General features: G+C 44.3%; 1 pseudogene; it reads right to left on the bottom strand.

Moving 5' to 3' along the window:
• Window positions 1-7483: 7483 nt before the first annotated feature.
• Window positions 7484-12138, bottom strand: LOC147022848 (uncharacterized; annotated as a pseudogene).
• Window positions 12139-62880: the final 50742 nt, after the last annotated feature.

Genomic DNA, 62880 nt, shown 5'->3' with positions numbered 1-62880 from the left:
TGTAATGGTTATAAACACACTTTAATAAATGTATATTCACCCAGTAGGAGCACAGAAAGATTAGTTTTCTTCACACAGTTAGCAATGTTTTTCACATACCTTGATTTTGATGGTCTTCTTTGTCTGTGTGGGGACTTTAATTGCATATTGTATCCCATCCTTGATCGTAATGGAGAAGAGCTTCACCCACCAAGTACGGCACCCTAAAAGAGGGCATTGTCCAAATTCTCCCTTATGGATGTACGGAGACTCCAGAACCCATCTGCACGACAATACACGTGGTGCCGATGTGCAAATGGCCGGCTATCTCTTGCAAGGATAGATAGATTTTACATCAATAATGAATTTTTAAATGTCGTAGATCATGTTGACATCACCCCAAGTGGATTTTTGGACCATCACATGGTTGTTCTTCATATACTTTCCCCGGTTTGAAATCGTGGCACTGACCATTGGACCTTCAATGCGAGTCTTCTGCAAGATGACGCTTTTCCTGTCGCTTTCCGAGCCTTTTGGGAAATTTACTACCATGGAAGCCTTCCTACTCCTGCCTCACATAATGGTGGGACAATGCGAAAACTCATACCTGGACCTTTTGGCAGCAATATAGCTTCTTTTGTACAAAGAATGAATCTGCGCTGCAATTTCTAATTGCTAAAGAAATATTGTCTCTCCAGTGAAGCCTTCAAACTCCCAGTGCTGAAAGGACAAGTTCTCTACTAACGACGAAGAAAGCTCTTCTCGCTCAACTCTGTACAAAACAAGCCAGAGGGGCTCTACCACGGATAAGGCTGTGGATGGAGAACTACAGCTTTACCGATACTCCTTCCAAGTTTTTTTTTTTTTGCGTTAGAAGCGCAAAAAAAGAAAAACCAGCAAATACCTTTGCTAAGGGCACCAGGATGCCAAGCAACACATGATCCAAAAGACATTAGAAGCTTGAACAAACAATACTTTTCTGACTTGTATTGTGCCAGAAAAACTAAGGAAGACATGATTCGTTCCTTAACCACCTCTTTGCCCACCTTGTCTGAATGTGCGTCAAAAACTTGATAAGGAAGTGACTCTTGACGAACTTTTTATTGCTTTGCAAAATTTGACCACAGGTAAAGCTTTTGGACTTTATGGAATCCCTGCGGAGTTTAAAAAGCCTTCTGGGATTTGTTGGGACCTGAGTTGCTTGACCTTTGAGAGGATAGCCTACGATCAGGCTTGTTACCATTTAGCTGTCGTAGGGCCATAATCACTCTCTTACGTAAGAAAGGAGACCTCCAGCAACTTAAAAATTGGCGTCCCATTTCGCTCCTCTGCACGGACTATAAGATTTTCTCGAAAGTTCTTGCAAACAGCCTCAAATCTTTGATCGAGGAGATTGTACACCCCGATCAATCTTACTGCATTCCTAAAAGGGTAGTACAAGATAGCATTTTTATTGTCCGTGACATGATCGATATTTGTATTGCTGAATATAGAAATGTTGGTCTGGTGTTTTCAGACCAAGAAAAAGCTTTTGACACAATTGATTATTCTTATCTCTGCTGTTTTATGGGGGTTTGGTTTTTGAGGAAAATTTTATTTGCTATATTAAACGATTGTATAATAATATTTTTAGTTTGATCAAAGTAAATAACATCGAAGTGAGCCTTTCCCTGTTACCAGGGGTATCCGTCAAGTGTGCCCTCTTGTATGGCCTTCTATACTCCCTTTTAATTGAACCTTTACAATATCGGTTACCCACGCGGCTTCAATGGTTTTATCCTCTGCCGTTAGAAGATCTCGTAAAAACATTGCTTATGCGGATGATCTCTGCGCAATTGTGCGCTCAGATGACGATGTTCCTGCTTTGGTTGAGTCTGTCAAGGAATTTAGCCTGGCAAGCTTGACTAAAGTGAATATGGAAAAGAGCAAAGCTTTTTATTTAGGTTCACAGAATGAGACTCCCCCTCCAACTCTGCCAGGGCAGCTTGAATGGACCAATGAAGGAATACACGACCTCGGTGTCTTTCTTGGAATTCCAGTTTTTATTTAAAAAAAACTGGGAATCGCTGATTACCAAAACTGAGCAGCGGTTAACAAAATGGAGGGGACTATTGAAGCAGCTTTCCTTCTTGGGTCGTACACTGGTCATTAATAATCTTGCAGCATCAATGCTATGGCATGTTTTTAAGGGACTGCAGGCCCCAGCTTTTATTCCAAGAAAACTTCAGTCTTTTTGTGGATTTTTTCTGGGGGGGGGGAGCACTGGCTCTGGCCAGGAATACTAAGCCTACCGACTACAGAAGGTGGACAGGGGTAATAGAGGGAATGAGGAAAGTGATGGCTTTTTGCCTCCTCTCACCACAAAGGCTTCGATACTCTGATGTTCCATGGAAAGCCTTTGCCCATTGCTTGCGAAAGCAAGCTGGGAAACTTGGCTATGGTGACGAGCTTTTGCTTCTCAACACGAAGCACGTGGATATGACATCGGTCCCTCTGTTTTACCGAAGCATGCTGGAAGAATGGCAGGGTTTTTCTTTTCGCCATGATACCAGTGCTTACTCCTTTCAGATGTTTTTAAAGGAACCAATATTTAAAAATCCTTTTTTTAATGGGGTCTGTACTGACAGATCTTTTATGCAAAAGTTTATTGATGTCGGCATTATCATAGTTAAATACCTCAGGAACCCCCTTGTACATAGATGGAAGCCAGCTGCTGACATTGCCATGGCCACCAGTGTGAGGTCCATCAGAGTTATTGGCAGACTTTTCTCTGTGATCTTACGGACCTTTAAGCAAACCGGGTTAAATTGGACCCAGACATTGAAGATGCTCTCCATCTTTTCCAATGTCCTTTACCAAATGTGTTAATTTTATTTCAAAGTTTTATGCCCTTCAACTGGATGGAGAAATCAATCTTCAGTGTACAATCTATGTGTTCTCACCCTTTTTCCTGACAAACCTGCAGAGCCACAAGCTCATTGGCAAGTGCTGCTTCAAGCTAACCGTTCCACTACAATAAAATGGCAGGTAATGTACAAAGAACCTATTGTCAAGCGTTCAGGCGATCTACAATGGCGGTGAGCGCACAACATCCCGCCTCGCAACATCCTGTCTCACCCTATATATTCTGAAAACTCGGAATTGTGCCCCTTTTGAGACACCCCGGAGATCATTTTTCACATTTTAATTGAATGTTCAAGGTTGGACTCGCTTTTTGGAATCATGTCACGTGTGATTCGGGGGCTCAGTTTTCTTTTTACACATTGTGTTTTTATATTTGCTTTTAATGTCTTGTATCAATGTAAAAATGAATGTCTTTTAGCAATTTTTTTTTGTGTTCTGAAGCAAAACTTGCCATTTATTTATCGAGGAAGGGAATATTGCAGAACAGTGATGCTTTGGCTGATGGCGTCTTTACGATTTTTAAAGCATTGGTTACGTCGTGTGTTCTTTTCGAGTTTGAAACTCAAGATCCTGCTTTATTCAAAAATCGGTGGTGTGTGAAGCAATCCTTCTGGAGTATGGTTGGTGGTGCTCTAAGAATCATTTATAAATTTAATATGACTTCTTTGTTACCCCTTCCTTTCCTGGTTATTTATTTTGATGCCTGTATTAACATATTCACAATGTGAAACTTGAATTTTCCTGAAACAAAGGGGACAAGTCTGTTTTTTCTCTCTCTCTCTATCTCTATCTCTATCTCTATCTCCCCTCCCCTCCCCCCCCCCCACAGCTGTTGTTCACTTGGCACGCATGTGCAAATGCAAGGGGCTGTTGCTCAGTCTCTGGTGGTACGTGTGGAGCCTGTTTTGGTTTTCCTTTTCTCTCTTGTTATCTTCTTATCCTTTCTCCAATGTTTTTTTTTTTGGAGTATCTGTTTGTGTAAATTCTCTTGTCAATGCTTTATCGATAACTCTAAAATGTATTGTTCACTTTCTTTTTTCCACTCTTGAACATTATGATTTGCTTTGTTGTGTTGTGGTGGTTTATTGAAAAACTTGTATTAATTATTGTTATCATTTGTATTTTTTTGAAATAAAAGGACCTAAAAGTCAAAGGCTCTCTCTCTGACACTCTCAAACACACTCTCATACTCTCTCCAACTCTCAGACTCTCTCAAACTCTCAGACTCTCTCTCAAACCCTCTTTCAAACCCTCTCTCAAATTCTCAGACTCTCTCTCAAACCCTCTCTCAAATTCTCAAACCCACTCTCAGACTCTCTCTCAAACCCTCTCTCAAACTCTCAAACCCTCTTTCAGACTCTCTTTCGTGGGGTGCCTGGCACTGTTAAATTATCTTTTCCATTTCAAATTGATGCAAAATTTATTTTTTAGTTCCAAATTGAAGCTTGGGATCTGAATAACAATTTTCGTCTGAGCGGACAACGATCAAACCATACTGGGGCACTTAGGGCATAGAGGGGTGTATCAACCCAGCATCAGAAGAATCTCAATTCTTCAAATTGCTTTAACTTTCAAAATAATGGTCCTCGCTTAACATATTTGGTATTAAAAGATTCGTATTGAGGACCAGCAACACCACGTGCAAGTATTTTGCTTCTTTTATCCACCATGGTGAGGGTATGTGTGTAAATCTTTTAGTGAGGTTTCCGGTAAGTACCAAAATATATGTTAATTCCAAAGAGATTAGTGGATACCCTATTAGGGTTATTTCACAATACCCAACATTGCAAACTTAAAACAATAAATGCAATATTAAGCAACATATATCCCATTATGCATCATCCAACCTTGAGAATGACCCTTCCTGAATTGCCAATACCCAGCAATGCAAACCTAATCCAAAAGAAATTGATGCAATATTAAGACAGATAATATTATTGCGAATTCGCGCCCGCCAGCGTGCGATCGGCCGCTCGACTCGAATGGCGGTCGCCTCGCCCACCGGAACGGACAATTCAGTCGTGACCCTCTCGGACCAACGCCGGGAGCTAGTCACAGGTGGGGGTTTAAGCTCACCACGATCGTGCCAATTGCCCACCCGCACAGGATAGGGTCGCTCAGCAAATTCGATCTACCAAAGTACCTGCGCAAATAGTCGACCGGGCGATCGCACCACGCCACAGGCTCGCACCACGCCACCACTCTGGACACGAACCGCTTAAGCGGTCCGTTCCGTGCTGCAGTAATAACCGAGCGGTGTTATCGTCGGCCTCGACGGTTCCGATTAATTATCGGGCGTATTAAGCCCACTACGAACCCTTTAAGTGAAGCAGGATGGAGGGTCAATGGAGAAAAGACGAAGCGAAACGGGAAAACAGTTCACACAATGCACGTTTATTGCACGACACACGGAAAGCACACATTTCGAGCCAAACAGTCAAAATGCACCTATCACAGTTACAAGAGAAACAATGACGCAGAGTTACAACCGAATACGCGTACACACGGCAACACTTCCACAGTTTTACTTCACAGACGGCGCCAACACACATTCACTCAAAAGCAAAGGAAAGAAGCCACCCTCATAGACAAGGGGGCAGATGCCTAGAGGCCAATATGCGCGCTTAACTTGAAGGAGCGGCCAGGCCCGCAAGACCGGGGAGGTCCTACCCGTGTCCTCGTGACGCGTTGGCAGACGAGCCGCAGATGTGCCGCGTCGCTGTGCCCCGACTCCGTGCTCCTTCGCGGGTTTCGTTGGAATGACGTTTGGAGTGGGGTGGGAACGGGGCCCCCTTTGTTGCACTATCTCAGCGCGGGGGAAAGGGGCAATTGTTGATGCTCTGGGGGAGGAGAATGGCTGGCTGGCCTGAGTCCCGTGACGAGCGATCTCCCACCGCGACCTCGTCGCCGACCGCCGTCCTTCTCGCCTCGGACCCGAGCTCCTCGGCCTCTTCCCACAACTCTCCTCAGCCGAGGGTAGAACCCAGCTCGCTGCCACACTCTGCTGCTGCCACACTCTGCTCTCCAACCAAAAACTGACTCTCCCCAGACTTCAGGCTCCACTCGGCTCTCCAGACCCGACTTGACTGCCTTCATTCGCCTTGCGCTTGCCATTTTATCGGCCAGCAGGAGAAACCGATATGCAAATTTCTGGATCAGGATCATCTCAGGAGCGGAGCCACGCTCGCCAATTGGACGGAGGAAGAGTGGGCGTGAACCTCCCCTGATCCTAGAATTTGCATATTTCGATTTCACTCAGACGCGCCTGGAGGCGGGGCCAAGCCGCTCCGCGCTTGCTAATTGGACGGATCAGAAGTGGGCGTGTAGCGTTCCTGATCCGAATTCTCCTCGGAAAGGCTGCTATTTGCACTCGCGGCTCGGTGCGTATAGCTGAACGAGCCCAAGACAGCCCGATGCTCAGTGTTCACAGGTGGTGCGGGAACGGCCGTACAAGGAGAGAGGTGAGGGTGGTGGAGGATTTTTAGTGGTGGTTTGATGGTTCTGGCGGTTGAGACGTGGTTGGTTCAAAATAAAGATAGAACAGAAAAACGACTATCTCAAAGCATCGGAGCCCAAATGAATCACATAAATTCCCTCTAAACAACGGATTTGGGGCTAACTACACATGTACTTAGAGTTATCTCACCTACGGGCGCTGAATGGTAGTTTGCTAATTTCTACAGCCATAACAATATAATTGACCATTCAAGGTTAATCTAAGTTTACCATTTCCAAAATTATGAATAGATAGACCATGCATGATCTCCATAAGATCTAATGTGATATTAAGCTGGAATAACACATTAAAGGACGACAGACAGTTGACAGATGACGGATGCCATGTGATGGCAATAGGTTATTGACTCTGACGGCCTGTAACCTAATATCATGAATTTTTTTCAATAAAACTGGTGTCATATTTTTTTATTTATCAGAAAAAAAAACTAACAAACGTATTTGCTGGCATGGGAATAAGTCTAACTCTGTTCTTTACCACATCTGCACTTGCACAAGAGTGTGCATTTCAAGTTCGCTTTCTTACACTTGCATGATGAACAGGTTTTTGTGCAAGTGCATTTTACGTCGATGTCGAAAACATCCTTAGCAAGGGGTAGAGTCATCCAAATGAGAACCAGTTTGCTGTCTTTGTCCTCCCATCCATAGTTTCTGTGATCATGGACAGGTGCCAGCGGCTCGTGAGCTGTAGTCCAGATGCTTGCTTGAAAGACGCTTCTATTCAGGTGCTGGTCCAAAGCATCACTAGTAGGAGGTATTCTCTCTACATCTCTCGTCCTGTGACAGAATACCCTCATACGAACAAGGTCAACGCTGATGTCATCGGTCAAGGATTCATTGGCGTACAGCCTACAGACGAACTGCATCACCGCTTCTTTCAACCTTGGTGAAGTAAGGAACGGGGTGTTGGTAACAGTTGCAAATTCTTCCTTGAGGGATGGTACCTTATCCTTCATCTTGAAACGGTATCGCGCACCCTTGAACTTGAATGACGATGTACTATCTGATCCAGTGAATGCATGGAAGAGTGCCATTGCTTTGCATGTTGTATCTCCCAAGTTTGCAGCGATGGTATTGATGGGTATCATTTTGGTTGTCTTTCCTGCTTTGAAAGAAATCCAGATTTCTGCGGCTGGGTTCACAGCCATGAATGATGTGGTGAAAATTGGTCAAAAGTATGACAACAACGTCTGTGTCACCTGTATGAACCATCCATACAGACGAATATTGGATGGCATGAAGAAGATGTACCAGAACACGAGTGTCTGCCTCTTTGTGATTACATTGCCCCAAAGGAGGACCATACCGTGCAATGAGAACTTGATCGCCTGAAGTAATATAGACCCATTTGCCATGTTGAAATTGTACTTGCATGAGTTTCGTTGACAGGAATGAGAATAGTTCCTTCTTGTTTTCAGCATTTGCTAAAAATTTTTGCCAGTTTCCCGGAACCTTGACAGAACCAGACACACGTTGCCGTGTATCCGTTCCTCGTTTTTCCCGAGTTGCCCCTTTGATACTCATTGACTGATATTGATCCCAGACAATATCTACTCTTGCTGCTCTTCTCAAGTCATGCTGGATCCGTGGACAGAAAATCTTGTTGAAATATTCATCAAATTACTTGCCTTGAACAGTTGTTCCAGGAAGAGCATGGATCAGTGCTCCACCATCAATAATGATCACCCCATAAACATCTGGTGCCACAAGCTATTCATCTGTGGTAATGTCGGAAGTTGCACCTACTTCCGAAATACATGTCAACAGATCTGACTTTGTACAGGACTTGATAGAACCTTCAGAAGATAGTGCAGGTGGGTATGATGAAGATTCGTGGCGGAAAAATTCTTGCAGATTTCCACCACGGCTATCGAGCACAATGGATGGATGGTGGAGTGGATGGGTGGATGGGTGGATGGTGGATGAGCACAATGGGTGGATGGTGGAGCACCAACCAGTGCTCCACCATCCACCCACGTAAGAGATCCCCCATAGTGGCCCACAGGGCCATTTCGATATGAAGCCCTCAAAGCAACATTACAAACTTATCTTCTCCAAAGATTTCAGGGAAGGTCCATTGCATTTTCTTTGCAATATCATAAAGTGGTTGGTCCACTACCAAGACTGGAATTTGTTGTGGGTTGAGGTATTCTGTAGTTTCTTTAACAAGATTCATTCCGTGTCAAATCATTCCATGTGTAGCTGCTTTCTCGTGAAAAATTGGGAGAAGGGCTTCTATGCTTTTCTCTGTTTGTCCAACAGCATCTGATCGAGAGGCGTGGTGTGCAGACCACACAATCGGAGTGGCTGTCTCTGTCCCCTGGTCCTGGTCCAAGTTGGCATGCGCCGAAGTCAACCAGGACTGCTCATGTTGTGCCTCGTTATCCAGGGTATTATTGACAGGTGGCTGCACATCTTTTAATGGAGGCTGCATGACAAGATTTAGGCCTACAGGTGGGATAAATGTGTATGATGGAAGCAGGATGGGTCCAACAGTTTGATTTTTGTGCCCGATCAATCTGTGTTGGTTTTTGATACAACCCAGGCTTATCTGATGAAGGAAACTGAAAAATTGATATTCCTGTTCCATGGAAAGATGAAGTGGCTGTTCTGGATGTGGGATTATGATCAAGGTTGTGAAGAGGTGCAACTGTGAAGATATGCTGACGCAGATTCGTAGGACAGACGATATTTGAGTTAGCGTTTGTTTGCTGAGCGATAGATTGTGCAAAGCCAATTTCAATGCTGACTACTCTTTTATAGGACACACTCAGGCAGTACTCATGGAGAAGTTCCACCAGCTTCTTGCTCCTGGCTTGGGAACATACTTTGAGGGCTAAAAACACTGCAAGGGGAGGCTCACACTTCAGGTTTGTGGAAAGAGAAGTCATACTCATCATAGAAGTCATACTCATCATAGAAAAAAGAGAGAGAACCATCCTGGAATTGTCTTTTGCAGGTGATGATTTTGGCCCAGCAAGGAGTTGACGGAAGAAGTACTTCAGCCGTGGTGGAACAGCTGATTCTTCACAACCAGATGGAAATGAACCTTCGAATTTGAAAGTAGTTTCATGATCAAAAACCGCTTTACGTAGAATTGATGCTGCCAAGAGTAATGTGCGCGATTCTTCCTCTGGTGTTTGACAGGCATCTGAGATTATTTTTCTGGCCGTCTCAAAGCAAACAAAGAATACTCGATCTCGTATCCCTTTCTCTTCAGTCACATCAGGGAAATGTTTAAGTACTCTTTCTTTCAAATGAGTGCCATTCACCATCTTATTGATTCCATGTTGTTCCAACCTTTCTGTCATAATATCGGTCAAATCGTGCAATGCAAAAATCCTGCGTCCGCCAGCAATTTCTTCATTGATAAATTGGAGCAGCTCATTTTCTATTGTAACCTCCATGTTCTCGTTGGGATTTTTGGCTTGTTCCTCCTTTCTGACCATCTCATGATACTGTCGGTTAAATCCAGTATAGCAGTTTCGATGATACTTGGCTTCGATGGCCACCAAATCTCCTTCTTCAAGGTTTGTCACGACACGATCCATTCCTAGTGCAACTGCTTTGTCATGTATATCTTTGGTGAGACTAAGCTTCTGGAAAGAATGATGTTTTGCACTTGTCTCATCACCACAGCAGAGACAAACATTTCGATTAATGTCGGCACTGGTCCTTCTTGGTTTTTTACTTCGAGGAGGTAACCCCTGAGTATGGCGCGCTTTTGCCCGATCGAGTGCCGACATCTTGTACAGCTGACGACATGTTTTGTGCCAGTATGCACGATTCCTCCGCATGGACTCTTCATCAGGAAGTTCCAAGTTTGGGTGGGGTTCAGCATCAACTTCTTTAAATTGTCTTGCAAGACTTATGATCTCTGTGTATGCCTCCTATCTACGCAAAGCAACTGGGTTGGCAAGAGGACATACAAGTTCTTCAGGAGTTTCTGTTTCGCACAGCACACACAGCTTCCAGTTGCTTTTCTCAGCCATCATGGTAACCTGGAAAGATATCAATAAAGCAACATGCAATCATAGTTATTTTTATGGATATAACTATAACAATAAAGGAACTAAAGACTCATTTTGAGCCAAATAATGAAATGTGAAATATGTAACAGTATATCTGTGACAAAGATTAGGTGGGAGAGCATTGGATTTCAGACGAACGAATTTACCCCATATATATGCGTCCAAGATATGCTATACACGTATTTGAACACAGGAAAGTATGGATTATTAGATGTACAAGCAATAATATGTAGGAATGGAAAAACAATGATTTGGAGCCATCAATGTAAAAAATGGAGATGACAAACAAAATGGTGTTATCATCAATAATTGCAATAACTGGGAAATCAAAATAATTCAAAGCCCAGCAATGGAATAAATGATGAACACAAACGTTGTGTATATGCTTTGAGCATTAAATTATATAGATTATAACATGTCATAGAACTGTGACCCAAATACATGTCTTGAAATAAATGTAAAGAAAAAGCATTGTTGATTTCTGAAAAATTGCGTAAAAGTTATGATTTGGTGAGGAATTCCCGCACATACCGTCGACATATAGAAGTAAAATATAAACATGTGATCTTGCTGTTCATCATTCCGAATCTTTTGATATCAAATTTATTAAGCTGGGACCATTATTTCAAAAGTTATAACAATTATAATAATTAAGATTCTTCTGATGCTGGGCTCATACACCCCTCTATGCCCCAAGTGCCCCAGTGTGGTTTGATCGTTGTCCACTCGGACTAAAATTGTTATTCAGATCCCAAGCTTCAATTTGGTACCAAAAACTAAACTTTTGCATAAATTTGAAATGACAGGTGGTCCACACACCCCACTATCTATATATCTCTTTCTCTATCTCTATCTCTCTCTCTCTCTCTGAGACTTAGAGAAAATCTCAATTTGATGAGTAAGAACAAATGAGTTAGAATATGCCAATATGTTTTTTGCTGATTCAAGAGAGCAGAATAGATCAGAGATCCAAGACTTCTTGCCTTCTTCCTTTCCCACGTTTCTTGCCTTTGCTCGTGCTTTCTGTTGCTTCTGGCAATTTGTGCTGATGAGGCAAATATCATCGTCAAGGACATAGGAAAATGGCACCTCTCTGTCCTGTTCCTGCCAGTTAATATCTATATATGGAGTGGGTCTGTCCTTCATAAGGCAAACAGCCTTGTTCCTTTCGTCCCTTGGCGGACTGTTTTCCATTCCTCCATTATCAACATGTGAACATTCTATCCATTGTCATTTTCACTTACAAAAGCCTTGGCAAATGGCACCTGTCTATCCTGTTCCTGCCAGGTAATATCTATATATGGAGTAGGTCTGTCCTTCATAAGGTAAACAGCCTTATTCCTTTCGTCCCTTGTCCGACTGTTTCCCATTCCTCCATTATCAACATGTTAACATTCTATCCATTGTCATTTTCACTTGCAAAAGCTTCAATATCTCGAATGAATGGGAGGTTCTAAGAAGAACCATAGATTGACGAGTACAGTAATTGGAAACAAGTTTGTTCTTTAGTCCATAAAGTTCAGTCACAGACTGCACCATCGGAAATATACAACACATAAGTTTGAGTTAATCTGAAGATGACCAGTATGCAATTGTTCCAGATAATGGAATGATCAATCAGGTTTTCACATCGGAGGTTTCCATGTCTGTGAGAAAGACTCCGTAAGAAATTTGGGACTAATTACTACAGGAAGTAAATTATGGTGAGAATGTACATTTTTAAATGGTGATTTAGAAATGCATTTTAGGGTGGTGGAATTTGTATTTCAGTAGACCTTCTTAATCAGCCTTGCTCATGATACTGGGATCCCAGTTTCAAATCCCTTTTCCATGGTATTTTTTTCCACCGTCTACTACTGTGCTTATCATTCACAAAAGCATACATGGATGTATTCGTGTTACATGTAATCCCAATACATGACATAAACTCAAAAACAAACCCAAATTATTCATATTTTTAAGGAAAATAATTCAGCACGAAATAAAGGTCCACTTACATTTCACATGAAACGACATGAATTTAGAAGCCATTGGGGGGAGGGGAGAGCGATGCCTCACCACACATCATTATACACTCCAGGAGTGACGGGTTCGAGGAGAGTGTCAGAGAGGTAAGGGGAGAGAGAGGAGGGAAGAGAGGAGGGGAGAGAGAGAAAGGAAAAAGTGAGGAAGGGAAAGGGGAAAGTGACGCCTCACCACACGTCATGGCGATCCCACTGGTTATTTTTGTTGCACCTCATGAAGTTATACTTTCAGATATTCCTTAATATTTTCTTCACTCAATATAATTGTCCAAACAGAAGAAAAATTGAAGTTTAATGCTTTGGCAATTTCACATTTTCTTGTGTAAATATGGAGAAGAAGATCCATCCTTGCTTGCTTCAAGTCAATAAGCTTTGTTATAAGAATCGTTGATTTCTCAACGTCAGGTTGTCAGGTGATTTGTCAGGTCAGGTTCGATCTGTGACCTGCTACAGGTACCATGTAAACCTGTACTAACCTGTTCCATGGTCGGGTTGTCGGCGACTAAACTGTCTCCCCCACCAGGTTTTCTGGTGAGGAGGGTGTTTGGATATGGACACCCAGCAGGATTAAAAACAAAACCTGTCAAAGGGCGGAGGAGCTCCTTGTGAGCCAACGGCCATCCATATCTAGTGCCCAACTGTGTCTGCGGACGTCCTCCTGCAGTTGGGTCACTTCTTATTAGGAGGTTGGTGGCAGGATTTGCACTCCGGCCACCGTAAAACCCTTCATTCCGCAAAACGCAAAAACGCAAAAAAATCTGAAAACCCACTCCGTGGGAGTACCTCCTGTGCAGCTTCCCTTCGCAGGGCAGCTCACCGGATGACGGGATTGGGGCAAAGCCTTCGGGACCCCCAATCTTTGATAGGAGGGAAACCAAGGGGTAACATCCCTGGGTCAGATTGCGGGAGAGTGTGGCGGAGTGGTGCTGAGGTGTCGTCCACCAGACGGCGGTCTCCTTGGGTTAACCTGAGGCGGTCCCTTCGGGTGGGTGCCTGGAATGTCCTATCCCTAAGAGAGGATGATCACCTGTCTCTGTTATCATCTGAGCTCAAGCGTTTGGACATCGGGATTGCAGCTCTCTCTGAGGTTCGGAGACCGGATTGCGGCGAGATAATGGTGGGTGGTTACACCTACTATTGGGCTGGTCGCACTGATGGTTACCATACCCAAGGAGTTGCTGTAGCTGTGTCCAATAAGCTGACCCCAATGATAATTGAGGTAACACCGGTCAACGAGCGTATTATGAGATTAAGGATTCGTCAGTCCTTAGGTGTCATTTCCCTGGTCTCTGTTTATGCTCCGACTGAGGCGAGTGATCTCACCGTGAAGGATGCATTCTACTTCGTGAAGGATGCCACACTCGAGTCTGTGGTTGATCGGTGCCCCAGACGAGATACACTTCTAGTCTTGGGGCATTTCAATGCATTGACTGGAACTGATAGAGATGGTTATGAGGTGTGTGTTGGTCCCCATGGGTCAGGAACTATGAACCAGAATAGCACTAAGTTCCTTGACTTTGCAAGAAGTCATGGACTTAGGGTGGCTGGTTCATGGTTTCAGCGCCCACAAGCTCATCGCTGGACTTGGTATTCCAACGCTGGCGGTGTGGCAAAGGAGATTGACCATGTCCTCATTGACGGTCGTTGGAGGATGATCCTGAACTGCAGGGTCTACCGGAGTGCTCAGTTCCTCAATACTGACCACAGGCTTGTTGTAGCAACTCTAAAGCTGCACCTTAAATCCTGGAGAATGGTACCATCCCAGCCGAGGCTGGATGTTGCCAAGCTCAGGGATGAGAGAGTAGCTGAAGAGTTTGCGAACAGGCTGAGTGGACACTTGGGGGGTTTGGGTGCTTTGGGGGTCCTGAAGAGTTGTGGAGCGCCTTCAAGACCACCGTCCTTGATGTTGCCGGTGGATGCCTTGGAGCTCACCGCAGGGCAAAGAAGAATTTTGTCTCCCAAGGGACACTGGATACCATTGACCAGAGTCGCAGGGCCAGGCTGAATGGCAGAGCTGAGCTGTTCAGGGAGCTGAGGCATAAAACTGTACGTGCACTGAGGGTGGACAAGGAGGCCTATGTGCGAGGAATCTGTGAGGGGGTAGAGCATCACCTGTGGACAGGTGATTCTCGTCCCGCTTACAGGGGAATTCGCGCATTACGTTCATCCAAGCCCATCCCTCGGAGCACTACAGTTCGAGCAGAGAGTGGTAGGCTCTTGACAGAGGAGTCTGAAGTGAAGGCCCGCTGGGCCGGTTACTTTGAGCGGTTGTACCAGGCTGATCCCCCAACTGTCGAGTTGGATGTCAAGGGTGTTACAATCCCTGTTGCTGACCCTCGAATCAACTGTGGTCCACCTACACTTGTGGAAACACGGGCTGCGGTGAACCAGTTGAAACGGGGCAAAGCTCCAGGGATCTGTGGCATCCATGCCGAACTTCTCAAGGCTGGTGGAAATGCTGCACTCGTGTCGTTGCATGCAGTTTTGTGCTCTGCCTGGAACACAGGCATCATCCCAACTGACTGGAAGAGGGGCCTTGTTGCCCCTCTCTGGAAAGGGAAGGGTGATCGCCAAGACTGCAACAACTACCGAGGGGTGACGCTGCTATCAGTGCCGGGCAAGGTCTTTGCTCGGATAATTCTCGATAGGGTTCGCCACCATCTGCTTGAGCACCAGCGTCCAGAGCAGTCAGGCTTTACACCAAAGAGGTCAACGATTGACCGTATCCTTGCACTTCGTGTCCTCACCGAACGCAGACGAGAGTTTCGGCAGGGGCTGCTTGCAGCCTATGTTGATCTCTGTAAAGCGTTAGATTCAGTGAATCGGGATGTCCTCTGGAGGATTCTTGGTCTTCGTGGGGTGCCACCAAAACTGATCGATCTGATGTCTGAACTCTACTCTGGTACTGAGAGTGCTGTGAAGTGTGGTGGTACCATCTCTGACTTATTTCCAGTTGTTACTGGAGTTCGTCAGGGATGTGTACTTGCCCCCACACTTTTCAGCACTTGTATGGACTAGATTCTAGGGAGGATGTCGGAGAGATCAAGTTGCGGTGCGTCATTTGGGAATGTCAAGATCTCGGACCTTGACTTTGCAGATGATGCAGTCATCTTTGCGGAGACTTTAGACATCCTCTTGGGGGCCCTCGAGGTGCTGAATGAGGAGTCGGAGCCGTTGGGATTACGGGTTTCTTGGGTCAAAACTAAGATCCAGGCTTTCGGTGACATCTTGGATGCTGCTGTCCTGTCTGTGTCTGTTTGTGGTGAGGATGTTGAGGTCGTGGAGAGATTCACTTACCTTGGCAGTGATATTCATGTCTCTGCTGGCTGCGAGTCAGAGGTCAATAGACGTCTGGGTCGGGCCTGGGGAGTCATGGATTCACTGCATCATGGGGTATGGCGCTGCCGGTACCTGTGCGGGAGGACGAAAGTCCGAGTCTTCAGGTCCTTGGTACTTCCAGTCTTGCTCTATGGGTGCGAGACTTGGACTCTGACCAAGGATCTGAGACGGAGACTTAATTCCTTTGGTACCAGGTCTCTTCGGAGAATCCTTGGCTATCGCTGGTGGGATTTTGTGTCCAACGAGCGGTTGCTGAGAGAGACTCGGATGAGATTTGTTACCTGCATAGTCCGTGAGCGTCAGTTGCGGCTGTATGGACATGTGGCTCGTTTTCCTGACTCTGATCCTGCTCACCAGATTCTCTCAGCAAGGGAGTCTCATGAGTGGAGGAGGCCAGTGGGTCGACCACGTGCCTCATGGTTGCAACAGTTTGACCATCATCTCAAGGAGATGGGGATGGGCCTGGCATCTGCCTGGGGGATGGCCAGACGGAGGCCCCTGGAGTACCGGCAGAAAGTGGACGCAGCGACGTGCTGTTCTGGCACATGCTCCCATACCTGACCTGACCTGATTTCTCAGAATTTTCAGATTTCACTCCAGATTTTTCACACTGAATTTGTCCATTTGCTCCGATACTGAAATCCAAAGACAGATTTCAATGATATATTTTAACTAGTCCATGAGAGTACATTGTGATTTGAAAGCAAGGCATTTTTGAGCAGGCCAAAACCAAATGGCAGCTAAAGACCCCTGCGAGGGGAAAGCGGGCTGACAAAGGGTAAGTATATATATATATATATATATATATATATATATATATATATATATATATATATATATATATATATATATATATATATTTCAACTGATCATGTGCTCTTGAAGGTCAACATCTCTAGCCATTCTCAGAGAAGAGCCTCTGCTTCAATGAGTCTGGCAGTTCACTCAGGACTGGTCTCCTATATCCACCGCCACTAATATTGATTCAGCCTGGAAATTCTTCAACAGAAACCTGCTTTCTAATATGCACAGATTCATCCCATCTCGTCTTCAGTTATCTTACCCATCGTTCCGCTCTTGGTATTCCGAATCCTGTGGTGAGGTATTTCCTTTAAAACAACTTGCATTCTCCTCCTGGAAGGCAAATCCAACCCAAGGCAACCTCAGAGCATTCCACAAAGCCTGCAACAAGTGTGTGTTTGCTCTCTGGACAGATGTTGTTTTCTGGCTCTCCTATCTCAAGAATGAACTTTCAAATTTATCTCCATCTCCTAAAACCTGGTGATGCCTTGTTAATTCCTCTTCCTCTTCTGGAATAGAAGAGGAATATAGGGGTGCAACTATGCTGCACCCCTATACCAGCACACTGGTATTTATTTTGATGACCTCAGAAGGATGATAGCCTGAGTCAACCCCACCTGGTGTTAATTCAGCAGCCAACGAGGCTCAGAACTCAGGACCCGAAGATCCCAATCCAGCCACCCTCAGCACTAATCATAGCACCAGGCTTTAGGGTAATATAATGACTGTCGGAATAGTTTTTCAAACGAGATTTTTCATTCAAATGTACTCTCAATTATTCTGCAGTGCGTACAGCACAAGGAAAATATTATCAATTGGTTTAGCATGATTGCGTCGACAAAGATTATAACTTGCCATATCAAAACTATTCAGTTGCTACACTCCATGGTGCAGCGCCTGCAGTAACACCAATAGGTCCAAGTTTAAGAAACAAATGGAGCAGCTGCAGCACTGAAACATTACATAATCAAAACATCCACAGAATATAATTCCTGTGCAGTTTGCCAGGCAAAGCTGAGAACACATCACTCATTTGGCATGAATTCCATGGGAATTGGACATTGTACATCACCTGAAGACACAATGCAACATAATTTTTCAAACATTACATCTGTTTCTATTATTAAAATCAGATTCTCCTGAGTAATTAGAATGATCTCCGCAGGTCTTTGCAATGGATTACCTTCCACACGAAGCACCCAAAAAGGGCGGTGTGTATTGGTCAGGTGAATTATTCACAGGTGCACATGAATACGAGTCACGTGGACGTATGACTTCACACTCTGCACCTTGTAAAAAACAGAATCGTCCTCTAAAAATTTCACACACAACATGTCACAATGTTTTATCCACTCACAGCTAATTATCTCAGACATAGTTATCTCAAAGTTAATTAGCTCAATTATCTCAACATGGGTTTACAATCAAGGTAGAGGACTGCTGAGTTGATGTACATTTAAAAACTGAACAAGATGGTGTCACTTATCATGAAAGAAAGGTGCGTTTTAATGACAACCCACGTGGAGGAAAGGAAATAGTCATGATTAATATTTGAAATCTTCAATGAAAAAAACTTTTTGGTTTTAACCCAAGTTTTTAAGGTTGAATAGTGTGCAAGTACAGGATTTATAAATAAACTGTATTTGGCATATACATGGACACGTAATTCATGTATTATGCGAAATAAATAAACATACGTGGCAAGTTAGAGGTGACGAAAAGCGCGTTGGGAGGAATCGAAAGCGGGTTTTATTTTTTTTATTAACTTTTATCAAATTCGGTAAAAACGGCATTTTACAGATTGTCAGTTATACAAAATACACCAGAATACTGATATTTGTTTTTTGACGAGTTTATTGATCAGTAATGATATGGAGGTTCCAAGTAAATTAACTTCCAACTCGGTGATTGTGATGACACGACATTAAACATGTAATGATCGATTTAAGAATGCCCTTTTGTTTTGATGAGTGGGAGGAGGGGAGGACAGAGTTGGGGTTCGGAGGGAAAGCAAAGATGGGACAGAGTTAGAAGGGGGAGGTTGAGGACTTTCGGTTGAAGCCGGGGGGGGGGGTGGGGGGGATTAGTCCTTAGGCTATTTTTCAGGAGAGGCTTAAAATGAGTTTTCGTGGCCAAGTCTGGCATATTAGGTTTGTTGATCTCATTTTGTAGGTTTATATCGTAGAAAAAATATTAGACGGGAGAACCTTCTCAAAAAGTATCCAAACTATGAGAAAAATGCCATTTTCCAAAATGGCCGCCATGAATTTTCACGAAATTAATTTTTAAGTTATCCCAACTTCTAAACCTCCGAGAAATAAAATTTATTTATCTAAACTTTGATTTTGGGGTCAAGGAATCCAATTACATACATTTCAACTACCTATATTCATTTATTTTGTCAAATAAGTCAAAATGGAGGTATTTAAATGCCAAATACCATTTCATAATGGATATTCTGGGATGGTGATACAATGCTGTTTGTATTCATTTTCATATTGCCGTTAAATTCCAGATTGGCATATTCCATATTGTATAAATGCTGTTACAATCACTGATTGTTTTCTTGAATGTTTTATGTAAATATGACTAAGACGAATTCAACAAAAAGTATTTATTATTCATTACAGACAAATAACTCGCAATCATATATACACTAGCCCACCGGCAGGTAATCATACAAAATCATCTGTGTACTGGAACATGCACTCATTTAGTGAAAGTGTTCTGTAGTATATGTACATACATTCTTCCAATGTCTAAATAATGCATTCATTCAGTGTCACTGTCGTCACTTGTGGCAACATCTTCTGTGTTGCAGCAGTCGTCGCTACACATGCATACTACCAAACACGCACGTCCCTGTTGTCTACATCGACATCTCTTTGTGCTGCACGGAGTGGAAGATTTGCAAGAACACTTGACGAGATCCAGCACTTTACTAGGTGCACGTGCTTGAGACATCCAAACAATGGATATGTCGCCTCTATGTACAGCCCAACCGTGGCCATGCAGGGAAGGGGCTTCCATTTCTCTTTCCAGGCTTCTCTTCCAGATAGCAGTCTGATAGTTCGCTCGGCGGATATGCATAATTGCGCTGTCATGGCATGGAGGTAGCTTGGTGATATCTGTTGTGTGTCTATTCCATTTTTCACTGCGTGCATCGTTTGTGTTGCTACGTTGCGATGAATGGTACAGGTAACATATCGCCTTCTCTGTCTGCTTCAGTGTTTCATCATCTGGATCAAAGTTCTCTCCAAGTGTCTTCATGGCCTGGCAGAATTTGTCATTTCCTTCCAGAAGGTTCAGTGATGATTTCTTTCCATGTCCAGCGAATCTACTTGTGGAATCACATCCACTGAATGCGTGCATTCTAGGTAGACCAGCACATATATCAGGACCTAGATTTTCAACAATACTCGTCACATTGATGTACGACCACGCCTTGTTCTTCTATACTCTGAAGAGCAGTGGTAGTTGTTCTTTGGAACAGAGCAAAACCGACAGCACCAAGACATCTGTATCAGGTGACCTGATCGGGATGGTGTATCGCTCTCTAAGCTGGCATGTTTCGCATGCAGGAGAATACGAATGTCAGCCTCTTCATGGTCACACGTGAGGTCATGTTGTGGCACGCTAGCATTACATCCTGCATCACTTCTGGCTAAGCGGACGCATGTCTTTCCCGATGTAACGTACACTGTTTTGTTAGTGTAACTTGCAGTGTACAAGTTCTGTAACTTGTAGTTAGCTTGCAGTGTAACAAATTCACCATCTCCATCATCTGTCCACATCTTCAGCAGGAATGTAAGGAGCTCCTCCTTGTCGGGTCCACATCGTAGAGCTTTCTTGTACTGCTTGGGGACTGGTGGGTTCCCAGACTTGATGCTGTAGTGCAGTACACCTACGACGTCATCTCTCCGTGCATGCTCGGCATGCTTTATGGAGACCAATGGATATGTATCCACAACCCAGTGAACAATGGCTGCATTCCTTGTTCCTTTAAGCAGCAACTTGAAAACCTGCAGTGCCAGATGATCGTACATGTTCTTTGGATCCAATGACTGCAGTACAGCCATAGTATCGACTATGTGTTGTGTTGGGTGGCAGAGGGAGTAGTACAGTTTCTGCTTCATCTCTCAGTATGTGCAGCAGATCTGCTTTTACTGCACTTAGCTTGGCACCGTCTGAGTCTGGCAGAGATCTGGGAACACTCTTCAGCTCATATGACAACAATTCGTCACGGTTCACTTTACCTCTCTGTCCACAATAATACAGCTGTGCGACGACAGCTGTTGTTTCTTGGTGATAATCTTTCGTTGTGACTTCCTTAGTTTTCTGAGTGAATGACGCAAATGTTCTCAGTTTTATCTTCGGCGGAGGATCGTGGAAGTCTACATCACCATCTGGGTTAAGTCGTTCATTAGCAAATGTATGAACTTCCTTCAGTCCCACTTGTCCTGCAGTCAGGAGATCCGTCTCGATTCCAGGTGTTGCATGTTTTCCCGAGGCAACATGGGTGATCACCTCCTGGTGAGTGAAGGGGTCTACTAGATTTTCAACAGTTGTTATCACCTTTTGTACAACCTCTTCATCATGCTTGACTCGGGCTGTTGAGCCATCTTAGTGCGTCTCAACTCCAGCTCTACTCATACCACTCAAATCCTTACTACATCGGTAGAACTGTGCCTTGTCAGCCGCAATCCATATCCATTGGTTGATGCTCTCGTGACGTAGCGTTTTTCCGATCAAACCTCCACTGGTCTTTGTGTCTCTGTTGATCGTAACTTCTATCGTCTGGTCATGGGCGATTCTGCTGAATGCATTGCCTTCTTTGCACTGAACTGCAAAGTCTCCAGCTCGGAATTCTTCGGAGGCATTTGGATGTGTTTCTGGCAGGCATTTCATCTGCAGTATGTACACTGGCAGGTAGCAGCTGTAGTTAGTGCGGTCATAGGCTACCATCCACGGCAACATTTCTTGCAGGCATTCCAGATGCATAAGCCAGTGGCCTGTCCTGTTGAACGAAGGAAGCACAGGAGAAGTCCAACCATGTCAATGAACTCAGACCAGAACTGGGAATTTGGACCACATGACTCTGTGAAGCGATCAAATTCTTCCTTCGGATTGGAGAAATCTGCCGATGAAATCAGATGCTCCACTGAGAATAGTGACAGTTCTGCCCGGAACAGTGACACCAACAACTGAAGTTCAGGGGATTCTGGTAAATCTTCGTCATTCCGCCACCTCAAATAGGCCTCCCATCGAAGACACCACATAGCTTCATACACTGTCTTCAATGCTTTGATGCCTCAATTGTAGTGTCTACCACTCAGCACTTAATCAACGCTTCCTTCAACAACAACGCCAGATTCTACAAGGATATCACCCGCTGCTCTGGCGCATGCCCCAATACCTGACCTGACCTGTTACAGGGATATTGGCAGCACTTGTAGGTAGCTTGAGTATGGATGTTTTCTCATCTCATGTTTTCTGTGTAGTGATTGTGATGTTTTTTCATCCCCACTCCTCCCCGCATCCCCAAAATGAAATTAAGTCGTTAGATTGATGAATTTATTTAATCTGGTGTTGGTGTCGCACAGGCATGATGGGCTGAATGGCTTCCTCACGCTTCTAACTTCCTTGCTGTTATTCCCTGCCCACCGAAGGTGCACGGTTATGTTTTCACCCCTGTCTGCCTGTTGTTTGTCTGTCTCAGGAAATCTCAAAAAGTTAAGGACATATTCAGATGAAACTCGGTGGATAGGTTGAGTGTATGACAAGGATGAATTGATTCAAATTTTATGAAGATCCAGATTGGGCACAAAATTTCAAAAATATTTTTAAAGTGATTCTTCAAGAACAAGCCGATTAGATTTTGGTTCAGGTCAGCAGATCCAGCCTATGAGTGGGATACAAAACGTAAACTGTTCAGCCTGGCGGAGGTATGATCTCGACCGAGTGCCGTTGTACTTATTGTTGTAGGGTGGAATCTCATCGTCCAACATGAAGCAACAATAAAATATCGAGGTGAACCGGTGTTCTATACCTGTTTGCATTACCTTGAGCAATGGCTTTTGACTGACCACCAAATAACAAACAGGTTGAGACAAAGAAAATTCAAACACATGATAAACTAGAAGAGCACTCGGTAGATCGCATACTGTACCTCTGCCACGCAATGCCGAACAAACATGTCAGACCCAATAAATTTTTGACATATCGTGTGATATGTCGTTTTTAGTCCTATCTCTCAAAGGTGAAGACTCACTTTAAAAATTAAAAAAATTCTCACAACCGGATCTGGATTCAGATCTTCACCAAAATCGAACCAATTGGTCCTCGTAACACACCCAACGTGTCCTCTAAATTTAGTCCGAATCCGTCAATAAGTTTTTGAGATATCCTGCTCACAAATACTTTTGGTGACACAATTAACGATGGATGAAATCGACAGAACGTTGATTGGGGTTTGCTGACCGCCGTGGGAAGTAAGGAGAAACTGACGTTTCGGGTGTTAACCCTTCCTCTCTTTTACTCTGGCAACGGGATTAACGCCCAAAACATCAGCTTCCCTTGCTTCCCATGAGGGTTATCACAACCCAATTGACATCATGTTCATTTCATCCATTATTAATACAAAGTCAAACTGACAACACTTGATTTAACTTTTGACCTGAAGCTTTTATCATGTTCGCTTACACAGCAAGACAATTCTGCTCATGTATTCACTGAAAAATATTAATAATGATGCATAAAACCTCGGAATCACCTCCAGATCCACATGATGTCATTCCATTCAATGCAAGTGTCCAAGCACGATTTTTTTGCCTGGATATACGAAGTATCTAGGCAATGGGTAAAATAGCATTGATCCTATCTTTGATTTTTTATACAATTAAAGGTGCAGCAATCAGTTCAGAAACAGAAGAAATGGACCAGCTGGGCTTTTGATATGCACATGCTCAGGTCGGAGGAAGAAGAAGTTGGAAAACGCATGTATGGCGTGGCCCTGTGGGCCTAATTGCTGCCCCTGCAGTGAACACAAAAGCACCCAGAAAGGTAGGGCTGGGGATGCAGACCCTTACTGCCTCTTTAAAATGCCACACAAGGGGACGTAGCCTTTCGCTGGGAGATTAGGGCCGTACCCTCGAGGAGACGAAAGTGTGGCAGTGACCCCCCCCCCCCATCAAGTAGGAGCAACGAGACACGCCATGCTCAGGAAACCGGCCTGGCCACGGTTCAGCTCGCGAGGGAAGTGCTGTCTGGAGCTGGACCGACCCTCTGAACTGGCGAGGTCCATTCGTGCAGACGGTCCGTCGGGTGTCCGTCCAGTTTGCTCAAGCAGTGAGCCAACACAACCTCTCCACCCCCCACACTTCTTCCCTTCCCATTCCCTTCATAAACACACTCACATGTATGTATAATGTGTGTATATATATATATATATATATATATATATATATATATATATATATATATATATATATATATATATATATATATATATATACATACATACCCAGCAACACCAAATTTGGCAGCACCAACAAAGCGTTGGTGCAGCGAAAGTTGTTTGTTGGCAAGGGTTATACTGGGTGGTTTGCCATTGCCTTCCCAGCATGGTTTATCCATACTCTGTCCTTTTAAATGATGAGTATTGAGCAAGGAAGCAGTATGTACTATTCAAAAACTAAGAGGGCACTCGGTAGTGCGCATACCTCCACTACGCAATGCATAATCTCTACCAGAACATATCAGGCCCATTATATTTTTGAAATATCATGCATTATATCATTTTTAACCCGATCTCGCAAGGGTGAAGAATCTCTTTAAACATTAAATAATTCTCGAATCCAGATCCAGATCTTCACAAAAATCTAATCAGTTCGTCCTTCTCACACACCCAACCTGCACACCAAATTTCATTTGGATCCGTTCACAACTTTTTGAGATATTCTGCACACAAACGAACAGACAAACAAACAAACAAGCAGTCATAGACTGGTACTTACAAAATCGTCAACTTGACCTCTGACCTTGTCTAATAAAAGCTGTCTCCAGAGAAGGTAGCAATGTAAACCAGAAGTTTCTACGATAATTCTGTAGCAAACCATCAAAAATCGTAACGTCGACCAAAGCAAAAATCTCCATTTCTCCACGCAATTATACAATATTATTTTAACAAAGTCACAAAACCATAATATTCGGCCATCCACCAACAATCTTTACATAATCCGACGGCTCAGCGAGTCAGTCATGCGACGATAACCTTTATTGGGATAAAAAATGACTTTTAAACACCATCTTTATCGAAAACACCGTCAGCGCGCACACGCAAAACCATACGTGACAATGACGCGTCTGCTCGAGCGCACTGCATCACGTGACGACCCGTGACGCGTCCAATGAAATATTTTTTATACAATCTTAAAACGTCTCCAAAACATCCGATTTTTACCAGAATTTCGACAACCGAGTTTTAAGCATCCTAAGCGATCGCAAAAACCGAAGACAAAATTAAAATCGAAGTTAAAACGAACTCGTAACGTCGAGCGAAGCAAAAATACTCCATTTCTCCACATTAATTTACGGAATTATGTTTGACCTCATTGTGACCTTGACCTTTGACCGATTTTGACCAAAATCTAATCAGCGCGAGCCATCACACTCCTGAATCACGTGGTGTAATTTGACATTGGTAGCTTCTTCCGTTCTCGAGTTATCGTGCCTACAAACAAACAAACACACAAACAAGCAGTCAGAGACTGGGACTTACTAAATCGTCAACGTGACCTCTGACCTTGTCTAATAAAAGCTGTCGCAAGAGAAGCTAGCGACGCAAACAGAAGTTTCTACGATGATTCTGTACCGAACCATCAAAAATCGAATTTTTTGGATGTTTGACCTCACTGTGACCTTGACTTTTGACAGATTTTGACCAAAATCTAATCAGCGCTAGCCATCACCCTCCTGAATCACGTGATGTAATTTGACATTGGTAGCTTCTTCCGTTCTCGAGTTATAACTTTTTTTGGATGTTTGACCTCACTGTGACCTTGACCTTTAACCGATTTTGACCAAAATCTAATCAGCGCTAGCCATCACCCTCCTGAATCACGTGGTGCAATTTGACATTGGTAGCTTCTTCTGCTCTTGAGTTATAGTGCCGACAAACAAACAAACAAGCAGTCAGAGACTGGTACTTACGAAATCGTCAACTTGACCTCTGACCTTGTCGAATAAAAGCTGTCTCTGGAGAAGGTAGCGATGCAAACCAGAAGTTTCTTTGATGATTCTGTACCAAACCATCATAAATGGAATATTTGACATCACTGTGACCTTGACCTTTGAACGATTTTGACCAAAATCTAATCAGCGCTCGCCACCACCCTTCTGAATTACATGGTTTAATTTGACATTGCTAACTTCTTCCGTTCTCGAGTTATTTTTTGGATGTTTGACCTCACTGTGACCTTGACCTTTGACCGATTTTGACCAAAATCTAATCAGCACTAGCCATCAGCCTCCTGAATCACGTGGTGTAATTTCATCTTGGTAGCTTCTTCTGTTCTCGAGTTATCTGTACCAAACCATCAAAAATCGAATATTTGACCTCACTGTGACCTTGACCTTTGACCGATTTTGACCAAAATCTAATCAGCACTAGCCATCACCGTCCTGAATCACGTGGTGTAATTTGACATTGGTAGCTTCTTCTGTTCTCGAGTTATCGTGCCTACAAACAAACAAACAAAACAAGCAGTCATAGACTGGTACTTACGAAATCGTCAACTTGACCTCTGACCTTGTCGAATAAAAGCTGTCTCTGGAGAAGGTAGCGATGCAAACCAGAAGTTTCTTTGATGATTCTGTACCAAACCATCATAAATGGAATATTTGACATCACTGTGACCTTGACCTTTGAACGATTTTGACCAAAATCTAATCAGCGCTCGCCATCACCCTCCTGAATCACGTAGTGTAATTTGACATTGGTCACTTCTTCCGTTGGCGAGTGATAATTTTTTTTGATGTTTGACCTCACTGTGTCCTTGACCTTTGACCGATTTTGACCAAAATCTAATCAGCACGAACCATCACCATACTGAATCACATGCTGTAATTTGACATTGGTAGCTTCTTCCCTTCGAGTTATCTGTGCCAAACCATCAAAAATCGAATATTTGACCTCACTGTGACCTTGACCTTTGACCAATTTTGACCAAAATCGAATCAGCATGAGCCATCACCCTCCTGAATCACATGGTGTAATTTGACATTCGTAGCTCCTTCCGTTCTCGAGTTATCGTGCCTACAAACAAACAAACAAGCAGTCATAGACTGGTACTTACGAAATCGTCAACTTGACCTCTGACTTTATCGAATAAAAGCTGTCTCTGGAGAAGGTAGCAAGGCAAACCAGAAGTTTCTACGATGATTCTGTACCAAACCATCAAAAATCGAATGTTTTGGATGTTTGACCTCACTGTGACCTTGACCTATGACCGATTTTGACCAAAATCTAATCAGTGCTAGCCACCACCCTCCTGAATTACATGGTGTAATTTGACATTGGTAACTTCTTCCATTCTCGAGTTATCATTTTTTGGATGTTTGACCTCACTGTGACCTTGACCTTTGACCGATTTTGACCAAAATGTAATCAGCACTAGCCATCAGCCTCCTGAATCACGTGGTGTAATTTCACCTTGGTAGCTTCTTCTGTTCTCGAGTTATCTGTACCAAACCATCAAAAATCGAATATTTGACCTCACTGTGACCTTGACCTTTGACCGATTTTGAGCAAAATCTAATCAGCACGAGCCATCACCCTCCTGAATCACGTGGTGTAATTTGACATTGGTAGCTTCTTCTGTTCTCGAGTTATCTGTACCAAACCATCAAAAATCGAACAATTGACCTCACTGTGACCTTGACCTTTGACCGATTTTGACCAAAATCTAATCAGCACTAGCCATCACCCTCCTGAATCACGTGGTGTAATTTGACATTGGTAGCTTCTTCCGTTCTCGAGTTATCGTGCCTACAAACAAACAAACAAACAAAACAAGCAGTCATAGACTGGTACTTACGAAATCGTCGACTTGACCACTGACCTTGTCTAAAAAAAGCTGTCTCTCGAGAAAACGTAGCAACACAAACCAGAAGTTTCTAAGATGATTCTGTACCAACCCATCAAAAATCGAATATTTGACCTTGCTGTGACCTTGACCTTTGACCGATTTTGACTAAAATCTAACCAGCACGAGCCATCACCCTCCTGAATCACGTGGTGTAATTTGACATTGGTAGCTTCTTCCGTTCTCGAGTTATCGTGCCTACAAACAAACAAACAAACAAACAAATGGAAGGCATCAATATACTTACGAAATCTTTAGATTTCGTAAGTAATAAACCAATGTCACCCTCAGGGTGACCCATATCTTGCCAAAAGGTGACCACGTGTGACTTCTTTAAGGTCACACTGAGGTGAACAGAGCTGCCATCCACCAGGAGCGACTCCTTGAGGAATATCTGCCTACAAGAGATTCCGATGAGAATCGTTCTGCAGAGTAACCATGAAAAATATGCGTTTTCCTCTTTACGTCACCAAATGACGTTAGAATGTCTCAAGCTGGACATATTTAGAAAGCACTCATAGAGGTGTTCAATTTGAGGTGCTTCACAATATGGTTCCTATAACTTGAAAATTTGACCTTGGGGTCAAATATGTTTGACTTCAGGCGCTAACCATGAAGGTCAAGGCCAATCGCCACCAAAAATTAATCAGCTGAGCGCCAGACCATGAACTATATTACCATGAAGTTTGAAGACGATCCGATCAAAATTACTCAAAAAATAAGGGTTTCGTCGACTCCCCTGATTTGCGACAAAGTGACCTACACCTTTGACCTTCAAAATTTTGTGGACTGAAAGGGACCTCTATAGGCCTCTGATATGTGAAGTTACAAAAATTTCCAATGATAACTGTGCTCTGCAGAATTTTTTATACGTGATTATAGACAAACAAACAAGCAGTCATAGACTGGTACTTACGAAATCGTCAACTTGACCTCTGACCTTGTCTAATAAAAGCTGTCTTGAGAAGGTAGCGACACAAACCAGAAGTTTCTCCGATGATTCTGTACCAAACCATCAAAAATCGAATGTTTTGGATGTTTGACCTCACTGTGACCTTGACCTTTGACCGATTTTGACCAAAATCTAATCAGCGCTAGCCACCACCCTCCTGAATCACGTGGTGTAATTTGACATTGGAAGCTTCTTCCGTTCTCGAGTAATCATTTTTTGGATGTTTGACCTCACTGTGACCTTGACCTTTGACCGATTTTGACCAAAATCTAATCAGCACTAGCCATCACCCTCCTGAATGACGTGGTGTAATTTGACATTGGTAGCTTCTTCCGTTCTCGAGTTATCTGTACCAAACCATCAAAAATCGAATATTTGACCTCACTGTGACCTTGACCTTTGACCGATTTTGACCAAAATCTAATCAGCACTAGCCATCACCCTCCTGAATCACGTGGTGTAATTTGACATTGGTAGCTTCTTCCGTTCTCGAGTTATCGTGCCTACAAACAAACAAACAAAACAAGCAGTCATAGACTGGTACTTACGAAATCGTCGACTTGACCACTGACCTTGTCTAAAAAAAGCTGTCTCTCGAGAAAACGTAGCAACACAAACCAGAAGTTTCTAAGATGATTCTGTACCAAACCATCAAAAATCGAATATTTGACCTTGCTGTGACCTTGACCTTTGACCGATTTTGACTAAAATCTAATCAGCACGAGCCATCACCCTCCTGAATCACGTGGTGTAATTTGACATTGGTAGCTTCTTCCGTTCTCGAGTTATCGTGCCTACAAACAAACAAACAAACAAACAAATGGAAGGCATCAATATACTTACGAAATCTTTAGATTTCGTAAGTAATAAACCAATGTCACCCTCAGGGTGACCCATATCTTGCCAAAAGGTGACCACGTGTGACTTCTTTAAGGTCACACTGAGGTGAACAGAGCTGCTATCCACCAGGAGCGACTCCTTGAGGAATATCTGCCTACAAGAGATTCCGATGAGAATCGTTCTGCAGAGTAACCATGAAAAATATGCGTTTTCCTCTTTACGTCACCAAATGACGTTAGAATGTCTCAAGCTGGACATATTTAGAAAGCACTCATAGAGGTGTTCAATTTGAGGTGCTTCACAATATGGTTCCTATAACTTGAAAATTTGACCTTGGGGTCAAATATGTTTGACTTCAGGCGCTAACCATGAAGGTCAAGGCCAATCGCCACCAAAAATTAATCAGCTGAGCGCCAGACCATGAACTATATTACCATGAAGTTTGAAGACGATCCGATCAAAATTACTCAAAAAATAAGGGTTTCGTCGACTCCCCTGATTTGCGACAAAGTGACCTACACCTTTGACCTTCAAAATTTTGTGCACTGAAAGGGACCTCTATAGGCCTCTGATATGTGAAGTTACAAAAATTTCCAATGATAACTGTGCTCTGCAGAATTTTTGATACGTGATTATAGACAAACAAACAAGCAGTCATAGACTGGTACTTACGAAATCGTCAACTTGACCTCTGACCTTGTCTAATAAAAGCTGTCTTGAGAAGGTAGCGACACAAACCAGAAGTTTCTCCGATGATTCTGTACCAAACCATCAAAAATCGAATGTTTTGGATGTTTGACCTCACTGTGACCTTGACCTTTGACCGATTTTGACCAAAATCTAATCAGCGCTAGCCACCACCCTCCTGAATCACGTGGTGTAATTTGACATTGGAAGCTTCTTCCGTTCTCGAGTAATCATTTTTTGGATGTTTGACCTCACTGTGACCTTGACCTTTGACCGATTTTGACCAAAATCTAATCAGCGCTAGCCACCACCCTCCTGAATCACGTAGTGTAATTTGACATTGGTAGCTTCTTCCCTTCTCGAGTTATCTGTACCAAACCATCAAAAATCGAATATTTGACCTCACCGTGACCTTGACCTTTGACCGATTTTGAGCAAAATCTAATCAGCACTAGCCATCACCCTCCTGAATCACGAGGTGTAATTTGACATTGGTAGCTTCTTCCGTTCTCGAGTTATCGTGCCTACAAATAAACAAACAAACAAGCAGTCATAGACTGGTACTTACAAAATCGTCAACTTGACCTCTGACCTTGTCTAATAAAAGCTGTCTCGAGAGAAGGTCGCGACGCAAACCAGAAGTTTCTACGATGATTCTGTACCAAACCATCAAAAATCGAATGTTTTGGATGTTTGACCTCACTGTGACCTTGACCTTTACCGATTTTGACCAAAATCTAATCAGCCCACCAAAATTCCCCCACCCCACCAAAATCTAATCAGCACTTGCCATCACCCTCCTGAATCACGTGGTGTAATTTGACATTGGTAGCTTCTTCCGTTCTCGAGTTATCGTGCCTACAAATAAACAAACAAACAAACAGAAACGGAAGGCATCAATATACTTACGAAATCTTTAGATTTCGTAAGTTACAAACAAACAAGCAGTCATAGACTGGTACTTACAAAATCGTCAACTTGACCTCTGACCTTATCTAATAAAAGCTGTCTCTAGAGAAGGTAGCGACACAAACCAAAAGTTTCGACGATGATTCTGTACCAAACCATCAAAAATCGTAACGTCGACAGAAGCAAAAATCTCCATTTCTCCAAGCAATTATTTTATCAAAGTCACAAAACCGTAATATTCGGCCATCCACCAACAATCTTTACATAATCCGACGGCTTAGCGAGTCAGGCATGCGACGATAAAAAATGACTTTTCAACACCATCTTTATCGAAAACACCGTCAGCGCGCACACGGAAAACGTTTACGTGACTCAACGATGCGTCTGCTCGAGCGCACTGCATCACGTGATGACCCATGACGCGTCGAGTGAAATATTTTTTATACAATCTTAAAACGTCTCCAAAACATCCGATTTTTACCAGAATTTCGACAACCGAGTTTTAAGCGTCCTAAGCGATCGCAAAAACCGAAGACAAAATTAAAATCGCAGTTAAAACAAACTCGGAATGTCGAGCGAAGCAAAAATACTCCATTTCTCCACATTAATTTACGGAATTATGTTTGACCTCACTGTGACCTTGACCTTTGACCTATTTTGACCAAAATCTAATCAGCACGAGCCATCGCCCTCCTGAATCACGTGGTGTAATTTGACATTGGTAGCTTCTTCCGTTCTCGAGTTATCGTGCCTACAAACGTGCCTACAAACGAAATCTAACGATTTCGTAAGAAACAAACAAGATGACGACCGTACAGAACACGATACTTGCAAAATCCATAAAACAAATTTGACCTGAAAACTCATTGGTGGTTGAATTCAATGACCAAATGTGCAACTCCTCTTCAAATTCCAAGTGAATCAGATGAAAATTGACAATTTTAAAATTTGGCCTCTGTGGACGTACAAAATAATTGGCTGGTTTAATTCAGTGACCTGAAATATAAATCCTCTTCATATTTCAAGTCAATCAGATGAAATATATATATATATATATATATATATATATATATATATATATATATATATATATATATATATATATATCTTCTTCTTTCGGCTGGTCCCGTTAGGGGTCGCCACAGCGGATCATCCGTATGATCCGCATAGCGATTTGGCACATGTTTTACTCCGGATGCCCTTCCTGACGCAACCCTGGTCGCCTCTTACGACACAGGGATATGGTACACCTATTTTAACCGGGGTATACACCGGCCCAGTACACTGCTACTCATTTCGCCGACCTCGGGAGGATGACAGGCTGAGTGAACCCCCTGGTGTATTAATTCAGTGGCCCAACGGGGATTGAACTCAGGACCTTTTGGATCCCAAGCCACTGCCCGAACCACTGCGCCAACACCATCATATATATATACATATATATATATATATATATATATATATAGATATATATATATATATATATATATATATATATATATATATATATATATATATATATATATATATATATATATATATATATATATATATATATATATATATATATATATATATATATATATATATATATATCTCTACATATACACTTCAGCCCAAAATTATACATACCCTCTGAAAAATCTGAGAGTTTTGCATTTATCTCGTACCTCCAAGCTGGAGTGGTAGAACTTTCACTTCACCCAAGGACATTTAGTTGGCATGTACAAATCCACAAAGATTTTGGCTCAACATTATTAGGATGACAACAGAAACTAGCCGAAACCCCGTCACAGATGGATTCCATTCATTCAACCACCCTCACCAGCTCACCCACACTCGAGGGACATGGACTGGACAGGGCATGCTTGCCCCCTCCTACTCATCCCCCGCCCCTGCCACATTCCCCCACGCCTTCAATTTGCTTACCCCCGCCCAAAAATTTAATTACCCCGGCCCCGCCTCTTCACTCGCTCCTCGTCTCTTGATTCCCCGCCCCCCTTTCACCCGCCCCCCTGTCCACCCCCTCACACTAACCCCGCCTAATTCACCCCAGCCCCCGCCCACTCATCCCCCACCCCATTTCCCCCCGTCTCCCGCTTTCAATTTGCTTAACCCTGCCCAAAAATTTGCTTACCTTGCACCCCGCCTCTTCACTCCCTGCCCCCGTCTCTTCATCCCCCACCTCTTCACTCCTTGCCCCCGCCTCTTCACTCCTTGCCCCTGCCTCTTCACTCCCTGCCCCCGTCTCTTCACTCCTTGCCCCTGCCTCTTCACTCCCTGCCCCCGTCTTTTCATCCCCCGCCTCTTCACTCCCTGCCCCCGTCTTTTCATCCCCCGCCTCTTCACTCCTTGCCCCCGCCTCTTCACTCCCTGCCCCAACGAAAAGTGTTTATTCTGCTTCAGAGTTGAAAGTTGACTGTTGCCACTTTGTGCGATGCACTCTTACAGGTACGAAGTTTCTTTCAGTCCAGGTCACAGTACCGAGAAAAACGTGACGCGACCGCTAGGAGGAGCACAAAATTGGTCCTTCAGTATTAATATATAGATACAATGTTTCTTGTTCCATTTTTTGTGTCAAATTCACATTCTGAGGTAGTCAGCATGTGCAGAAGAGGGTTTTACATTGCAGACGCCATTTTCAAGGAGTGGAATTGCACCTCTCAGCGGTAACGGTCTGTCGACGACAGACGTAATGACGTCAGCGAATGACCGATGATGTCATGACGTCCTGACGCCTCTCAGTGGTGACGTCACACATCGCCATGTAAACGAATGTAAAACGAAAAGTGTTTATTCTGCTTCAGAGTTGAAAGTTGACGATTGCCACGATGTGCAATGCACTCTTTCAGGTACGAAGTTTTTCAGTCCAGGTCACAGTACCGAGAAAAACGTGATGTGACCGATAGGAGGAGCACAAAATTGGTCCTTCAGTATTAATATATAGATGTTAAGATTTCTGTTTTTATGCCTGTCAAAAATTATTCATACCCCATACCAAGTCTCAGAATTGAGGCCAATGTTTGTGATAATGCACATGCTTTTGATATTCCTCAGATTCTTTATATTGTTATGCAATTATTCCAAGTTGTGTGCAGACAATCTGAATGCATTACAAATGTGGTCTATTGAATGTACAGTGAGGAATGTTATAGAACAACACTCTGCTTTTAGACTATAAATTCAGGGGAGCTGATGCAATCATTCTCAGGTCATTGTCAGCATGGCGAAGAAGAAAGAAGTCAGTGAGAACCTTCGGTTGTGCATTGTGAATGCTCACAAGGAGGGGGAAAGGCCACAAAGCTATTTTGAAGCAGTTCCGAGTGCCAGTTGCCACCATACAAAGCATAATTAGGAAGTAAAAGGATTTCCACACTGTAAAAAGACATTGAAGGACGTGATTGGAAGCCAAAATACCCCCGAAACAATGTATTTCTTGAAATGTCTCTTGCAGTGATTCTTTCACCTGTTTGTCACATTCTTATGTAACTTAAGCCAGAAGAAACTCATTCCTCAAATAACACGATTCAAAATACGTACTCCAAATTTGGTAAGGGTTTGAATAATTTTGGGCTTAACTGTATATATATATATACATATATATATATATATATACACATATATATACATATATATATATACATATATATATATACATATATACATATATATACATATATATACATATATATATATATATATATATATATATATATATATATATATATATATATATATATATATATATATATATATATATATATATATATATATATATATATATATATATATATATATATATATATATATATATATATATATATATATATATATATATATATATATATATATATATATATATATATATATATATATATATATATATATATATATATATATATATATATATATATATATATATATATATATATATATATATATATATATATATATATATATATATATATATATATATATATATATATATATATATATATATATATATATATATATATATATATATATATATATATATATATATATATATATATATATATATATATATATATATATATATATATATATATATATATATATATATATATATATATATATATATATATATATATATATACATATAGATGTATATATTTATATATTTATATATATATGTATATATATATATATATATATATATATATATATATATATATATATATATATATATATATATATATATATATATATATATATATATATATATATATATATATATATATATATATATATATATATATATATATATATATATATATATATATATATATATATATATATATATATATATATATATATATATATATATATATATATATATATATATATATATATATATATATATATATATATATATATATATATATATATATATATATATATACATATACTACATACATACACATGTCGAAAGATTTGCAGCTCAGGGTTCATAGTGGATAAGAAAGAAAGAAGTAGCACACTGGGCAATAAAATAACTCAAATTTAAATTATTTATTTAAAGCCTGACGTTTCAAGAACAAACTAGTTCTCTTTCTCAGAGGCGTTGAGAGTGCTGTGGTGGAAACACCGTTAAGTTCCATTGGGGACAGTTCGCATCATGGATTGGTCAAAGCCCAAGCCAATCATAAGGCTTCCTTGCAATTGAATGACTGCTGTGTGTGTTGACGTTGTAATTGATTGCGTAGTGCTTTGTATGTGGGATGCAAGTCGATGTGTCGGTTGGAGTTTTCACAAGATTAATTATGCAGAGAAAGACAGGGAAAAGTGAAAGAATAAAATATAATCTGATAAGGAATTGAAGCTTCCTCCCATAGGATTGGGGGAGGCTTATTGCTGGTGTAGGGTTTGTTTATACAATTAGTGCCCCAGATTTGTAAGGGTACCACAGAGTTTCTGAGACCTTGAGGAGTATGAAACCACCATTTAGAATTTCTAAAAGAATTCTATTTTATTATTTATTTTTCCTGCACTCCTAATTTCCAAAATTTCCAAGCTGCATTTTGAAGCTGGATCGGACTTTCGGAATGAAAATTTGCATCAATAATGTGAATAGAAAGTATGTGGGTTGACATATTTTTTGACCTTGTCCTAATTATAGCTATTTAAACATTTTTCACCTAACTCGACTCAGGTTTGTCCAATATGAATAAAATTGACCTCACTCGATAGTGTAGAGCAAGGCGCATTTACGATTTATTTAAATCATACCCCTCCGAGTTAAAGGTCAAGGTCTCACACTCCAAGGAGTAATAAAACACCATTTAGGTTTTTCTTCCTTTCTTTTGCCAATGTCTGAGCTGTATGTTGGAGCCAGCTGGGACTTTCGGAATGAAATTTTGCATCAATAATGGGAATAAAAAGTATGCAGGATTGACATAATTTTTTGACTTTGACATAATTTTAAGGTCACGACCCAATTATAGACATTTTCACATTTTTAACCAATAACTTGACTAAGGTTTGTCCAATTGGACCAAAATTGCCATCGTTCGATTGTCTAACGCATGGTGCATTTATGATTAATTTACATCATACCCATCCGAGAAAAAGGTGAAGGTCAAAGAACAGTCTGAAAAAAACGTGTTTGTTGTCATCGCTCAATTTTGCCAATACAGAATCTCAAGGACCACTTGGCCTTCCAAAATGTTTTTGCATTATAATAATGGACTTGCATTGAAGTTGTGCACCTGATATACGATTATTTATTGACCTACGTTTTTCAGATTTTGACCTAATTAACAAAAAACACCTTTTCGATCACAACTTGAATAATTTTTCTCCAATTTTCATGATGTCAAGTTTAATGAATCTATTGTAGATGAGGAATCATTTACTTAATTTACACTCTATCCCTAAACATTGAAGATCAAAGTCATATGGTGGTCTAAAAAATACATAGCTGTCATTGGATTGCGGGCCAAGGGTAAATCACAGGCAATTGCTAAGGGAAGGCCTCCTCTTGCTGGAGGAGACTTACCTGTGGCAATCACTTTGTGATTGCAGATATCTACTTCTTTTTATTTTACATGGGGTACATGTTGTGGACAAAAAAGGGAAACACCAACAGAATGTCACTGAGTCGGATGTCGGGCCACGACGTGCATCTCGGACAGCATGGATACAACATGACATGGAGTGAACAAGGGTCTGGTGCTGTTCTGCAGAAATGTGGCACCATTCTTCCACAATGAAGTCCACCAATTCACATTGTTTCGATGGAGGCAGAAACCACTGTCTTCGGCACCTCTTAAAACAGTCTGACAAATGCTTCATGGGATTGAGGTCCAGCAAATGGGAAGGCCATGGAAGATGTGTAATTTCATCCTCGTGCTCCTCGAACCACACGGTGTCAACACGTGCCATGTGGACTGGAGCATTGTCATCCTGAAAGACATCCTTCCCAATAGAGAATAAATTCTGCATCATGGGATGCAGATGATCACTCAGGACAATAACGTAGAGCACTGTATCAACCCTACCTTCTAATGGAATCAATTGACTCAGGTCATGCCAGGAAAATGCACCCCACCCCATTACAGAACTGCCAGAACCTTTTACTGTTGGAACCAGGCACCCAGGGATGTAGAGCTCCCTGGGCTGTCACCACACATGCACACGTCCATTCATTAAGAACATGGTGAAGGACAACTCATCAGACCACATCACATTCCTTCCATACTCAGCAGTCCATTGCTTATGCTCCTTGCACCACAAACAGGTATTGCCAGGCGTTATAAGCAGTTTGTGCACAGCAACCCGGCCATTGCGTCCCATCTGACTGTGTTTCTGATGATACAGGATGCTCATGACCCACATTGAACTCCACACACAGTTTGTCTGCCATTGCACTCATGGTTTGGCTCACAGTGTGCCCATTGCTCTATTGACAGTGCATCACGCTTGCTGGTTCTGTGCTTCCACCCACTGTTGCCCTTCGATGATGATGTCTTTCTTTCTTTCTTTCTCTAGGCTATCATCTTCGAAACAGTTCCTCATGACACCTTTGCAATTTCTGTAGCCTATGTCACTGATGCTCCTATCAAACGCGCACCAACGATTACACCCCATTCTATGTCATTAAGGTCTCCTCTTGCAGCCATGCTGGCTCTTATTACTGGATTCGGGCCACAGCCTACTTATATATACACGGCAAGGGGACTGCCAGGAAGAGGTTTGCGCATTTCATGCGCCGGTCACGTACGTGGGGCAGCCTCATACTTTGCGTACATGTTGTCTGGCCTGTGTTCCCTGGTGTTTCCATTATTTTTGTCCACAATGTATATGTGGAGGAATAATTTGGATGTAGAATCTGCACTAACATCCTCCCCACAAAACAAAATGGTGCAATGTCCAAACTTTATTGTGTTCACGGTTGGAGTTGCTTGAAAACGAGTGCATTATAATATTATATCCCTCAAACTCCTCTGCCTTGTCACATCACAAACGCTCCAGTTCAAACTCCACACAGCTGCTTGACCGGTCAGCCCAGCCATGTGGTCAATCACCGATAAAGAAAACTTAATGTAAGCATTCCATTCAAACGCGCAATAAATCCACAGAAAAGTAAAGCCTACATCCCCAAGCATAACTCGCCTGTCATGATACGAGAACACAAGAACACTTTTTGCACACACTGAAGTACTTGTCAATGTATCCTTCCAGCTGTGCCAAGATTCGCTTCATCCCTGAAGGTTCAACAAGGCAGGCCAGCCTGTCTAAGAGTTGAGAACCAGGCACCGAGCAGCTTTGGCTCATTACATCAACCACAGTTCATCCAGAACGCTGAACTGCAATCGATGATTGACAGCAGAGTGTTTTATGTGACGTTAAATGAATCACATCCGGCCCGAAACGCTTTTGGGAGAGGAGTATAAGCTTATTGGTCAAGAAGACAACTGATTTTCATTCTGCCATTACAGAGACTTAAAATTCAAGCACCTGGTTTGCCACGTTTCCTTTGAAAGAAAAATGTTATGCAAGATGTAAGGTGTCAGAAATGTTAAAACTCTTCGTTCAACACGTTTTCTCAGCTTAAAGCTCATGGATGAGCTTTTATTACTTTTGGAGGACCTTTTCTTATGAGGCTCGCAGAGAACCATCTAATAAATAAATGTCATTTTCTGTCTGTCTGTCTGTCTGTCTGTGTGTAACACCAATCACACCAAAACAACTGGGCCAATTGCCACCAAACTTGGCACATGGACCAAGTTCAAGCCTGTGGCGAACATGGGCTTCTTGGCTTTATCTATAGCCATGGGGGTTTGGGGGGAAGATCAATGAAAATTCTCTATGTAAATGTGTATCGTGTAGCACCACCTAGTGGTGGTAGCAGAGGGTATTACAAGTCAGCTGTGGAGATAACTTGCATTTTTGCACTACACATGTTCTCCAGAGAGTGGGAAGCCCCAAAGCTAACCTCCACTAATCAGGGAAGGTAGTGGAAGGGGGTTTTGGGAGTCCAGAGGGAGGTGGGATGAGAGGAGGCAGGGGTGGGAGGAAGGAGGGGAAGGGGTGGGGTGGAAGGAGGAAGCAGAAGGGATGGGAGTGAGGGGAAGGGCCACGAGGAGGTACCTGACATTGCTCGGCAACGCCGGGTACCCTTGCTAGCCTCCAATAAGATTTGCAGGAGTACCTTGTCCAATAAGAGTGGAAGAGTGCCTTTTCTTGTGTGCGGGTTCATGGAGGGGCACTTCTTTTCTGCAGAGGGCACAGAGAGGTCTTTCTTTATCTTGTCTTTCCTCGGCTCACAGACGAGCTTCTCTTGTCTATCTAGCACTCACAGAGGAGATTCTTTTCTGACTGGAACTCTAATTGCAGCTTTACTTTTTCTGCTTAACAGCACACAAAAGAGTTCTCTTGCCTATCTGGAACTCATATTGGAGCTTTTCTTGTCTGTTTAATAGCACTCTCAGAGGAGTTCTCAAAGCTGTCTGGAACTCACAGTGGAGCTTTTCTGTCTGTTTAGCACTCAGAAAGGAGTTCTCTTCTCTGTCTCAAACTCAAAGTGGAAGTTCTTTTTGTCTGTCTATCACCCACATATGAGCATCTCCTGGTCTACGTAATACTTGAAGAGGAGCTTATCTTGTCAGTCTGCAGCTTATGAAGTAGCTTCTTTTGTCTCATGCAGTTAACATATAATTATTTTTGTCTAACACATGTGGAGGAGATTTTTCTCATTTCAATGGCTTGGTTGAAGACAAAGCTTTGGCTTTCCCATTTCCTGACACGCGACCATTCAGCAAAGGAAGAGAGCAAAGTGTCTGTAAAAATAGACTGTCATAGGATGCTGGCGCTTGCAGCTTCCTTCTGCCAAGCTGTATTGCGTTAAAGCACGTGGCGGGTTTTGATACGATGGACGTGTAAATATGACTGCTGTTTTGGTTTCATGTCAGGCGGCTTAAAATTTGGCAAAGCCAATATTTCTTGCTCTAAACGCATACATTGCAAACTCCTCATTAATAAACAACGTAAGCCATGGACAAATGCGTCGATTTTGAATAAACAACATCTTGACAACTTTTCTTTGGCCAGACGCGATTTGTGTTGGACCACCCGCTCCCTGTTGTCACCATAATATAAGATCAGCCAAGAGCTCAAACCAGATCCCAAGAGAGCTTTTGGCCATCACCATGCTAAAAAGGACAGGAGCTCAAAGCAGATCCGGAGAGAACTTGAAGGCACGAAAAAAGTACACCACAGCATGAAACAGTCATTATACTCCTCTTCGACCAGGCTAAAATCCTTCAAATTTCTTGGTATACAGGTTTTATACATCCTTTGGACACGAGATCACTCGGTCTGTGATGTTTGCAATAAAGGACACTCCAGGTGGGCGAGGAATTTGAGGCGCATCCTGTCCTTAGTTCGAGTTGAGATTGGCGGGTCCATTAGGAAATTGTACACAAACCAACCGATGCTCTGAATGCGATAACAGACGTACGTTGCAAAGCCAACCATAACATGCAACAATGTCAGTGATGGTTTTGCACTGCCCAACGGTAAAACTCCAACGGAAATCTGGAGAAAATCGATGTGATACCAATGGCTGGAGGAGATAAAGTGTTTGTTTTAAAACTATTTATCATGTCTTTTGCACTGGCATTTGGAAAAAGAAGAAATAATCTCCTTACAAATTCCCCTTGTCGCTGCAGTATTTGTTCAGGATTTGGTGATAACAGCAAAATCTGCTGAACAGTGAGGTTACAAAAGCTCAAGCAAAAGGCCGGTAGTGAACATAAGGTTACTTTTCTAAAGTCAACCTTGCCCACAATGAGTGTAGAATAATAAAACCCGTCTGATGTTGGAATATCATTTGGGTTTCCTCATGGTGTAAATATGGTAAAACGTTAATAACCATCATCTAAATAGGCTTACAACTTTAAACTAGACATCACATGTGTGTAAAAAATAACCTCTGATGGAACCAATTATTTATTAGACATTTAACTAAAACAGAAGGATATTTCAACTTCCCCCCAACCTTCATGCACCGGTCAGAACAAAACCTCCCTCTGTATGAATTACAATTTTGAACTTGGTCTTTACATCTTAATACCACACTGTGAGATAAGAGCAACCTCTGCTTGTATTGTACTCTGGGTCAGAGTTAGGGATATAAAATAATATAAGGTGAGTTCTTATGTGGGGAATTGAGGGCAGGGGTTGGAGGGAGGGTGTAAGTAATAGCACTGAATCTCACACGCATACGCAGGAGTCATAGGACTGAATAGCAGTATACATGTGAATTGTCAATCAAGCTCAAGCAGACAAGCCTATGAGCTGCCAGGATAACTCAATGGTAGCATATCTGCCTTCTCTGGGTTTTATTCCTGACCCAACTTTCAAGTGTCATTATCGTGCTTCACAGACTGGGGCATCAATGATTAATTGTACCATAGTATGTCATCAACAACATCAATGACAGTGCAGTCCATCGTTGCAACTTTGAGCTGGGTATTCAGTGTAATAGCATTTGCTGGTGGATGACAGACATCCCATGATGTGCTGGCACAGTAGCCAAATGTATAATTCCTTCCCTCGGCTTTAGCACCCTGTCAAATGGTTGCATCCTGTCCATGTTTCATTCACAACAGAAATGTTTCAGACTTATTGTGAGTGCCCAGATATTCAATCAAGAGTATGGGCACACCTTCACAATGACACGGGTTTATCATTGACCAAAGCATATCATGGAGTACAGTTGTACTCCATATAGAGGGACAATACAGAAAAAAATGGCTGCTCATTCAAATGTGTACATGATGATACACTTACAAACTCCTCAAGAGGGAAATCATAAGCATTTAAAACCCACAACTTTTATTCTCGAGCATTTTCTGAACTACCCAGACTTAAAAAGAAAAGATGCCAAAAGACATCACAAAAGTACCACATCGGAGATAACTAAAACACCATTTTGTACTTCTTCTTCTTCCCCTCTCAAAACAATGTAAAACTGTAGCCTGACCGACCTCATTAACTGCAGACACCATGATGGTGATTCCAACGTGAGGAAGTTACTTTCTCTCTGGGCTCGTGCACGCAACCCAAAATTTAAACATGGGGCAATACCCTTGGGTGCTCACCTGGTAGTGGCTGGATAAGATAACCTGGGAACTACTGGTTGGCATGAATGACCCACAAAATAGTTAACGGAGAAGAAAGCAAATACCGATGGAATTTTTTTTTAAATTCCAAACTTTTGTACATCATGGGTGATGAAGGTTGTGGTGAAGTTTCATCGGAATTGTGTGTGTAGTTTCTGAGGAGAAAGCAAATTCATATTTGGGGGGTAACCCCTCCCCCCAGGGTTCCGGTTTTGAGCGGCAAGAGGTCTCCTTCGGGGCTCCCTGCTGACATTCTCAAAGTTAAGTTCCGGTTGTTATTTGTCCCGTTTTAACTGTTTAATTTTCTCACCTACATGTTAATGTGTGTTCCTAGTTCGGTTTTGTTTCAAAAATCGTGCTATTTTGTGAGTATTTATGTCGACGTTCTTACTTGGTGTTTGAGGCCTAGTCCTAGGTTTGAGGCCTACCGTTTCCACTCGGTGTTCGATCGTTTTTTTTTGTTTGTTTTTTCTCCCCATTACCTTCAATTTCTATCCTCCCCATTACCTTCAATTTTCATCCTCCCCACTTTCCAAACATCCCCCATTCTCCCAACTAATCTCTTTCTTATCTCAAAAAAAAAAAAAAAAAAAAAAAATAAAAAAAAAATATATACCCAACAACAACAACAACACGCTCACCTTCTCCCGATTCTGCTACTTCTTCTTCCTCTTAACTTCCTCGTCTTCCTCGATTTCTTTTTTTTTTACACTTCCATAACCTAATCTGTTGAACTCTCTCATACATTAATATTAACAACAAAAACAATCTTATAATGCTTCATCTTCCTCTCTCACACATGTGGTACTCTTTACTGTTTCACAATGCACTTCTCTTCTGCTATTTTAACAGACTGCTCTCATTTCGACCTCTCCTTCATTCCTTGCCTAAAAAATCCAACTGTTACAGCGCTTCTTCTCTCCATTCTCTGAATTCGCCTTTATTGCATCCATCAAGAAACGTGTTAAATCGCATCTCTGACCTAAAACTTTTTAAAAACCATTGTTTGCCATGGATGTTCGCTTTCCATCAACCATTCTTTTTTTCCAACTTCAGTGCCAACTCACCCCCCTCACCCCTCACTCTTGCTCTCAAAGCAACCATCCCACTCTTGTCCCTCCATGCCTCCCTCTCATCTCTTTCAAAAATTCCCCCCTCACCTTTCTCCCACCTTTCATCCCCCTCACTCTTCCTTCTCTAAGTTGCCCCCCCTCTCATCCACCAACCTGCCTCCCTCCAGTGCCCTCTCACCTCCATCTCTTCCTCCACCTCCTCAAATCCTCAACTGCCATCTTCCTTGTCTCTTGTCCCCCTCTCTCCCAGCACCACAGAGCCTTTTCTCCTCCTCATTCGGCCCCCTCCCCTCGCTATTCTGCAATACCCCACACTCCTTCAGCAACCCTCCTTACCTCCCCCTCGTCCCTTGTCCTACCCTCCCCCGCCCCTCCACCTCCTGCACCCAAAGCCTCCTCCCCTACCTCTTCATTAAAAGTGTGGACCTCAAATATCCGGGGCCTTCGCTCAAACCTTTTCAGATCTTTCCATGCAGGTTGCCACTGACAAACCAGACATTATCTGCCTAACAGAAACTTTCCTCTCCCAAGACGTGTCTGACTCCCAAGTATCACTCCCTGGTTACTCCCTCTTACGGTATGACAGACCTGAGCCTCGTCCTGGTGGAGGTGTTGCTCTCTTCATCAAAGACTCTATTCCTCACTCTCCCTGCACTGCTCTCACTCCCCCACACCCCCAGGAATACCTCTGGCTTCGGCTTCCCCTCCACTCCCACCTCATGTTTAAATGCGTACTGTACCGTCCACCGAACAGTGATGACTCCATCTACACCTCACTCTCCGAAAACATGGACCATCTTCTATCTTCTCATCCAAACTCTCTCTTCCTCTTATGTGGCGACTTCAATTGTCATCACGCCAGTTGGCTAGGTGTGGGTACCTCTCTCACCTGCCATGGGACATCAGCAAAGCTTTCTGTGACTCATTGGGACTGACTCAATCGGTCAACTTCCCGACCCGGATCTCAACCAATGGTACTCCATCTCTTCTGGATCTGATTTTGACAAATTTCCCTGACAATATCTGCTGCTCTTCCTTCGCTCCAATTGGTTCTTCTGACCACGTCCTTGTTAAAGTGGACATCTCTCTGGCTGTCATCAGAGAACCACCTCCACCCCGTCGAGTCTGGCATTTCAATCAAGCCGACTGGCAGGGTCTCCGAGCAGCCATCAAACTTACAGACTGGTCTCCTATCACTACTTTCTCAAACATCAACTCATCCTGGGAATTCTTTCAAAGAAACTTGCTCTCCCTCATGCACAGATTTATCCCCTCTCGTGTTCAGTTGTCTTACCCTTCCTCCCGCCCTTGGTTTACTGAAGCTTGTGGTGAGGCAGTTGTCCTGAAACAACTTGCCTTTGCCTCATGGAAAGCAAACCCAACTGAGGGCAATCTCAGTTCTTCTGACAAAGCTCGGAACAAGTGTGTATCTACCCTCAGGAGAGCCAGAAAACAACATCTTTCTCATCTCAAGTCTGAACTCTCAAACCTCTCTCCCTCCTCAAAATCCTGGTGGCGTTTAATCAAATCTGTTTCTGGTGTATGTTCCCCCTCCATCCCCTCCCTTACCTCAAATGGCCGCACTGCTGATTCCACACGTGATAAAGCTGAATGTCTAAACTCGGTGTTTGCAGCTAAATCTTGTGTCCCAAACCCATCACTATCTCTACCCACTTTGCCCAGTCGCACCCAACTGTCCCTGGACTCTGTATCCTTTTCTCCTGACAAGGTGGAGAGCTTGCTTTCAAACCTCGAGTCAGATTCTGCAGTCGGTCCAGACGGCATCAGCCCACGTGTCCTCAAAGCCTGTTCTTCTGCTCTTGCTCACCCTCTCTCTGTTCTATTCACCCTCTCATTTTCCCAAGGTCATCTGCCATCTGCTTGCATAACAGCTAACATCACTGCCCTGCATAAAAAAGGTGCAAAAACAGATCCCTGTAACTACAGACCAATCAGCCTTCTCCCAATCATCAGCAAGGTTATGGAATCCATCATTGCTTCAGACATGAAATCCTTCCTCTTCTCCAATGGCTTGATTTCCAATCATCAATTTGGTTTCAGACCAGGTCACTCTACCCTGGATATGCTGCTACTGCTCTCCCATCAATGGATGGAGGTCCTCAATGCCAGACAGGAAATCCGGGCCGTATCCCTGGACATATCACGTGCTTTTGACACAGTCTGGCACCCTGCCCTACTCACCAAACTCTCTTCCCATGGTATTCAAGGCCATCTCCACTCATGGCTACGCAGACTTCCTCTCCTGTCGCAGTCAACGTGTGGCCCTAAATGGAGTTCTTTCATCCCCTCTTCCTGTGCAGGCTGGAGTTCCTCAAGGTAGCGTTCTGGGCCCTGTTCTTTTTCTGGTTTTCATCAATGATCTCTCGGACTCTCTGGAAAATCCTCTATTTCTCTTTGCCGACGACTCCACCCTCTGCCGTACCATCTGTCATCCCTCAGACCGGCAAGCAGCAGCTTCTTCGCTCACTGCAGATCTGGATAAAATCACAAACTGGTCCAACACGTGGAACATGTCTTTCAATCCAGACAAATCTCACACTCTCACTATGTCTCTTCGAAAGGACCGTTTACAAAACCCCCCATCCACTTTCTCAACAATCCTCTGGAAGAAGTCTTTTCTTTCAAGCTTCTGGGTCTCACTATCTGCCATGACCTTTCCTGGGAAAGTCACATTTCCAACCTTGCCTCAAAAGCCAGTCGCCGACTGGGAATCCTCCGTCGTGCAAAGTCCTTCCTCGGCCCTCTTGAGCTCCTGACTACTTACAAAGCTTTTGTCCGTAGCCTGATGGAGTACTGCTCTCCCCTCTGGGCTGGTGCTCCTGCCTCCCACCTTTCTCGACTTCACGCTGTCGAAACCAGGGCTTTTAAGATCATTGGCATCTCCCGCAATGAAGCTGAGTCTTTGGGCCTCCCACTCAATCACCGCAGGTTGGTCGGTGGTCTTTCTGTCTTCTACCGACTCCTCTCCAGCCTTGCCCCCCCCTGCTCTCTCTGCGATTTGTCCCAACCACATTTCCACAGGGCGCTCAAGGTCCGCCAACAACCCCATTCTGGTAAAACTACCAAAATCACGAATCACTGCTCATCTTCACTCTTTCATTCCTCTTTTTTCCCGCCTTTGGAATAAACTTCCTCACTCTATTCTTTCCCATTCTTCCCTCCAGGCTTTCAAAACAGCTGTTCACCACCACCTCTTATCTTCCCCCATCCAAATCCTCGATCTTTTCTACCCCCGATAATCCACCCAAGCCCACTTCCTTCAATTCTCCTGCTTTCCTTCCTGAAAGTCCCTGTAATGTCCATCTTCTCCTCGCCATGTTCCCCGTCCCATCCCCATCCCTCTCCCTTCCACAGTTCACCTGTGTCTGTTCCTCAATGTTTTGTCCCTTCCACTCCCACCCCTCTTGTCTCATGCCTCCTTGCTGTGAGTTGTGTGTTAGCTCTCATACGAGCCTCGACCAAGGTATACAAAAAAAAAAAAAAAAAAAAAAACCCCTCCCCCCCCTTTAGACCCCAATCTTTTTTTTAAATGGTGTGAACAAACTTTGGTACACGGGTGATGAAGGTTGAAGTCAAGTTTCATCATAATTGTGTGTGTCGTTTCAGAGAAGAAAGGAAATATATTTTGGGGTGCTACCCTCCCTTTAACCCCCTTAGACCCCAATTTTTCTAATGTCATGAACAAACTTTGGTACATTATTGGTGATGAAGGTTGAAGTCAAGTTTCATCAGAATCGTGTGTGTCGTTCCTGAGAAGAAAGCAAATGCCTATTTTTTAAATCTTTTGGGGGGGAACCTTTGTAGACCCCCTGAGGGCCCAATGTTTTTAATACCATGAACAAACTTTGGTATTTACACGATGATGAACGTTGTGATAAAGTTTCATCAAAATCATATATGTAGTTTCAGAGAAGAAGTTGCAAGTATTTGTGGATGGATGGACGGACGGCAAGCCATCCGATAACCTCCCCAGAACTCTGTTCCAGGTGAGCTAAATAAATATAAAACATTAATAGTTCTATTTGGAAAAGAAATTGAAGGTCGATGTGGACTCAACCAAACCAGGCCAGGACCGTGGGAAGGGGAGGGGGGGTGAACAGTGGACAGAACCATTCCAACAGAGATACATATCCAAACTATCCCCCAAATCAACTGAAGCAAGTGTTAAAACAATTTAATAACATAGTTGAATTTAATCCATACCAAAATAACAAAATATTAAATATTCAGCATTTTATTATTTTTTTAAAACAATAATCGCATCGGTTCGCAGATGTGGAAATTCACATCGTGGACTGAACCAAAAGCCAGGATTGAGGGGTGGGAGTGGTAGGATGTATCATAGGTCGAGTTTAATAGCATAGATGGATTTAATCTATTCCAAAATAACAAAATATATTCAACATAAGCATTTTAATACTTTAAATATACCCATCAGAGATGGGGAATCCCCCACCATTGAAACATTTTTTTCAAGATGGCCACCCCAGTCGGCCATCTTGGATCCGGCCATGCCCAAAATCAATAGGGTTCTTCCTTTTCAGGTGGTACATGTGTGACCCAAATTTCAAATCGATATGGCGAACAGTTTATGAGTTATCGCACTCACAGCTATAAATGTTGACGCCCAGCCGGACGGACGACCTGGGTGACAACAATATCCCCCTTCCGCCACGCGGCAGGGGATAAAAACTGCAGAAACAAGAAAAAAAAACATTAAAAAAAATGTAAAAACAGAGGTATGAAATCTCAAAAAAACCAACCAAACAAGGTAGGAATGACACCACATTACGCTGCCACAATAGGACACCACAATCCTCTTTTGGATTACCATGATGACATCTTTTGACATTTGACTTTTGTTGTGGGATTGTGATGGATGAAGAAGAAGAAGAAGGAAGAAGAAGAACAACAAAAAAGAATGACATTACATTAAGATGCCACAATAGGACACCACAATCCTCTTCTACTTTAGCATCACAATATATTTTGACATTGTTCCGTCACAATACCACAACAAAAGTGAAATGTGATGAGATGCACTTGTTTGTCCGTACATCCGTGTGTAACGCTGCTTTCCAACCATTGGTGGGACAGCTGGCCTGACTCCACCCACAATTATTGTACCCTGAAAAATATCATGGCCACTATGATGGTGCTATGCGAAGCCAAAGACCTCTTTTGAGCGGTCATATTCACAATTGTCATGCCCTCCCTACACGTTTTTCCCTTCAGTGTAAAACGACTGTTTGAAGGATCATCAAATATTGAAAGGTTGTAGCTGATAGGCATCACGTACCTCCAGTAGTTCTCGTCCTCAGCCTTCAGCCTCGAGTAGCAGCTTATGGACCGGTGCAATTGGAATCTATCAGAGCTATATAACCAATAACCATGATGTATTATATATGCACATAGGCAATGGGCATGTTTTTGCTTCCAACCAGGATTATTCTTTTATTTTTGGAGCAAATGAGGCAGCGTCTGTTGCCTCATACACCACCCAAATAACTATGTGGCGTTTTCTCGAGCACGGATTTTTTCTGCGGAGGTTCCGTGGATCCTTGCTGTTATTTCTGACTATTTTCTCTTAAGGGACTCGACCAGGGACCATAAAATCCATGTCATTATAAAGGTCTTTTTCCGAGAAGTGACGGGATTCTTGCGAGACTGTGAAAGAAAAAAACATCCATCATTATTTACTTTTAATGATGTGTATATATGCATCAGGAAGAAGATAATTGGTTTTGGGTCATCATTTGGCACAATTCGGCTGCTCGTGGTTGCAACTTGAGAGTTGCAATTCCACGGGGTTTCTGTATATCTCACGGGATTATGAGTTAGACAGGCGACCGTGATGGGCCATGCGCATGGGAGCCATGTAGTTGCTGTTTTGATCACGGTTTTTGTGAAGTCAGTGATGGCATGTAAAGTTAAGTATTCCGCTGCTTCAATGAGGAAATGAAGAAAGATGTAATGATCGATGTGGGAATGCTGAGGCATTAGGGGAAGCCAAAGAGGTGGTTGGGTTGTGGTAGGGAAGGGGGAGAGCAAAGATGGGACAGAGTTTTGGGGGGTGGGGTTGAGGCTTTGTGGAGGTGCGTGGGTTGAGGAGTTGTGGTTTGTTTGAACGCTTGGAGTGGGGAGGGGATTGAAGCCTTAGGGTTGGGAGTGTGGGGGGGGGGGGGTTGAAGACTTGAAGTCATATTTTACAATGTGCGGATATTCCGCAGGTCCCTGCTAGTATATGACTAGACGACCCGTGAACCCATTGGGTTCCCGTTGTGACAGGGTTTGATGAAAAAAAAAAATCATTTCAAGAAAAAAAAAGATAGCTCCAGCGAACTATACCGTTGAGGTTGTTTGCATTGATCAAATACTCCCGAAGAGTACTTGACTGAATCGGGAATTGATTTTTTAATAATTTTTTCGTTGCCAGATTTGAACGAAACTTGATACTACACACTGCAGGAGAATGGTGAATAAGATGGCCCGAAAATATTTGCACTATCGAGTACCGTTTTGGCCGTATTTCGGGAACATATATATATAGATATATATATATATATATATATATATATATATATACATATACATATATATATATATATATATATATATATATATATATATATATATACATATACATATATACATATACACATGTACATATATACATATATATTGTTGTGGTTGAGGAAATTCGCAAACCACCATTCAGGTCCCGTAGGTGAGATATCTCTGTAAGTACATGTGTAGTTAGCCCCAAACCCGTTGTTTAGAGGGAATAAATGTCATTCATTCGGGCTGCGACCCTTTAAGATAGCCGTTTTTCTGTTCTATCTTTATTTTGAACCAACCACGTCTCAACCTCCATCACACAACAACCACCGACCGCAACGCCGCTTCACAACAACAACAACGCCAACAGCCACGGCCTTTACCTTCACAACTCGCTCTCGCAACCATCGCATCACCGCCATTCCAAGCGTCGCCATGGCCATCATCGCCACAATAAACCCTCCACCACCTTCACCTCTCCTCCTTCTGCCGCCATTTCCGCGCCGCTTGTGAACGCCTAGCGTCAGGCTGTCCTAGCCTCGTGCGGGGCGCGCGCCGAGCAGCGGGTGCAAAAAGCGGCCTTTCCGAGGGGAAGTCGGATCAGGAATGATTCACGCCCACTTCTGCCGCCATTTCCGCGCCGCTTGTGAACGCCGAGCGTCAGGCTGTCCTAGCCTCGTGCGGGGCGCGCGCCGAGCAGCGGGTGCAAAAAGCGGCCTTTCCGAGGGGAAGTCGGATCAGGAATGATTCACGCCCACTTCCGATCCCTCCAATCATTAAGCGCGGGGCGATTTGGCCCCGCCTCCAGGCGCGTCGGAGTAGAATCGATATATGCAAATTCGCGGATCAGGAATGATTCACGCCCACTTTTCCTCCGTCCAATGGGCGAGCGTGGCTCCGCCCCCGAGCCCATCCTGATCCGAAAATCTGCATATGGGTTCTCCTGTCGCACTATAAAGCGCCGAGCGCGGGGCGAATCGAGTCAGTAGAGAGTTTCTGTTTCGGGCTCGGGCGAGTTGTGGCGGCGGCGAAGTGTGGCAGCAGCAGTCAAGACGGGTCTGGAGGAGGGTCGGTCTGTCGGGGTTCGGAGTCTGTCGGGGAGCTGCAAAGAGGGGAAGGCGGGAACGCGGTCGAGGGCGCAGTGTAGTCGCTCGTCGCGAGACCCAAGCAAGCCAGCTATTCTCTTTCCCCGGAGCATCAACACCCCCCCTGTTTCCCCCCCGCGCTGATAGTGCGAAAAGGGGGCCCCGTTTCCACCCCATTCCAAGCAGTGCCAACGAAACCCGCGGAGGAGCGCTTGAGTCGGGGCACCGCCGCCATTTTGCGGCTCATCACAAGACGGGTAGGCTCCACGCAGTCTCGGCCCCAGGCCCGTCTGCCCCCTTGTCGTAGAGGGTGGCCCCTTTTCGTTTGCTTTTGAGTATATGTGTTGTCGGCGCCGTCTGTAAAGTAAAACTGTGTAAGTGTTGCCATGTGCTCACGTAGTCGGTAGTAGATCTGCATTGTGTTTCTTTTGTTGCAATTGCTTTTGGTGCATAATTGTTGTGTTTCTTTTACATTTGCTTTTGGTGCATAATTGTTGTAATTGTATATGTGTGCTTTCTGTTTTCCGCGGAATAAATGTGCCTTATGTTGAATTGTTTTTCCCATTTCGCTTCGTCTTTTCTTAAATTGAATCTCCATCTTACTTCACGTAAAGGGTTGGTCGTGGGCTAAATACGCCCGAGAATTAATCGGAACCATCGAGGTAGACGATAACACCGCTCAGTTATCCCGATAGTACGGAACGGGTCGCTTAAAGTGGCCCGTGTCCGAAGTCGACCTGCGGCGAGGTGCGATCGCCCGGTCTACCCTCCGTGTGGGTACTTAGGTAGGTCGAATTTGGCGAACAACCCTATCCCACGCAGGGGGCTGATTGGCACGATCGTGGTGAGGCCGAAAGGCCCACCCGTGACTAGTTCCCGGCGTTAGTCCGAGAGGGTCACGACGGAATTGTCCGTCCAGTGGGTGACGTGCCGCGATTCGAGTTACGTGGCTGCTCGCACGCCGGCGGGCGCGAATTCGCAACACTGGTGTCAGGTCGTGGGACACAAACCCATCCCCCTCCTCGCGGCACTGGTGTCGGAGAGCGGTAAAACGGGCTCTCCTGTCTCCAACTAAATTCACGGGAATCGGTCCAGGGGTGAGAGGAGCGACCCCCAATTCCCTCCAAATTACGAGCGATTCAAATTAACCCTTTACGAGAAATAAGATGGCGTCTCAAGGCGAGTGGGAGCTGGGGTATTAGGTATGTGTCGTCATGTAGGATGCATGACCCAGGTCGGTTCTTTTTATAATTATAACCCCACCACTAACTGTGGTCAGTGGGAGCGGCTTGAGCACGAACTTTGCCGGCAAACGGAGTCGCACAATGGCAGCGCGATCGCACCTCAGCGCAGCACGGAGCGGGCTGATATTAATGGCACAGCACGAGGCGTGAGCTCCCAGTCACCGGTTCAAGGCACGTGGTCACGGCATGTGCCATGGCAGGCGTGGCAGGATGACTATGCGAGCATTGGCAGGCTTCAGGCACAATTGGGGGATGTCTTGGAAAAGGTGAAGCGTTATGGAGAATATATCGAGGAGGTGCAAAGTGGAGTGGACGAGTCGCAACGGCACGCAGACGAGCTTCAGAAAAATTATGTGTATGGGGGGACACAGCGATTGGACGATTTACTGGAACGAATTCGGTGGCAAAAACATGACTTGGCCAATAGAGTCGACAAACTATGTGGGAAAAAGAATTTGGTAGTGTTTTATACCCGTCAGTTGGAATATGCGAAGAGCAAACTGAACAAAAGAATAGAGGAACAGCAGATTGGTATCTCCCAGGAAAGGAAACAATGGGAGGAAGAATGGAAAACCGAGCTCGAAAAAAAACAAAAGGAGCACGACTTGGAAGTAAAACAATTAATGGAAAAATTATTGGAAGAAGCAAGGCGGTTCAAATAACTGGAGGGGAGAGTGAGGGAAATACAGTTGGAAGAGAAAAAATGTGAACACGATGGGGAGTTGGAACAATTGAAGGAAGAGATAAGAACAGGCAATCAGGAAAGAGAAAGCCTAGAATGGAAGATAAAAAGAGGAGAGAGACAGCTGGAGGAAAGGACAGAGGAATTGCTGGAAAAGTCAGAACAGTTCAAAGAACTGCAGGGAGAATTGAGGGAGGAAGGACAAAGGAAAACAAAGCTCGAAAAGGAAAAACGCAAACAAGATGGGGAATTGGAACTACTGAAGCGAGAGATAAGGGCAAGTCAGTTTAAAAGAGAAATCCTGGAAGGGAAGATAAGAATGGGAAAGGAATGGCAGAAAAAAACTAAAGGAATACAGTAAAAAAAGAGACGAATTGAGGAGGGAAGCGGTGGAAAGAAAAGATGAAATGAGTGAAGAAGCACGCAAATTGAGAAAGGAATTGGAAAAGAAAGCTTCTGAATTACAGAAACACCAAAACAAAGAGAGGGAATTACAAAATAAAACGAGTTGAGGATGGTGAGAGAAGAAAGAACGACAACAGAGAATGAAACGTTAAGGAACCACACTGTACAGATCGAACAGCTGGAAGCGAAGGCCAGATTAAAGAATGAGATGCAAGAAAGAGTAATGATGGAAGAACGAATCAGACAGGAGAAGGAAGTCAGCCAACTGAAAGAAATAACGAGATTGCAGAATGAGGAACAAGGAAGACAGTGGAATAGGAAATACAAAGAACAAGGAATGAGACAGGAGAAAGAAATCCGTCAATTAAAGGAAACAATGAGATTGCAGAACGAGGAACAAGAGAGACAGTGGAATAAAAAACTGGAAGAGTATGAATTTGAAACTGAACGACAAAAGGAAAAAAATAGGTTGGAATACGAGGAGAAGTTGAAGGAGCAAGGAATGAAGCAGGAAGGAGAAATCAGGATATTGAAGGACACAACGAGATTGGAGAGGGAAGAACGAGAGGAACAATGGGATAGAAAACAAAAAGAACATGAATCTGAGGTTGACCAATTGAAAGAAAAGCTGAGGCTGGAGTACGAGGTAATAGACAAAGAACAGCGAATGAAACACAAAATGGAGATGAACCAAATGAAGAAAACCACGAAACTGGATAAGGAAAGACAGGAGAGGAAACAAGGAAGAGTAGTGAGAGAACATCGAATGAAACACAAAAAGGAGATTAACCAAATGAAGCAAACCATGAAACTGGAGAAGGAAGGACAGGAGAGGAAACGAGGAAGAGTAATGAGACAGCAGCGAATGAAACACAAAATGGAGATGAACCAAATGAAGAAAACCATGAAACTGGATAAGGAAAGACAGGAGAGGAAACAAGGAAGAGTAGTGAGAGAACAGCGAATGAAACACAAAAAGGAGATTAACCAAATGAAGCAAACCATGAAACTGGAGAAGGAAGGACAGGAGAGGAAACGAGGAAGAGTAATGAGACAGCAGCAAATGAAACACATAAAGGAGATTCACCAAATGAAGCAAACCACGAAACTGGAGAAGGAAGGACAGGAGAGGAAACGAGGAAGAGTAGTGAGAGAACAGCGAATGAAACACAGGAAGGAAATGAGCCAATTGAAAGAAACAATGAGATTGGAAAACAAAGAGCAGGAGGAACAGTGGGAGAGAAAACAACAACTATATGAGTGTGAAATTGAACAACTAAAACGGAGAGCGAGATTGGAGTCAATGGAGAATGAGGAGCTCCGGAGGGAGAACTAACAGCTAATGGGGCTCAGAGAGAAAGAACGACTCAGATGGGAAGGAAAAAGGAACCAGGAAGAGACAGAAATAAGGAACAAGGAGAGAAAATGTATAGAGACACGGGAGACAGAAAAAATAGAAGAGAGACTGCAGGATAATGACAAGGTTAGAGACATACACACACACAGAGGAAGTGGAGGATCATGAGGGGGAGCTGACGGACTGGGTGGAGACCCAGTGCGAGCAGCAGGATGGCCTCCTCCAGGAACGAGGAGAGGGAGTATGCCTCCTTGAAGCGAGTCACGACCAGGTGGGTTCGGTCGTGCTTTGCGAGGTCGAGGGGAGGAGTGCTGTGGACGGGTGCACGCCGAGCTTGAGGGGTATAGAGGCCCCGGAGACCCTTGTGGGGACACGAATCCCCAGTGTGGTTGTCCCGGTGTGTGTGATGCAAGGTGTGAGTGCGTCTCCGTGTGTGTAAGCGACCCCGTGTGTGAGTGGTGTGGTGGCAAGTGTGCCGGAGTGCATGCTTCCCAGCGCGCCGTGTGTGAGTGAAACACCGCGGGTGAGTGCCCCCGCGTGTGTGAGTGAGGCACGGTGTGTGAGTGAGACACCGCGGGCGAGTGCCCCCGCGGGTGTGAGTGGTATGGGTTGTGTGAGGGAAATGGCACAAGTGAATGGAAGGCCGCGAGTGAGTGGAGCCACGTGTGCGAGGGAGGTGGCATGCGTGAGTGAACAGCCGAGTGTGAGGGAGACCGTGTATGTGAGAGAGCGGTATGTGAGGGAGATGTCGGTCGGCATGCGGGAGCACGCAGTCGCGTCTCCCAGTGCGAATGTAATGGAGTGGAGTGTGAGCGTCGTGACACGCAGGTGTGCGTGGGCGGAATGGCGGCGATGACGGCAACAGAGGGACAAAAGCCGAGTAGCGGCTGTAGCTGTTTTGAGCACCGCGCCGGGTTCACCCAGCAGCGAGTGCGAGGTCCGTGCTGTGCAATGCACAAGGCCCCCACGTGCTCGCTTGCGGGAGTGAAGTCCTGGTCCGGAAATGCACGCGGTGGATTTGCCGATCCCGCGGACGGACAAAGTTTAGGCAGGATTACGGATTTGGAACGGACGGATTCTCCATGCGGGCGTGTGTTAAGCTCCAACGGGCAGAGCACATGTGTTCGCGTGGGGAACCCCTCGAGACGTGGGGCTTGTGTTTTTTTATGCGCACGGTGACGTCATGGCTGCACGTGGGGTTGGAATCCGGCAGGAGGGGTATCCCTGCCGGATGGTACCGTCCAAGGAGGGACGAGGTACACGTGCAGCTGCATGACGTCACGGGCAGGTGCAAAGTGCGCGAGCTGTGAGTTACCGCGCTGGTGCTGCACATGTGGGAAAAGGAAAAGCAAGCCTCACTTTCGGGTGCACAGGATTCCCGGGCAAGGGGTGGAAGACCCCCTTGACCTGGGCACAGGATGGACACTAGTTAGGGGGAAGGGTTAGCTTAGCTAGACCGGCTCCATGGGGCAGGGGTAAGTCCTCATGGGGCCCATGGAATGGATTAGTTAGAGGGATTTTAGTCAGATTTAGGTGGGGAAATGAGTTGATGACATTTTAGAAGACAGTGACTCACTTGTGAGTGTGTAGAGGGGAAGTAGTTTAGCTACGTAGTTTAAATGGAACGTGCTGTAGTTTAAGGGACGACGTGGGAGCACGAGTTAGTTAGGGGATGTAGTTCGCAGGATGGCTGAGTTCAGTGGTGTGTGTGTTGAAGAGTTGGTGAGTGAGTGGAAACATGTACTTGGTGAGTGAGTGAGGCCAGCGGGTCTGTGTGTATGGAGCGAATGTGGAATGCATCGTGCGATGAGTGATTGGGGGGAGGAGTGACTCCCACCCAAGGGACCCCGGGGTCAGTGTAGAGTGAGTTAGGGGGTTAGTTAAATTGAAAAATGGAGGTCGTTTTTCTGTTGGTGGGAATGTAGGCTCGATACCCGTTTGGAGGGGTGCAGGAGCCCTGTTGACAAGCTGGGAGCGTGGCTGCGAAAGGTGAGTATCACTGAGTCGGTACCCCCGGCACCATGCTAGTCAGCCGTAGAAAGCCAAGGGCCCATGGGGGCCGGGATAGCGTCGTGGGCACGGGTGCGTCCGCTTGGTGCGGGGCCCGGGGCGCCATTAGCCGCGTGGACAGTGTTGTGGGCACGGGTGACCCTCGGAAAGGGGCCCGGGAAGCCAGCCTGCCACGTGTGCATTTCGGGGGAGGTGCCATGGGAGGGACTCCCCGGTGTTTAGGGAGCTGGTAGGCTCGGAGGCAGTGTAGTGCCCGGGGGTGCCATTGTCGGAGAATCGGCAGAGGGTCGTGGCTGCCAAAGGGAGCCACGCGTCCCAGCCATGAGACCGTGTGAGGGCATGGAAAGAAAATTGGGGGGCGAGGCCCGAAATTTGAGAGGAAACCAACACAGGCGACAGGAATCTGGGTTGTTAGAACCAATAGTTTAAGCGAGAGGCACTTGTTGAAAGCCCCGGGGTAGTTTAAAGTTACATGGTTAGGGTAGATAGGAAGTGTACCCCTCCGCACCATCCATCCCTTCGCTCTCGTTGTGGGCCGCTGGACCCACTTTGTGTTATAGATCGCTGAACTCTGGGGAGGCTATCCTGAGGCTTCGTTGGGCCTCGACACAGGACGCTAGCTCTCCCTTATTCCCCTCCGGGAAGGGAACGTAGGGGTTTGGAGTAGGCTAGGTGACAGGATAGGTTAGCCAAACAAGGACAGTAAAGGGGGTTAGGGGACGATTTATAGGGGGAAGTAAAAAATAAAAACAACAAAAAAAATAAGTTGGGGCTAAAATTGGTTTTGGACAAATTAAGGGGGTGGGTATGGACAGTGACAGGCAAAGGCGATAGGTGGGAGGGAGACTGTAGGGTAGGTCCGAGCCCGCCTTCCGAGTGGCCAGCACCACCGCACTCCCTCCACCAACTTGTGCTGCAAGGCCTGTACCGGCCGGATCGTCTGCAGCTGTTTTCTGCAAGGCCTGTGCCGGCCAGTTCATCTGCCGGCTGTGTTTGCCTGTAGCGGCCCTGTTCTGCAGGCTGTGTTTGCCTGCTGCTGTTGCCATGCCATGCCCATGGCCCCTGTTCACCAGCCCCCGTTCAATTTTGCTTTGTCCCCCCTGTTCATTTCCATGTGCGCCAGGATCAAGGCAACAGTTTGCAAGCTGTGAGAACTGCCCTGTTGGCAGCTACAACACGGGCCTGAAGTGGCGGCCCGTGCACCGTGTTTGCATTCATCCATTCATCCATCCATCCATCCAGCCGTTGTGCTCATTGCGTGTGCCACTTGAGCTGGCACGGAGACTGCGTTTGTGCAGCCCATGCACCATTGTGGTTCACTGCATTCAGTTCAAAAGGGAAGGCCTTGGACTGCGTGTGAGCAGCCGGCCACGTTCCCTGTCACCTGCATTGTTTGAGCCAGAGACTGCATGTGAGCAGCCTGGCTCCCTGCTAACTGCTTTCTTTTTGCAGAGTCCATTGATCCTGGGCCATGGTTTAGTGTAAAATTTGTAAGTTAAGATTAAGATGTACTGTACATATGAGTGCGCCCCCGGCATGTATGTCTTTGCCCCGGCAATTTTATTTAAGTCGTCCGTGTGAGTGGGTTTGTTTAGTTAGTTACTCAGCCCTCAGGTTATTTATTTTGAGGACATGAATACCATGAATGTCGCACTCAGGGATCCGTAGGTAAAACGTACTAGGGGAGAACTACACATGATGGCACACGAAAATTTGACGACTCGGGACGAGTCTGTAAAAAGGGGAGGGGGTAGTGTTGTGGTTGAGGAAATTCGCAAACCACCATTCAGGTCCCATAGGTGAGATATCTCTGTAAGTACATGTGTAGTTAGCCCCAAACCCGTTGTTTAGAGGGAATAAATGTCATTCATTCTCGCTGCGACCCTTTAAGATAGCCGTTTTTCTGTTCTATCTTTATTTTGAACCAACCACGTCTCAACCTCAATCACACAACAACCACCGACCGCAACACCGCTTCACAACAACAACAACAACGCCAACAGCCACGGCCTTTACCTTCACAACTCGCTCTCGCAACCATCGCATCACCGCCATTCCAAGCGTCGCCATGGCCATCATCGCCACAATAAACCCTCCACCACCTTCACCTCTCCTCCTTCTGCCGCCATTCCCGCGCCGCTTGTGAACGCCGAGCGTCAGGCTGTCCTGGCCTCGTGCGGGGCACGCGCCGAGCAGCGGGTGCAAAAAGCGGCCTTTCCGAGGGGAAGTCGGATCAGGAATGATTCACGCCCACTTCCGATCCCTCCAATCATTAAGCGCGGGGCGATTTGGCCCCGCCTCCAGGCGCGTCGGAGTAGAATCGATATATGCGAATTCGCGGATCAGGAATGATTCACGCCCACTTTTCCTCCGTCCAATGGGCGAGCGTGGCTCCGCCCCCGAGCCCATCCTGATCCGAAAATCTGCATATGGGTTCTCCTGTCACACTATAAAGCGCCGAGCGCGGGGCGAATTGAGTCAGTAGAGAGCTTCTGTTTTGGGCTCGGGCGAGTTGTGGCGGCGGCGAAGTGTGGCAGCAGCAGTCAAGACGGGTCTGGAGGAGGGTCGGTCTGTCGGGGTTCGGAGTCTGTCGGGGAGCTGCAGAGAGGGGAAGCCGGGAACGCGGTCGAGGGCGCAGTGGAGTCGCTCGTCGTGAGACCCAAGCAAGCCAGCTATCCTCTTTCCCCGGAGCATCAACAACCCCCCCTGTTTCTCCCCGCGCTGAGATAGTGCGAAAAGGGGGCCCCGTTCCCACCCCATTCCAAGCAGTGCCAACGAAACCCGCGGAGGAGCGCGGAGTCGGGGCACCGCCGCCATTTTGCGGCTCATCACAAGACGGGTCGGCTCCACGCGGTCTTGGCCCCAGGCCCGTCTGCCCCCTTGTCGTAGTGGGTGGCCCCTTTTCTTTTGCTTTTGAGTATATGTGTTGTCGGCGCCGTCTGTAAAGTAAAACTGTGCAAGTGTTGCCGTGTGCTCGCGTAGTCGGTAGTAGATCTGCATTGTGTTTCTTTTGTTGCAATTGCTTTTGGTGCATAATTGTTGTGTTGCTTTTACATTTGCTTTTGGTGCATAATTGTTGTAATTGTATTTGTGTGCTTTCCGTTTGCCGCGGAATAAATGTGCCTTATGTTGAACTGTTTTTCCCGTTTCGCTTCGTCTTTTCTTTAATTGAATCTCCATCTTACTTCACGTAAAGCGTTGGTCGTGGGCTAAATACGCCCGATAATTAATCGGAACCGTCGAGGTTGACGATAACACCGCTCGGTTATCCCGATAGTACGGAACGGGTCGCTTAAAGTGGCCCGTGTCCGAAGTCGACCTGCGGCGAGGTGCGATCGCCCGGTCTACCCTCCGTGTGGGTACTTAGGTTGGTCGAATTTGGCGAACAACCCTATCCCACGCGGGGGGCCGATTGGCACGATCGTGGTGAGGCCGAAAGGCCCACCCGTGACTAGTTCCCGGCGTTAGTCCGAGAGGGTCACGACGGAATTGTCCGTCCGGTGGGCGACGTGCCGCGATTCGAGTTACGTGGCCGCTCGTACGCCGGCGGGCGCGAATTCGCAACAATATATTCAAGATGAGAGTTTTAGTAACATATAGATAGATATGTCTTCTCTGACAAGGAACTTCAATGCAGGTGGAGGTCATCTGGCCCATTCAAAGCCTGCACTAATATTCCAAACTTATGGTTGTTCGTCCGTGCTCGATCCTATTAAAAGGTTGAGCATCAAGGAAGACAGCAACACATACTTCTTAAATCTTTGGTATGACTCAGTGGGTTAATTTTGCGCGATGGCCATCAAGAAGCACCAAAACCGTGTTGTGTTCTGGGGTGAGGGCTGGAGTCCTGCTATACCAATATATGTGTTGTATGTTGTGCGAATGATAATGGAGAGGAGGAGGAGGAGGAGGAGGAGGAAGAAGTGAGATGGGGGTGTCACAAATCAAATGGCTGGTGAAATACAATTTAGATGTGTGTGCCTTGCTCTGCACATATCACACGTGATTATTCTTGGGTAATTAACACAATCACATTGTGTCTGTCAGCAAAGCCAATGCCCATTGGACACGAATATGAATCTTTGGTGTTTTGGACACAAATTCCAAATGCATATTGACACTATTTCTTGCATTTAAAATTCCAATATTTGCAACTTCATTTGGAAACACATCAAGTTTGTTTTTTATTTTTTTGTTTCTGGTTCAGGAGATTCTACAAAACGTCCAACTTATCCGTACTCGAGTTAATTTGTAACACACAAAGCCCTTATGTCTACTTTGATAAACACTTAAAAACTACAACACACGAAGTACTCATATTTACCGTCCTACACTCAATGGTCAAGAAAGAGAAGCAATTTATTCCTGAGATATTGTGTACATTAAACCTTAAACCTTTTTACCTGTTCCACCGAAGTTGGATGGAGGTGATGTTTTCACCAGTGTTCGTTGCTTGAAAAATCTTTGATTTCGCAAGTATATCGGTCAGTGGATTTTGTTATTCTGTCTTTTTGTTTGTCAATCGCCTACAGGTCACGATTCCAAACTGATCGTCATGAAACTTTACCAAGCTGTAGAGATAATCTCAACTGAGAAGCCGATTGATTTTGAGATCAAAGGTCAAAGGTCATCATGAGGTCAAATTTCTAAAATCGTCATTTTTAATCGATTGAATTGAAAGTTGAACAGGATTTGCATATTGCGTAAATGAATTGGGAAACCAACTATTTTTGAGACTAAAAGGTAAAAGGTCAACTCAAAGTCAAACTTCAAATCATCAATTTTCAACTGAAAAATTGTCAATTTACATCCTATTATCTTGAAGGTTGAACAAGAGTTGCATACTCCATCACTGAATTGGGAAAGTGACTATTTTTAAGGTCAAAAGGTTAAAGGTCAAGTCAAGGTCAAACGTCTAAAATCATCAATTTCAATCTGAAAAATAATCAATTTTCATCCAATTGACCTTTTATTTATTTATTTATTTATTTTTTGTATACCTTGGTCGAGGCTCGTATGAGAGCTAACACACAACTCACAGCAAGGAGGCATGAGACAAGAGGGGCGGGAGTGGAAGGGACAAAACATTGGGGAACAGACACAGGTGAACTGTGGAAGTGAGAGGGATGGGGATGGGACGGGGAACATGGCGAGGAGAAGATGGACATTACAGGGACTTTCAGGAAGGAAAGCAGGAGAATTGAAGGAAGTGGGCTTGGGTGGATTATCGGGGGTAGAAAAGATCGAGGATTTGGATGGGGGAAGATAAGAGGTGGTGGTGAACAGCTGTTTTGAAAGCCTGGAGGGAAGAATGGGAAAGAATAGAGTGAGGAAGTTTATTCCAAAGGCGGGAAAAAAGAGGAATGAAAGAGTGAAGATGAGCAGTGATTCGTGATTTTGGTAGTTTTACCAGAAGGGGGTTGTTGGCGGACCTTGAGCGCCCTGTGGAAATGTGGTTGGGACAAATCGCAGAGAGAGCAGGGGGGGCAAGGCTGGAGAGGAGTCGGTAGAAGACAGAAAGACCACCGACCAACCTGCGGTGATTGAGTGAGAGGCCCAAAGACTCAGCTTCATTGTGGGAGATGCCAATGATCTTAAAAGCCCTGGTTTCGACAGCGTGAAGTCGAGAAAGGCGGGAGGCAGGAGCACCAGC

This window comes from Eptatretus burgeri, chromosome 7 (genome assembly GCF_056783735.1).
Source record: "Eptatretus burgeri isolate ZD-2024b chromosome 7, Ebu_testis_v1, whole genome shotgun sequence".
Taxonomy (NCBI): Eukaryota; Metazoa; Chordata; class Myxini; order Myxiniformes; family Myxinidae; genus Eptatretus; species Eptatretus burgeri.
Note: the sequence above shows the minus strand (reverse complement) of the source record. Positions and strands in the feature narration are given on the sequence as shown.